Genomic DNA, 68,089 nt, shown 5'->3' with positions numbered 1-68,089 from the left:
AGTGGATGTGTATCTGTACTACGGTCATAGAGAACAGCCGTAACAACCGAGTTCTAAACTAATCTATATTTCTATAATTAACTTTTTTTTTCTCATTTTTTAGCCACTTTAACCCTTCCTCCGCCTTTCATATTGCTTATGTGCTTGTTATGCCAGTAGATTTGGTACAGTGGGCTAAAGAGGCCAGAAAAGCTACATCCTAACTTTGTGGAGAACTCTCTCTTAATAGTACTTTCTTAAATGAGACCATCCCACATACTTCAGAATTTAAAGTCTGTGTGTGTCAGATTCTGACACGTTGTTTAACAACCTGATTGGCTGCAGTCACAGGTTAGCTACATTGTGTAAGCAAGGGGAAAGGTCTTTCCTCCCCAAGCAACAACTGATGCTAAAAGTTAAATGCAGCTTATTAGCTTAGCAAAATATCAAAGATGTCTTTTCATCCTTTAAAAGGAGGTTTTAATCCTCATTACTTATCCTTAAGTGTAGCTATGCTGACTGCAGACATCATTGTCTTAATTATTCCTTAGTCATAAAATTAAATACTTATTGAATGTTAAATCACAATCAACATTACTCTTCTTTTTTTTTTTTTGTCTAATGGAGATTTATAAATATATCTTTCAGAATGAAAAGAAATAAAAAATAAGGTAACAAATCCCAGAAAATAAAATTGTTTTCAGCTGAGGAATACATTGTAGGATCCCTCTCCACAACTCAGAAAGAATAGCCAGAAAGGGATAGGGAAAATTGGGGGAATAACAAATATAGAATGGCTTCTCCAAAGAATTAGAACAGATCAGGACTTCCAGCTAAGGAAACTTGAGTGGTGACTTAAGAAAGTACTGATGCTCTAGGCTGGGTGCTCTGTGCCTCCCAAGGACTGCAATTTTTACATTAACAGCTAAAATACCTATTTCAGTTTCTGAGTTTGAGGAAGGCTGGATGGATAAAATGATACATTTGTGAGTGGTGCTTTTGGCCACGGATCAGTGTGATAACCAAGCACTGCCAAGCTAAGAGGCAGAAAATCCTCTATCCCTGTGAATTTCCTAAAGAAAACTACTTGCAACAATGTTTGTGCATTTACTGTAGCACAGCTTTTTGGTGCAGAAAGTGACACAGTCTTTGTCTGGGGACTCCTGCTGCGGTGATTTGGGTTTGGCATTTGCAGAACTGTATTTGTTTGTCAGAGGAGCAAAGATGCAGCAATGTGTCATTGGACTGTTTGATCACCGAGTCACTCAGCTCCAGATCCCTCCACAGATCTGTGCTGAGTAGATCACACTTCCCACTTCTCACCGTGTTGCAAGGGAATCTTAGATCTGATTGATTATTCCTGTGCTAATAAGGATGTCTTTCCCTTTGCTGTTACACCCCCTGGTGTAGTTTGGAGCAGTGACACACATTTCCTTTCTCCTCTCATGACAGACAAGAACATTGTCTGCCTAGCTGGGACCAATAAGCTCCAAGGTCTTTTCAGAGCAGTTTCACAGGTAAGGACAGCACAGCATTGCTTGTTTGTCTGCTTTCATAATTGTTCCTGAGTTTAATTTAAAACAAGACAATTCACCTCACTAGCTGTTATTTCCTGCTAACTACAGAGCCCTAAAGGAAAAAAAAAATATCTCAACTGTGTCCTATAAATAAATGAAAATGCTTTGAAACAAGACAAACTTTGGGTCTCACGTTTGTCTGAGGCAGGACAGAGCAAACCTCCAGAACATTTATTTATTTATTGTGCAAGTTCAAGATTTCACTACTCTCCCTGGGTAGAGCAATACATATCCAGGAGCCATCAGTTTATAAAGCAACAGTGAACTTGAAGCCTTAAGGAACGATAAAAGCCAAAGTTTCAAATGCATATTCCTTTCCAAGTTGGATCATCAAAACATGTTTGTTTTCCTATATAACTTTATGCTTCTGTCACTGTTAAACATCCAGCTACTCGAGGATTTTGCCTCACACTCCAAGCTCACTGTCTGTACCCAGAGGTCAGGAGTGAAGCACACCTTTGCTTTTTTTACCACGTCATTTTCATTCCAAGGAACCTCCACTGCACTGGTGATTGGGCTCACACAGAAACACACCCGGGCACACAGGAGAGGGAAGGGAAAGGGCTGTACCCCTAAGCTGAGGGAAGGGAGAGATGGATGGACACTTTCCCATTGTTCCTCTCAGTTTCAAGGAAAGACAACACACAAAGCTGGTAATTACAATAATTTTAGCATGGGCATAATAGAGAGATTCTGTCTCTCCCCTCTTTGCCCTTGTTCTCTCAGTTCCACAATCAGTGTGTGTTTGTGACTTATGGTTGATTAATTCCTGTTGTAAGAGCAAGCTGCTGTTGGTGCCATGGGAGGTTTCAGGCTGGCTTTCTCCCGTGCAGATTCCGCAGTGTCCAGTGCTCCGCGGATGTTGCTGCCTTTCCCTTAGCAAAGGCACTAGGTAGGACTCTGAGCTCTCTCCAGACATATAATTCTATAGTGATAACAGTCTTTTTGATGTTTCTGTCCAAAATCCATCGAGGTTTCTCTCCTAACCCGTTAACATTTCCCACCAGTTCCACAGTTCCCGGGCCTGGCTGGCAAACAGCAGATGGCGCGGTTGCCTCAGCCTGGGAACCTAAAACCCACCCCCAAAGGGGAAGTGAATTAACCTCTAAGTGAATTTATGGGCTATGATTTGCATGTGGTGTCATTTACAAAAGACACAAACTATGTGTAGGTAAACAGGCACTTTTATAAAAGGAGAAGAAAGTATGTACATCGTAGGGAACAAAAGCAGACTGTACTGGAATAGGTATCTATGTATGTATTTAATTTATAAATTAAAGTAGAAACCTCACTAAAACATTGACACAAAGGAGTAAAGCTTCAACACAAGGCACAAGGAATTCATCAGACTACTCTTGGAAAACGTTGGGATGACACTTTAACTAAAATGTCATGTTTACCATTACAACCATCTCCCCACCCAGAGATATTTTTCATAACCTCCTGCCTGTTTTTTTAGCCCACTTTTAGTTATCCAAAAACCCATTCCCCAAATAAACTTCCTCCTAAATTCTCACGTATTTGTTCTCCTAATGTAGATAATTAATGTCAAGACTTTACTAAGGTAAGGCATTTAAAATTATAATATACAGCTCTGCATAGCAGTTTTTATCACAATATAAACCAGCAGCTCTGATAATATCGGCACTGGCTTCTTTATCTGATAAATGGGTACTTGGTGATTAAACATAAAATTCCTGGTTTTACAAGACAGAAATGCTTTGAAGGTGCTGTATTTAAGCAACACTTCTACAAAACTCAGCTTTATTTACTACTGAGGAGTGGATTCAGGGGGTTCTTTAAGTGTATCTCTGGTTTCCAGGACAGTGATGGTTTCATTGAAGTCACTGGATTAATTAATAGACTCAGGAAATGTGTAACTTAAACTCAGCTTTTGTTCTGACATAAAAATTCCTAAGCTATTTTTCAGTCATACAGATGGAAATAATTTACCTGGATCCCTTTCCTTGTACATGTTGAGTATTTAGTCCTTTAGTGTCTTTTTAATCTTATATCACACCGAGAAAAGATTTGCTTAAAAACTTAATAGTGGAAAAAAATATTTATAAAGAAACACCAAATAATTACAATATTTTAGTTCTGTTACGATCAGCATCACTCCTTATGGCACAGCTGTCTCTGCTTTTGTAAAATAATGCTAGGAATGGTCAACATGGAATTCAGAATTCCCAGGATTAAAAACCAAACAAATCAGCACTATTGTATTATCAAGAAAAAAAGCAAAAAACAAAAGTCAAATGCTCATTTTGGCTGAAGAAGCTCCTACTGAGGTTGAAAAGCCTGTGGGAAAGAACAGCCCTTTGTTATCTTCATTCTAGCAATTATTTAGTGAGGAATTTTGTGAAAGTCCAAAAAATTCCAAGTAGCTAAACTATGTCCAAAGGAGTTGAAATAATGTCTTAGAAACAGCACAATGACAGTAAAAATTACTGGTAACACAAAAGTATACACAGCACATACATGAATCAATGCCAAATAACATTGGATATTCAATATACAGGCTGAAAAGCTCAATGTGAAGAGAAAAAAAATGTAAAAAATGTATTCAGATTTAAACATCTCAATCAATTGATCAGTGTCTATAAGAGAAACATAGAAACAATGCCCTGTCAAGGTCTACTCACAATTCATCACTTTACTACAGCTACAATAAATATTCTACATCCAATGCCATCAAAGGGGAAAAAAAACTTCTCTTGTAAAATACAAGGAAACCAGATATGTAAGGACACAGAGTTGCTTCAGAAATCATTCTCCTGCAGGTCATTAGTGTTTGCCTGGTGTTGGCTGATGAACAGATCTTGGACAGAAGGTGTCCCAGTACCAAAGAATTTGGTGTCCAAGTGACACAAAGACGAGACACTGGAGCAGTGCCAATGACAGGAGCATTCCAGGTGTGGGAAAGGCCATCCAAGGTGTTTCCTGTTGCTCTGAGGACTCTGATGGCCAAGAGGGGATCAATGTGACTTTTTGGAGGAGCTAAGCCAGCTGGATGAGGGACAGCCCACCCACCTCCAAGCCGGAGCATGGAGAGGAACCACAGCCACTCACTGCACCCACTGGGGATGGAAGTGTGCCCATTGCTGCCTGCTCAGCATCTGGATGGGGTTCATCCTGCATCCCTAAAGCCATGAGAATGGTGTGGGGCCAGGCTGTTCCTCCTGCATCAGGGGGATAATCTCAGCCCTTTTGGGGTGGGGGATGAACACAGCAACGAATGCTCTGCCTCAGTTTGCCCTTCTTTAAATGTAACGTGAGTGAGAACAAGGAATAACAGAGCAAAGGGAGTAGGAATGGGGCAGGTCATGAATGAATGCTGAGGGACCAGACTCAGAGAAGAGTCTGCTTATGGTGGCCTGCACAGTCCTGCTGCCTCCCTCTCCTTTTCACTGACATCACCCAGAAAAGGCTGTGGAATTTAAGGAGCTAACATTCTTCCTGTGGATGGCTCAAAAAAAGGGTGAAACTGCTCCGTCTGTGGCACTGCTGGTAGGGTGCAACATCAGGGTAAAAGCAAATCTTTGCAGGAGAGCAAAAGGAACGATTTACTGAAGCAACATTTTGAAACCTGACTGTGAAAAAAACAATGGAATTATCACAAAATGGAATTTCACACTCCCAGCAAACCCCCACCAAAGACAAGAGACTGACAAACAGCATACCATGGAAAGCAGTAGCGTAAGTTGCACTCCACAAGCTCCACATTCAGTCCTCTCGTACCTGCCATTAATATCTAACTTACTGAGCTTTGAAACAGCAGTTCAACAAACTCATGTTTTGCAGGAAAAAACAAAAGCTTAGCAGGATTTTCTTGAAAAAAAAAAATCTGCAATATTCTAACTCTGTTTAAAAAAAGAACAAGCAAAATCGTAAGAAAGCTACAAAACTACACTGCCCTTGCTGCCTTTTAAACAGTAAAAGCTTTACAGTCAACTCTAAAATAAATCACAAACATCTACAATCTTAATTCATGTTTTGTCACGATGTTGTCGTCAGACCAAAATGTTTACCAAAGCAGGCCTACAAGGAGGGAGGAAGGATGGAAGGAAGGGTAGATATTAACAGTGAGTGGAAAATGATCAAAAACTAACCAACAAAGATTTTCTGAAAATGCAGAAAAGAAAGCAATTGTTTTGTTTGGATCAAAGACATCTGGAGGAAATAGGGACAAAAAGAGGGGAAGGGAAGAAAAAAACCAAAGTGTAAAAGAAGGGGAGACCTTCATCCAGCAAAGCATTTGCACATAGGCTCAGGGTGAAGCACAGCCTAAAGCTAAGCTTGAACCCGAGTGTGCTGCTGGATCCAGAGCAGGGAAAACAATAGCAACAGACAGTAATACTTGAGCAGGTACCCTGCAAGAACTTGCCATCTTCAAATAAACGTCCTTCTAAATTAATTTTTCAGCTCTTTCTAGCCAAGCCTGTGATTTCAGGCTGTAGAACGCTGCTGAAGAGGACACAGCGACTCTTGCCAGACTTCACGGCTTTCAAACAGACCACCTGAGGTGGGAAGAGACCATTTCCAGTCGGCTGGTCCCTAACGTAGCCCTTTCGAACTTTGTAAATGTAAATGAAGATTTGTGGAGGGAGCGTTTTTGTCTGGGAGAGGTCACTGGCACCTGGTCCCTAGGTGTGGCCTTTGGGGATATGCTTATCCCCACTAAAAACAGGGTTGCCGACAGAAAGCACCTTTTCACTACTGAACTTGGGGAGAAAAAAACACAACAGGAATGTCCTTAGGACATTTTGGGTGAGGAACTTTCACACACTAATTCCAAAAGCCCATTAAAAATATACCTAAAAGAAAACACAACAGAATAGAGCAAACAAATTGCCCCCCAAAATCATTAACAAAAATTAAAAGTAACATTATCAAACTATATATATAATGGTTTTCATTAAAAAAAGAAAGAAAAATGCACACCTACCGCCTGCAGTTCTGGTCAGGTTCTCCCTCTGCCCACCCCAAAAAGTAAAAATTAAAAAAAAATACAAATAAATTAATCTTTCCACCTGGTTCCCAAGTGAAACAATTCCTCCCTCTGCTACTCTATTTCCTGAACACATCTGTTAGAAACCTTAAGAAAAAAATCTGCAGTTCTTCATAAGAATCCGAAAGTAGGACTTTTCCCCCAATCTTTGCAAACCTGGATTTATTTTAACAGTAGGCTTCCTGTGCATTGGAGAGAGGAGATGGGTGTCAGGTACGGGTGTCCTTATCAGAAGATCAGAATGATTCCACCTGTGCTGACAAAGAGTGTTTGAATCTGGGATTGCTCTGGGTTAATGGCATCCCTTTGAGCTTGAAATCAGCACTTTCTCCCCATTGTAACGCAAATTGCTTAGGGCTTGGATCTGCCTAATGATTGAGATAATATCATTCATTAGCTCTAATAGCAATGGCCCTGCCTCACCCAAGTGTTTCAATATGCAAATGGCATCATTTAGGCCAGCGGGAACCACTCCCTTAAAATTAAATATGTGGTTTACCACTTGGGAAAACGGAATACTCAGGGAAGTAGAAGTGTTTTGTCAGGTTCAAAAAATAGGTACTTATTTTAAGTTGGGTTGTTTTTTTTAAATAAATTGCAAGAGCTGGAAGACACTTGAGCTTCCATGTTAACCTTCAGCAGTGGGGGCTGAGTAAAGGATGCCAGGTTTGCATGGCAGCTGGCAGGAAGTATCCAGGATTGTATATTCTGCCCTTCAGGCAGGGAAACGTCCTCTGAAGCCCTCAGCACTTTGCCAAATCTTTATTTCCCTTTAGTGAACATATTAAAACATGTAACAGTGGAATTGAACCTTTGTGATCCTTCTTTTCTACCTGGATGTACATCTGTGGAGATGTACCCACAAAAGGATCTTAATGGGCCAGCAGAAACCATTTCTGGAGGGCTCCAGACAAAGTACATCCGGAGGGTGCAGTGGAGACCAAAGCACAAGGAAGCAAAGGAACTAGTCAGTGAAACCAGACTTTTTCCACACTCCACATTTTCCTCTTCTGACAACGTATTTCATGCCTTCAGAATCCAGTATGGTTTAAAAAAACCCAAACAAACCAATGTCATTTTCTTATAATTAAACGGCAGAAGAAAGTTTGTGATGAAAAGGTTCAAGATGGAATCATCAGTGATACAGGTGGAAGTTTGTCACCTGGTAACCAGAAATGGTAGCAAAAAGTGTTATCACATCCTCTCTGAGCAGCACCCTGAACTGAACACAGGGGTTTCTCTGCTCTTCTAAAGAGAATTGTTCAAGAAGGGTTTCTTTCTTGGATCAAAGGATCCCCTCCCAGAAATATTGTCTGTGTCTTGCACTCATTTATGTAGCTGCTGCTGGAAAATGAGCTTAATTCTTCATCTGAAGAGTCTGACCACAATAGTAGAATGAAATTAAAATGACCGAAGAAAAAGAATATAAATGGTGCCATTCTCAACCCCTGCCACTGGCCTCTGGGAGAAAACAGAAAGCAAAGCAGAAAGCGCTGGCACGCCGAGCTCCCGCAGCCCCAGCATCTGGGCACACATTCCTGGTGCACTGCTGAGGAACTCTTCCCAAGCTCCAGGGAGGGAACTTGCAAAACATCTCCAGCAAATCTTCAGGAAGGTCTTCCTTCTCCTTTCACTCTGCTGCCATTTCCCAAGCTTCTCCACCCTCAGACTCACTTTCTGGCTATCAGCCAAGGAGTTTGACCCTTGAAGTGGCAGACAAAAGGTTTCACATGAAAACAGACAGGCAGAACTGACAGGAATCCACAGCAACAGCAGCCTGGTTACAGGTTTTAGTAGGGATAGAACCTGAAACTAAATTGCCACACTCAGTGTGGTACAAATCCAGCTCCCTGCTTGGGTTTCTTCTGACATGCTTTAGGTTTGGGAAGAGCAGCAGCTCAGTGTGGTATCACTGATTTGAGCCCTCTTATCTATCCCCAGCAGCTGATGAGATTGTATCAGTATTGGGGCTGTAGAACAGCAATCCAAAATGGTTATCTGGTACTTCAATTCCAATCCCAGGCTATAATCTGCCACAGGGAACATTTGTCACCATTTTCCCAACCTTTAAATGAGTGGGTACCCTACACGTTTTCCCAGCAGCAGTTAAGTCTTTGCTGACCCAAGTCAGGTATTTTCAAGAGTTCTGGCAATTTCACTTCAAGGTCCCTTACACCTCAGGCAAGAGCTTTCTGACAAATACAGCAATCAGAAAACAGCCCAAGAAATAAAACAGGTACAGTATCACCTTGAGAGTCCTTAACCTTTCAGGAGCTGTGTCAGGATGAGGTAACAGAGATGCACTTGCTTTGCTCCTGGATCAGATAAAAACAACCAACAGCAATCCCATGCAGAGCAATCATAAAAACCAGCTACACAAAAACCATGCTACACAGACCAAAGGGAATGGTAAGCATTGGCAGGTTCTCCATGGGATCTCTGTGATTTTAAGGATTAAGAATAGCCAGGATTCTTAGAAGGGACTGAAGCATTCAGACATCCTACCTTGAAGCTGAATGCTTCAAGATCAGAGCAGAACATATTACTACAACCTTCCAAACCCAAAGCAGGAGTACACCTGGCTTTGGTAACTTAAAGTAACTGCTTTAACAGGTGTGCAATTGAAACACAATTGGAACATTAGCTGTTCCAATTAGCTCAGCTTCACAGCTGCAAAGCCTTTTAACAGGGAGCTGAGGCTTTTATTAACAACATCTATTAGTGAGAAAACCAGCGAGAATCCCTCAGTGCTCTGTGGTTCATTTTCTTTCTGTGCCGTTTCCGCTCCAGTACGCCGAGCATCTCATGAAAACATCACGGGTAAAAATGTTTCATCCCAAGGACAATGTTGGCATGAGAACAAATGGTTGTAAATATCATGAATTAGTTTAGGTTGAAAGAGTCACAAGGAGTTTCCTAACTGTGAGAGCACTGGAGTCGGAACAGCCTGCAGGGCAGGGAGGGAAAGGACACAGGACAGTGGAAACCTCACTGGTTTTAGATGAAATTCAATAAATTTCTGAAAGTGTGAGGTGACAGATGGATTGCAGCAGTCAGAGCCCGGGCTGGGTTCCTTGGGCAGTGCCCAGCAAGACTGTGTACGAGGGAACTACGTCCCTTCTCTGTCACTTTATGATGATGGTGCTAAGAAGCTGCATGGAATCATCTAGAAAAATAACCAATTAATAGTTTGTGAACAGATGAATAGTTGAGTACAGGGAGAATCACAGTGGTGACCCCTTCCACTGGCACAGCTGTAGCCAGGAGGAGCCAAATTCCTGTTGTGGCGGCAAAGAGCAGGACTTCAGTGGATCAATCTCACTAATAAATCAGCACTGCTGTTTCTCCTTTGGGACCATTAAATACTGGCAGCTTCCCCCTGAGGCTCCTGCTTTGCCCACTGCCTTTGCCCACTATGTGAAGGGCCAAGGCAAGTGGACATCTCTCAGAGAACAGATTTAGCCTTCCACTTTCCCCCTCATTTTCTAAGCAAAGCACGCTGTTATGTTCACTTTAGCCTGGTGGTGTTTTCCTCTCTGGGTAGTTTAGACTTGAGACATCAATAAAGGTAGGTCAGGAAGGATAATTAAGATGTGCATATGCAAATTATAATTATACACTCTGCAAATTCGCATGCCACCTTCGGTAAACATTTTTAAAAGCCACGTGGATTGATTTCACAAACACACATTTGTTAGGGTATCAAGGTATGCTGCGTTATGCTTAATTTTAAATAAGGCTTTAATTAAGCTGCTTGAAGGCCTGCAATTTAGAAAGGGATTAGAATTTCTTGCTAACCAGGGCTCGTTTTCATGAGGGTTATTCCAGTTCATGGGGGGATAATTATAGATTATGGTGTCCCTACATTCCCAGCGCACGGGGACTACTACGAGGTTTTTCAGCAACACTTTAATTCATCACAACAGAAGTGTTAATATTTCACTTTAATAAAAAATACATAATATTTTGAAATATTCTTGAATGATCCAGCTTGAAAAATGAAAATGACCTTTAAATCTATACAGGGCAGTTCCTTTGGGCACTTTTAATGCAATAATTTATTAAGCTCCTATATTCATCATGTGTGCACAAATACCATGTAAATATTACAGCTGTACTCCATGACAAAATAAGCATAATGCAGACATAGAATCATACAGAGAACTGACAAATGGGGAAAAAGGGAGATCTAGTATTTTCTGTACAAAAAAAATATGCCATTTTTGATAATTTGTAAAAATGTTTAACTTTTGGCATTTCAGAGAAGAACACCATATAAAAATAAATATTCTATGTACAGTAACACACACAGGTCAGTCCAGGGTTAGAATCATCACTGCAAAAGAAAACATAAACAAGTGTTAGTGACAGCCCACAGGGGCAAGGACCACACCATGAGGGGAAGGAAACTTAGGGAAGCTGGCTCTGGGCTCTCCAGGAGGAAAAGGATCTCAGCAGGGACCCTTTCTGCCTCTCCAGGTGGCAAAGCAAGGGTGGGGGATTCATCCCAGGCTGACTCTGCCTCCACCCTCCATCATCCTCCCACTGTGGCTTGAGCACTTGGGAGTGCCACAGTGGGCACTGAAGGTGGGCCAGACCCCGGGGAACCCAGGTGGAAATCTCATCTTTGTGCAAGGATTAGAGCACTTTGGGGCCAGGCAGCCCAAAGGCCACAGATACAGCTCTCTCCTTTGTAGCCCACAGAGCTGAACTGTGATATACAAATAAGGAGGAGTTTTGGTTGCCACTTTTCTGGGATACAGTCCTGGAAATCCCATCCATGCATCCACACCTCTTCTGCCCTTAGCCAGATTCATGGAAAAACATTAGCAGGAGCCATGGCACTGCCAACTCAGCACAGCAACATTTCCAAGATTACCTTATTCCAGCAGCCTTGAACTGGAAGGCCATCTTCCCCCTGTGGAAAAGATGGAAGAAACAGCAGTTTAGGACACAGAAAATAGCACAGAGATGGAGAAAGGAAGGCATGGGTTAACTGTTACTGCAACAAACAATTTGAACCAGGGCTGGAGGAATAGTCAGAGATATTCCTCACCCTTTGGATGACCCAGACTTCTGGCTGGCAGAACCAGTGCAGCCTGAAGCAGGGGCTGGGGTGAAGAGGGGAAATGCCTGCAGGCTGTGCAAGGGACTTATGTACCCGAGAACCACTCTCCCCTAAGAAAGGAGTCTATCCAGGCTTCCTTGAAGGAAGACAACAAGGAACCCAGGAGGTCCAACTCAGCCTGATAAACACTGCCAGGGGCTGGCAGTGGAAAGTGAGAGGTGGCTGCTGTGTGTCCTCAGGCCTGGCTCTGTAACATTGACCTTAAAAGCCAATCCCAGAGTCAGCACTAACCTCAGACCCTGAGGAGGGTCTGGAAAAAAATCTCCATTTCCTTCTGCCCTGCCTGTTAAAGGGTTTGCTTTGTCATGTGAGACACTGTCCAGTTATCTCTTCTTGCCTCTGGGGAAGATCCTCCTCCAGGGAAATTAGGAAGGCGAGCAGCTGGGCAGCCCCTCTGCTGGTTCAGGGTGTCTCAGCTGACTCCCTGAAAAGGGACTTTGGCTTCAATAACATCAGTGGGATTTGTGTGAAAAGCCCCTGGCGCTTCTGCAACCGTGATGTTTTGGGCTCCATGGCTGGGAAATGCTTTTGTAGATGACTGCCATTCATTTCAACCCTGTGCAGCCCTCTTTGATGGGCTAGATATGACACCAGTGCTAAGGTGCTCTGGAGCAGCAGACAAAAGTCAAGGTGTAAGGAAATACATCTCTGACACGAGAAGTCAAATTCTTGTGCCGTGTGCATGTGGCAGACTCATGGTCTATCACTGTTCCCCAGGAAACCCCAAAAAAATACAAGCAGAAAAGCAAATGCACAGTAATAGATCAAGAAATTAACTATTTACTGGAGATGCACTTCCAGGGGGCTGATGAACTGAACCTTGCCATGATGTTATAACAATATTGCTTTTCAAATGCATTTTTTGGACTTTGGTCTCCTCGTGCCCCTTCCCCCAACTAAGTGGAAATCCAGAATTGCAAGTTTTTTACTGGGTAAATTGTGGTTTTCCCATTGGTACACTGGTGGTGACAGGAATGACTGGTACAGTGCATGGCAGGAGGAGTTGGGAAGTTAGGTGTATGAAGGAATGGAAGGCCAGGGAGTGACAGCTTAGGGATCAAAGGAAGACCAGGGTCACAAGGAAGTGTTTGTTGCGGGCGAATGTGCCGAGAACGGAAACATGACATGCTTATTAGTACCAAGGATCTCCTTCCACATATCTCAGATGTGCAGAGAGTTAGTTCACAGCCTCCATAAGCTACACACGTGGATGTGTCAGCTGGATGCTAAGCTTTTAACCTAGTTGGATCAAAAAACATGCTTATTCACGTTCCCAAGCTAGCTTGCATGCCAGATCACCATGTATAAAAAATAACAGCATCCATATTTCATCAGATTTTCTGGCAAGTTTCCCTTCACAAAAATAGGTATGAAAAGAAGTGTGAGTTTGAATATGGCCATGTGGGGTGAATCCTCAGTGGGAGAAGTGACAAAATCAGAAAGGTCATCTGCCAGGACACTGGTGGAACCCTTGCACCTGTGAAATTAGATGCCTTCAGCCTGAAGTTATTCCATAGGAACCTGGCTTTGGTCATTGGGAGACAAAACACACAGCTCTGTGGTCTTCCTCCTTTGTGCACTGTTCTGGGCAGGTTTGGTTTCACCCGTGGGACTGGAAGAAGTTTCTACTACCCAGAAGTTACAGAGCAGCAAGTGAGACTTTACCAGTGGTCACTGCCCCAAAGAGGCAATGGCAGCACCCACAGGAGGGAACACTGGAAGGAAATTGATGTTAGCTCTTCACAAAGCTCAGATAACAAAGGCTTTAAATGGCATCGTCATGGTGGGGGTTTGGGGTTTATTTCCCCTCAAGAAACCAGGAAAACCTTTCAAACTAAATGTGGCTTTTTGCTTAGGGTTATTTTTCCCAGCTAGCTGAACAATATCTCATCCCTTGTAGATGGCATCAAACATTAAGTGAGCCTAAAGCTTGACAGGACCACCCTCAAGCAAACCTTGTCATGCCAAACAGGGCTGGAGGGGCAGGGCAGTACAAATTTCTTCGTATTACAGAGATGTTGAGACTGTCCCAGGGAGCAAAAACATCACCTGAGTTGCTACATCTTCAGAAAACTCAGAAAAAATGAATAAATTGGTGACCTTTATTGGGATAAATAGTTGGGGTTGAGTGTTTCTGAATACTTTTATTTTTTTATACTTTTATAAGTACTTTGATACTTTCTGAACTGTCCTGCAACAGTTGGGCTAGATTAGGCACTAATACAATAATCATTTTATCACTTGAATAAGATGGATATTGGGAAACAGGCAATACTAAATTCAAGTTTTTTGTATCCAAATTTGGATACAATTTGGACTTTTGGGGAGAGTCATAAATAGGAATTATCCAGCAGGGAGGTTAAGTATCCCCATTAATATGTTTCACATGGGTTTACTTATGGGATAACTACTATTTTCAGTCATCTTCATGTATGGGGTATATGGAACCATGTCAGGCTGTGCTCATCACACACAAGCATTAAAAATAGAGTTAATGAAGGACACAAGCACTGCAGCTCCTTGTGAGGAAGCCAAGCCAGCTCAGAGCTGGGTCTGCATACACTAATTTACTGGAAATTGTCAAAGTGAAGGCAAAGGAGGAAGTGAAGCCGTTGTAAATAAAACCACATTCCAACTATTTTTTCTCATGCCACAAAGTGTTGCTGACAGCAGCTGGGAATCAGAATGAAGGGAAGGGCCTGGTTCTGACAGCAGCAATGAGAGGAAGGGAGTGTGGAGACAGGTAAGGAAGGAACTGCCGGGTGTTTCTAGGGCATGGGATCAGAAATTGGGGGGGATCAGAAAATAGCACCAAGAGCCAAAAAGCAAACAAGCATGCAGGAAAGGGAAGGTACACCATACCAATGGGCATGGGGCATCCAGGCCGTCCAGCCCAGGTAGCCCCGGCTCACCCTTCTCGCCTTTAAAACCTCGGAGACCCTGTTTATGAAATCAACCACTATCGTTATTTCAGTCAGTGCCAGCCAGCTCCGTGTCCCAGGAGGAGAGGCCGAGAACCCGCTGGGACTGGCACAGGGCACTCAGCTGCACACCCAGCACAGACCCCTGTCTGCACAGTCAGCTGTGCCTGCATCAGCAGCAGTTTCCTGTCTGGTTTTCTGTCATCTACAAGTTCTCTGAGTTAAAGCTGAGAGGATGGGAATGGTGTTTCCTCCATTCCAAAATCATCTGTTCCTCAGATCCTCACTAAGAAACCCAGCAGCTGGATTTCTAAAAGCATGATCCCCATGAACTCTTGGGATTTTTGGCACTGCTAGCAGATTTTTGGCAGTGTTTGCTGCAGTGTATGAATTTAGGTAAGGATGTACACATATTCCCGTATTTATCCATTTGCCTAGACTTAGAGCCAATCTGTTGTGACAGAAACACATCCCATTTAGGATAACCGAGACTTGTTTTCCCTCTGGGTAGTGCAGCTCAAGTGCCCTGTGTGCTCTCAGGCCATCACATCAGCTGGCTGTTATTCCAAGGCAAGGAAACCAGCATTCCAGTTTTGCTGCCACGTAGATTTGATCCCATCGAGCATCTCCAGAGAAGAACCAGCAGCAAAGGAGACAGGGCTCTATCCGCAGTGGAGAAAGCCCTGTGCTCCCAGCACGTGGGACACCCCATGTACCCAAACCTTTGTGAGGTCTGGAAGAGGAAGGAACATAACCATGGTCACTCAGAGATCAGTTGGTCCCAGGCTGTGGTGGGAACCCAGCTGGGCCTTACCCGAATGTTGCACTTTTGCAAGACCATTATTTATGTTATGATTTCCTTCTGTCTTCCCCATCAACACATCTTAAAACAATACATTTGATGAAACAGGACATACCAACGGACAGGGTGCATCTAATCCAGGTGCTCCTTGGTCTCCCTTATCCCCTTTAGACCCTCTAGAGCCTTTCTTGCCCCTCTCCCCCTGTAAATAATAGTTTAGTCCAAGAAAAAAAGAATACACAAAAGCTTTAGGATCATCCATTTCAAACAAATGTCAGCAATAGTTTAAAAAAGGATAAACATTTAGGAAACATTTTAAAATAAATCTCCCTCTGAGATGTTAAGTGAAGACCAATGTATGGAGCTGCTGAGCTGTAACTGAGCTGCATGAATGCCATGGCTGCAGCCCCACACTGGCAGACTGAGGGCTCAGCATCAGAGGGCTCAGCACACACTTCTCAGGGCTCCCCAGACATCAGAGAGGGGCACCCTGGAGAACTGGCTGACCCCAGACACACAGGATGGGAAACCACCCCTCTGGCCAGCAGTGTGCCACCTTAGCTCAACCTCCAGCTGGCTGGGAAGGTCCCTCGGCCACTGGAGCTCTGGGATAGCACTGGGATGCTTTTCTTACCCCTCTGAATTCCCATTCTTAAAGAATGTCTCATTTAGGGAGCTGTCAGCCAGGGAATCAAGGAAGTACTCAGCTCTGAGTCTGCACATTCTGGCTGTCCTTTGGGATGCTCTGAGTAGTGCTCTCCCAAAAAACCTGTTAGACCAGGGAGCAGACCTAGGCAGCACAGCCACAGGGTCCCTGAGCCTTAACTGGCAGCACAAGGCAGGGCATAGCGTGGTATTTGCCAGTTATATCCATACCAAATCCTTCTGGATAACAGGAAATTGTCAAAGCTGCTGAGCATGAAACAGGGGGAAGGGGCTGCTGCACAGGGAACTGAACTTGGGGGTCCTTGTGGGGAGTGTTAAAGGAATTAAGGGATAAAAACAGACAGCACAGGCTGCTGCTGCTTCTTTTTTAAAAACAAGTGTTAAACCCAAAGCTGGCAAGAGAAATGGATGGGAGAGGAGAGGCAATGAGAAGTCACCCAGAACCAAGCACCAGAATGGAGAGGATAATCCAGGAGAAATGCAGCATGGGTTGCTCTGGAGGAAGGAACCAGGAAGAAAGGTGGAAGAGGAGGAAGGGATAAAGGGGACAAAGGTGGACCTGTAGGAGCAAGGAAGATGCACAAACACACAAAAACCCCCCCACCTCCCACCAGGCATTAAAATAACAGCAGGACAAGTTCAGGGTTCACACTTTTTCAGCTGGATTACACAAAATGCTGTCTGTTATTAGTGCCACAACCCAGGCACAGCTATGCTGATCTCCTGCTCCAAGCAGAGAGCAGCAGGAGCATTTCTGGGATTTAAAAAGCAGAGAGGAAAAGAGAGGATTTTGGTAAACTGGGATTTCGATGTAAAGAGTAAGGGGAAATCCCCATACAAAGGCTCAGTGGCAAAAGGGGTATTTTCTAGGGTCCCCTAAGATAGTGCACTTGCCCATTTACACTCTTGAAGTTCCTCACACTTTTCCATTGCAAACCATGGGCTGCAGTGAGGATGCTTCAAGGGGCCAGCAAAACTCCCCACTGGTGCTTTCCAGCTCATCCTCTACAAGGAGCTGCAATTTCTCCAAGTTTTCACTTGCTTTTATGCCAGAGCTCCAAGAAATCCCATCTAATGAAAGTGCCCTCTTTTAACTAAAGGACTCAGTTCAAAAACCAACTGAAAAAGTCTAGGAATTAAAAATGACATTTTTTTTAGAAGCCACACAAGCAAAACAAAAGTGAAGAGAAGGTTAAGAAGCAAAGCCAGAAATGCAATGATTAAAAAAGGGGAGAACTTTGGTGCTTCCATGAAACTTGAACCTTTCTCCCCTAGTTTAAGATGCCAGTTGGCTAGTGCTGTCCGAAACTGCCTTTTCTTGTGCAGAGTAAGGTCAGAAGTCAATTGCAGATAGAGGACAGAGAACACTCACTATACATCAAAAGCAAATCCATATAGTGAAATCATCACACGGGAACATGCTCTATAAAAAATTACACCTCCAGATAAATTTAGGTGATGCCAGAGTCTTATGAATAAAAGGTGTACCCTTGTACTATATTGAAGTGCTTGACATTTATACAATTGTAATATTACTAACTCAAATCCAAAAGTAATTTATATTTCTAATATATAATAATTTCTATTTCTAAATATAACTTATATCCAACCATAGCTCCTAAATGTTTTTGTCAAAAAGATTCAGATTCAAAGCATTAACAGGCAACAAAACCTGATGAAAAAGAAGGAGCTTCTCCACATGCACTTTTTAGTAAGGTTTATCTTTCAGTAACACAGGTGGTACAATGGGAAAGCTGCCATTCCTGCTCCTGGGTTTGACCCAGCTCTTCACCATCACATCCATTCAGGACAATGCCTAAAGGAGACTTCAGGCCTGATTCTTCAAGACAGGTGAATTTAATTTATCTTTTTGAAACTTCCATCTTTCAAATTCTCTGCGGGATTGTTTGCTAGAAGACAACCTTCTTTTTCATGCTTCAGGGACAATTTAGAAGTACTGAAATAAGATTTGCTGGCTGCACCTCAGCTAATTCTGCCAGGAATCCCTACACACATCAGTAACTACAGAAGCAGCATTTCCTAAAGCACACCACATTGCCCTAACTCATGTCCTGTGCTTCAGTTAGAACAGAGGTGTGAAAACATTAGAAAATCCCTCCTACAGCCTTCAGAGAGATGTAGCACAATGTTCCAGGTGATGGAACGAGCTACAGGTATCACCTCCTAAAACACAGGGGTGTACAGTTACATGGATGAAGGCTTGGCACACAAACACATGCTGGCTGCTCCAGGTGCACAGGAGTTAACTGGGCTGCTAGCAGTTAAACACAAGGAGTTTGCCTGGTAACTTACCCGGACTCCCTTCTCACCAGGTAGACCTTGTAAACCCTGAAATGCATCAACACAGAAAGAAACGTTTGAAAACAAGCAGATTTCACCATAGTCCCACCAAAGTGAGGAATGTATGCTCAGGATTCTGGCTTTTTTCCCCCCATTTGTACCAGTGGCTATGTCAAAATTAAAACTTTGCCAGCAGGCAACCTCCTCTTCACCTCCATCAGACCATCCAGGTGGTAACACCACTACTACCTACCCTACTCTTCAGATAAGAAACAAAATTAATTTTGACAATGCAACAAACTTCCTTTTTCGTGTTAAACAACAAGGCCGCCTCATGACTGCATTAGACCACAGCACCAACACTGGGCCTATTTTGCAAAAAGCAATCCCAGACAGGAATTAACCTCACTGAAGGCAGTTTTTGTCCCTGCAATGACAAGACAGGGCTCTCAGGCAGGCAGGAGGCAGACACCCAGGAAAGGGTAAAGGAACGTGCTCAAAAGTAGCATTTTGAACTAAGAGTCCCACACAGCTTCTTTAGGTAGTTCAAGGACCAAGGTGAATTAACAGTTTCCTTTCAGCCTCCTCCACATCACTCTGAGTCAGCTCTAGAGCTACTCAGCTTTTTGTGTCACTCCCATAGTGAACAAAATCTTGTAACTTGAGTTATGCCTAACCCAGCTGTGACTGCGAACCCTGCATTACAGCAGCATCTTCAGCTGTCAACCCCAACAAGGAAACAGGCTCTGGAGATAAATCCCTAGGATTCCCATACTTACAGGAAGCCCTGCTGGCCCCATTGGTCCTGCAACTCCAGGATCTCCTTTACTGCCCTGAAATGGATATAAAAGAATAGAAACTGTTCACATTCCTATTCAGTACAAATAGGCAGCAGAGCACCAGAGAAGAAAAAGCAAAGCACGCATTTCAAAGCACCTGAAAAACCCCAAGGATGAGATACTCAAGCACCAAAGAGGCCCAGCTGAGGGTCTTGTATACACAAGGAGAGGGCAATTCCTGCTCTGGAAAAGCCTAGAGCTCCTCTATCCCTCAGAGCTGTTAAATCTTCAGTGAAGTTACAGAGCATCCATCAGTTCTGAAGCAAACTCACCCTTTCTCCTTTTGGTCCTGCTGGTCCCGAAACCCCAACTGGTCCTGGAATACCCTGCAGTTGTAGGAAGGAAAACACATCAGGACACTTTTATTCCAGGGCTTCCTTAAAGCCAGGAGACACTGCTGCTCCCTTAGGAAAAGCACAGCTTGGGAGCACAGGCTGGTGGTGGAAGGCACTTAGCACCACTACAGCTTTCAGTGCTGGTGGAGATGGATTGGAAGTAGTTGGTAAGGCTATTTGAAGAACATGGAAACTGCTGTGTTAGATCACACCAGCACCACTGTACAGAGCCTCATTTTTAATCCTGAAGCTCTCTCTTGACAATTACTAACAATACTGACAATTATTTCAGCAGGCATTTCTACCAGCTCCACAAGCAGGAATTCCTTCTTGCTGGTTTATACCACACAAGGCTGAAAGCTGTAGCAGAATAAAGGCCATTTACACACATGATAAGCAGTTCACTTTTCTTTTTCCTTATGTCCTTATCTCCTTTACCCCCTCTCGGAGTCGGCGTAGCGGAGCGAGATGCGAAGCGCTGGGTCAGTGTTTCATGCAAGCTGACAGACCCCAAGCTGCAGTGCTGAATGCAGGTGTGTGCAGGCACAGATGTGAGCTGGGAGGGGTATCCTCCAGTCCCTCTGCTCCCTCTTTGCCATTCCTGTCACTCCACCAGGCTTCCCAGACAGGAAAACCCAGTGTTTTTCCTAACCCTTTGACACAGAGGGTGTCACCCTCTCCCACCAGCACACCAAACTTCCTTGCTGGTGCTCCTGAGACTCGCTTGGCCTCTGGGAAATTCATCAAAGTGATCTTTAATGCTGGCAGTGTGGTGGCTCAGTAATAGTCCCTCTGGCTAAGAACAGGATTCCAGCACCTCCAGCTCAGACTCTGTACCACACAGGTATGGGTCTACAATTCCCTCATGGAGCCTTGGTAAAGGGGTACTTTTGAGACATTACCTGACTCCCAGGAAAAACCAAGGAGCAAAATGGGAAGTCTTTCTAAATGCCTTAAAGCAAAAAGGTCTTGCACTTTTTAATGTCAGTCTGCAATCCTTAGTCACTAAAGTAACCCCTCTGATGAGAGCAGGATGGCTCATGTGGGTCAGGGGAGCTTTTCAGAGAAGTCAAGATCTGCAGAATACAGGTGGAGAAGTAGCTCATGCAGCACACAACTTTTCAGCATGGTGAAGGAAGAGGGAAAGTCAGGCTCTCCTTAGATTCATGCAATTGTGGAAATCTTAATTGCCTGCACTTATCCATCATTTAGTGTTATGGAATATATTGAAATCACCCCTTCACAGCTATAAAATTGTATCTACAGCTTCCCCCAAACAAGTGACTGTATAAGCTGCCACTCAGATTCTCTTCAGAAGTCAGAGCAGCTGAAATTATTCCCAGCTACACTGAGGAGGAAAAATTGCTTTTTGTTTTTAAATAGCCAAATGGATTGTACATGGGTGATCTGTGATTTCCCATGAGGGATTAAAAATATTTGGCTGTTATTTAACAGCTGTTATCCAAGAATAGCAGAGTGGTTTGCAGAACCAGGTTGGCATTACTTAGAATCATAGAATGGTTTGGGGTCAGCAGGGCCCTTAAAGATCATCTCATTCCAACCCCCCCCCCCCCATGAACAGGGACACCTTCCACTATCCCAGGCTGCTCCAAGCTTTGTCCAACCTGGCCTTGGACACTTCCAGGGGAGGGGCAGCCACAGCTTCTCTGGGCAACCTGTGCCAATGCCTCGCAGTAAAGAACTTCTTCCTAATATCCAATGTAAACCTACTCAATCTTTCATTTTGAAGCCATTCCCCTTTGCCCTGAGACTACAATTGCTGATGATGACTCCCTCTCTCCCATCTCAGGTTGCAGACCCCTCAGGAGAAAGAGGACAGGAGAGCAGAGCATCACAGAACCATGCAGAGGTTTCATTCCTCTTGTTACTGAGACAGAGTGGAGCAAGGAGGCTGTGATCCCAGGATCCAGATTTGTAGCATCAAAGAAGACAAGTGTGTGACATCACTCCTCATTTTAAGTTTAACCCCCCTCCCAAGCCTGCTTTGGTAAAAATAAGATTATTCCTGGTGTAAACAAGACTCGGGTGGAAGACACAAAATGAATCACGATACTGGGGAGGACAAACGTGGGGTAACAGAAATGGAACTCACCGGTGGTCCAGGCCTGCCGTCTAAACCTGAAGCACCCTGGACAGGCGGGAAGGGTTCACAAAAACCAGGCAGAGGAGAGGGGAGGGGAGAGGTGAGTAAAGCAGTGACTCGAGACAAACATATGCTTGCAATTAACAAAAATTAAGACCTCAAGGACAGGTGATGGCACTTACAAGCGAACCAACAAAAACACAGAAACACTGAATACATATAATGTAGACCTGCAACTTTCACATCCTCTTTAGAGTGCAAATTTCCCTCTCTCAGTGCCACCAGGAAAACTCCTGGGGAAGCAGCTGTTGTGTGACAGGTGGTGAAAAGGACAACGTGACAGTGGAGCTGGAATCTGCACTGCCTTTGTGGCAGGCTGGGCAACACAGGTGAGACACAAGGCTCAGAGGCTGCTGCTCACCAAGGCATTTACAGGCAGTGCAGGGCCATCAGCTGTTCAAGCTGCTACCAAGAGACCCAGGGCTGGTGGTGCCCACTAGGTCAGCTGCAGGCTTGCTCCACTCCACATGCAGTTGTTCAGGGGCTTACAAAACAGGTGGCTCATCTCCCTGTGTCACCAGTGCAGATTTACACCAGACTCAGATCGAGTGGCACTTTGCTGTCTGCTCAGCTCTTGTCCTGAATTTCCTCATCCATAACACCTAAAAGTGGCTCTGCCCAAGGTCCATCGAGCCCACTGGCTTGTCTCAGACAGTGGTTGGGAGGGAAAGCTGTGGTAGAATATAAGTACCAATTATTTTGAATTTTCCTCCATTTCCTCACCCTGTCAGCCATGGATAAGCCCAAGGCTACTGCAGACCATCAGAACTGGAATTCCAGTGTGATGTCAAGCCCTGAGTCAGAGAAAAAGGCAGCAGATCCAGCTTCAGGATTTTACAGCCTGAAATATTTCAGAACCTGCTTGGCACAGCATTGAGTTTGACAGGCTGAAGATACACTTGATCAGGCATGGAAAAGCTTATGAAGAGAATTCAGTGGCTCTGAAGAAGGATACAAGTTCCACAGTATCTGATCTTACAAGCTGATGCTTCCTGGTTGCCCAGACAATATTGCTGATCCAAACAAAACATTTCTAAGAGGACCCTTCTGAGCTGGTCTTCCCATCTCCACAGCTCAGGAAGAGTGATGGGAAAAGCCAAGGGACCTTTGGACCCTCCATGGGGCTTACTGCTGTGGGAGAAGCAGCTAGCACATTTCCTGCCACAAAGATGAGTTGTTGGGATAACTGCTGGGGCATCTGCTCACATTGTCACAAGGACCTCCATCCCCTGTGCAGAGACCCCACAGGCTTGAGGGAATAACCATTTACACAGAAAACTTCCATTTGCATTTCTCAGGGCACTGGGTTCTGACTTCTCACTGCTCCACTGAGGTACAATCCCGTGCCTTTGAGCCTTCCAAAAGCAACCCTTTCTCCCACCGGCTCTGCCTGGAGCCCCAGGGAATGTGATGTACTCATTCTGGACTCATTTGAGCACCTGGAGTTAGAGGGGATTCATTCAAGCTCTAGGAGGGAACTACTGTTCAGCACAACTAAAGGAATAAAACATTTTACGAACAAAGACACGCACATTTCAGCCAAAGTCAGGGACAAGGGATCTGGGTGGTCAAACACAGGACAACAAAGCCACGCAGTACAAGAGATACACTCTGCAGTGTTTGTTCCAGGAAGAACATTTGGGGAAGGGTTACTGTGCCACCAGTGCTTTTTATGATGAGAGAACTCAGGAGCTGGTGGAACAACTGAGTGGGACTAAGTTACCACCAACACATCACCAGGTTTGTATCTAAAGCTCCTGCAACTTCTGTACAATCCACTGTGCCCCAATTCCTCTGGCTAAGGCAAGCACTGCTCTAACACCAGGCCAATGGGGCCAAGTTCACCCACAGCAGGGACACGCTGGGTCAGGGGGAGCACTGACTCCATGGCAGAAGGGACAGCCATGGTTCAGCTATCAGAGGAGCTGATTGCATTAAGAACCACCATGCTTTGTACAAAGCTGAGCCCAGGAGACAAACAGCTGGGGAACAGCTTTCCACATCTCTGACTTCTGTTTCTGGTCTTGCCCTGAAGTGCAGAAAACCCCCAGGAAAGCTGCTGCTTGTTTTTCCCAGTCCTGCCAGAAGCAGGAGGAAATAAAGTGATCCCTGATCTATTCAACAGATCTACAAGTCGAAGGCTCAGTACAGAAATTGAGGCTTTGGGTTTAAAAGCAAAGGCACAGTTATTTATAGACCATCTCTTTCTCTGACTTTACATACCAAATCCCCACGTGCGTCTCCTATTGAGGGATCTTTTTACAGCTGATATTAAGTTTGGCTCACAAAGTGCTGCTTGCTTCCTGGATACTTACGGGTAATCCCAGTGGCCCTCTGTCTCCTTTTTCACCCTGGGCACCCTTCTCTCCTTTCACTCCATCAATCCCTGCTTCCCCCTAAAGGAAGGATGGAGCAGAAAATAAACCCACCATAACAGCACTTATATAACAAACATTCCTCCCTTCAGAGAGCACCGGATAGCAGAGGGAATACAGGAGGCAGCAGAGTAACGCTTTAGCCCAATTTTCAACCTAATTTAAAGAAAATCACTGTCATTCAAATTACCCCTGTGTGAGCACCTGTTTTAACTCAGTGGCAATAAGAGGAGACTCAGGTCCTGTGGGTAAAGACATTGAGAGGAGAACTGAGCTCGCTCTGGTGCTGCTCTCCCTGTTGTTGTTGCTGTATACATATTTATATATAAATATAAATAACCAGAAGTTATCTGATACAGTGGGTTTGCATTTTAAGATGTGGATCCACTGGAAGTGAATGACAGGTGTCTTCAAGCCTTGAAGAAAAATCATACAGAAGTAATGTTTGGAAAGACTTTTGTAAATGCTAAGGCATCAGTTTCAACATTTCAGGGAAAAAAAAAAAATTCAGCATTTTTTTCCCAGACATACTTTTAAAATTCTGTATGATAAACTACAATGCAATATTAAACAAAATGGTTTTAATTAAATTCAAAATGTAACCCAGAACTTTTTTCCTCCTCATTTCCATTAATAAGGCTTTTTAGAACATATCCATCCCTTCTAGCACCCAAACAATGCTGGTGGCCAAACACTAAGGATAATCAAAAGAATTAAGACACTTTGCACCTTTTCCAATCTTTGCCCAAAACATCACCAGAAAGCTGCAGCTCTCCTTGAACATTTCCATTCCACTATTTTTTGTGCAGGAGCAGGTAAGACAATGGTGCAGGCTGGGCATTTGGATGGAGATTAGAAAGATTCTCACCACCAAGGATGGTGAAGTTCTTGAGTGCTCTACAGCAGAATGTACAGGGTAATTTAAAGACTAATTTTTAGCTAGAGCTCAGTTCCTTAGGACTGTGTGACAGACTGTTCATCCCACAGACCTCCACCCTCCAGACAAAGATTTCAACTCTGTCCTCATGGGCAGAATTCCACAGACCAGTGAATTCTGGGTGAAAACTGGAGGGAATGACCATTTTTTAGGGTCCTAAAATGAGAGCTGCTAATCCATTTCCTTCAAGAAAATATCCAGAAGGATTTATCCTCTTATCAAGATGGAAGAAAAGTATCACCTGAACACTAGGAGGTTGTTACTACAGGGAATTCTATCACCTGGGACAATTTCAGTAGGTAACATTCTGTACCCTTACCTTGGGTCCGGGAATTCCCTGAAGACCCTGTGTTTGGGACAAGAGACAAGATGTAAGAAATGTTTCAGGAGGGGCTTTAATTTAAGCTCCAGGTATCCCAGTTAGGTGTGCAGGGCAAAGGTGTCGCTTTCTGGAGCACGAACCCTCAGCCCAAAGGCCTCTTTATTTGTGTAATGGGCACTTGATGTACTGTTCTCATCTCTACTGAGGAGCCTCTTGCCAAGCACACCCTGGCAGGGGGCCAGGTGAGCTATTAAGACAATTTCTGCAGCTGATCCCTTTAATCCCATCCATCCCATCTCACTACTGTCTTCCCTTTCATCTCAGACTAACATAACCTTCTTTCTTTGCCCTCCCAGCCCACTGCAGCTCTGACCTACCCTGGGGGTGGGTTTGGAAGTGATACTAAGCATGTTCCCATTTCAACACCGCCGTGGTTTTGGCTGTCTTCTCCACACAGAATCCTCCCCAGCCACTGCCTGCTCTAACCCCATTCCCAGTGCCTTGCTCCTCAGGTGAGTCACTCAAACTTACCGGAGGTCCTGGAGGGCCTTGGGGTCCAGGGGGTCCAGATATCTGGAAATGCAAGAGAGGTCACCGTCAATGAGCTGCCCTCAGGGGCAAAGTGAGGCTGCTCAGAGGGGAGACAGGACACAGGGTGCAGCAGAGCTCCTCTGCCAGGCTGGCAAACCTGGACTCCCCCCCAAGGACTGCATTAGGAAGCAGCAGCAATCCAGGACTGAGCAGCTGGGAAGCAGCAGCAGGACTCAGGGGAGGGTTATGCAAAATTTGCCAATTTTAAGAGGAGAGAAAGCAGTGAGGCTTTTTCCAAAGAAAGGTCCACTCCCAGTACTCTACCAATATTCCTACAAGGAGGTATAAGGTCAAAGAGTAAAAGACAGGAAAGAAGGTGCCTGGCTCCACACGTGTCAATAACCTGTAGGACTCCTTGCTGCAGGGCACTCCAAAGCTAGGGGTGAGCTTTGAGGGGAGAACAGGCAAGTTCAAGAACACCAAAATCTTCGGGGAAAAATAAAGAAATTACATGTGTATATATACACATGAAAATACTTGCCAGGAAATCCATTTCCTGCAAATGCTGAGGAAAGCATTTGCTATGCTTTCCATGATCTGTTCTTCCCTAGGCATTCCTTGTAGATGTGAGATTGTTCTTGTGTCAGGGAAAGGAGGGCATCAGGAGCCAGAGGTGGCTGCTGACACAGCCCCACAGCTGTCAAACCCCAAGGTTTGCTGTCCTCAGTGAAGGGGTGCCACCAGAGAGGGGGTGTGCCACTTTCCAGCAGCACTGCTGCCAAATCATCCCTCCCCTACTGCCGAGATGATGGAGGAACACAGGAACAGTAACCTACCGATTCTCCTGGATTTCCTTTGTCTCCACGCTCCCCAGGCTCACCCTTCTCTCCCTGCACACAACAGCAGAGCCCGTCACCACCGGCTGCGCTCCGGAGTGCCCCTCCATTGAAGCTGCCTGGGAACCACCCACATGCTGGCAAGCAGCAGCTCCCCCAGGAGAAGTGGGAACAGAGCATGTGTTTCACATTCCCAGTCTGCTGCTGGAGGCCTGACAGACACTCTGTGACACCTAACAAAGGGGCAGGGCTCTGAGGCTCCCAGGACACACAGCACTTTGGGAAATGAGCCCTCGTGTGCTGCTCTGTGCTATTTTCTCTTTACCAAGCAGGAAAGAGCAGCCTTCTTCTTTTCCATTCTTACTGTCAATCCTGGAAGTCCAATGGGCCCTGGCAATCCTGATGGTCCTGGTATCCCTTGGTCACCTCGTTCGCCTTTCTCTCCAGTGGGGCCATCTAGACCCTACAGATCAAGAAAGATTTGTGGAGTTTTGCATGACTAAGTCAGGCAGACATGTAAGATATCAGTGCAAGAGCCAAGACTGGCTCTGGTCATCCCAAGAGTACTCTGAAAACCTTGGAAATCCACCAGTTATCCAGGGAAATGCAGGGCTTCACTAGCATTGAAAGTGGAGGGCAAATGGGTGAACATCCTCCTGTCACTGTGGATGGACCAGTCCCCAGAGTGGGGACAGGGTACTGCTTTCCTGCCTCCAAGTCCTGCTCAGGATTATGCAGTTTGCTGGAGTCCACACTAGGAATCATGCCCCACAGCCAGCTGTTGAGACAGCAGGAATTTCATCCTGGTAATCCCGTAGAGAGGCAGGAAGTCGCTGCATAAACCCCCCTGTGCAGTGCTGGGGGCACAGAAGCTGTGACAGACTGAAGCTGGGAGGCTGGGCACTCTGCCCCAGTTAGTGGCTGGCTTGTGAGGGGTTACCCATGTTATCCCAGGAGGGGTTGTGCTGCAGCCTCAGCCTCCTGGCTCACAGTCAGATCTGCTCGCTTCCAGCAGCGTTTCAGTGCCAGCAAGACACCAGGCAGCAAGCTGAGGAAGGGACACGGTGCCCAGGGAACAGGGCAGGCACCTGGGGACAGCCACTCCAGCAAGGGGACAACACACGTGCCAGGAAGCCAGGATCTCCCGTATTGTGACACTTCACACAGCAGCACCCACCTTGCAGGGGCTCTGAGACATCCAAGGAGTGCTGGGGCCTCGCCCCAGAGCTCAGAGAGGCTTTGATTTACTCACCGGTGAGCCTGCTTGTCCTGGCTCTCCCTTATCGCCCTTTTCTCCTCTGACCCCGACGTGGCCTGGCTCTCCCTTTATTCCAGGAGGTCCATCCTTTCCTGGCAGCCCATGAGGGCCAGGGGGGCCCATTTCTCCAGGCTTGCCACGTGGTCCCTAAATGAAAATCACACGATATGAAGAGAAACATTCACAGAGAGAGTAAGGCTATTCCTGCCTGGCCCAGATCCTCTTGTCCTGCTCATCCCTTCCCTCACAGCCATCCCCTTTGGAGACAGGACAAAGTAGCCATGACAAATGTTAGGACATTGACAAATCATTAATGCTCCTTTTTGTGAAGCAAAATGCTTTTTTCCCTCGTGGGAAAAGCAACTGTGTGATGTCAGTGACACGGAGATGACTCCAGGTAAGACCTCTGAAGGGAAGAGCATCGTGCCTCACCTTTTCTCCATCATGGCCTGGAGGACCTGGCAAGCCAATTTCACCCTGAAACACAGAATTGTTACTTTGGCAGTTTGAGAGCAGCTATTTTGACTCCTTCTTTGGGGCACTGTGATGAAGAAGGGCAGGCAGTGCAGAAATAGCCTGCACACACTACTCACAAGGAAAGAAAAAAAAAAAGCATGAAAAATACAGGATTTTTCCTGTAATCACTAAAAATAAAGCATGGAAACCCCTGGGTTTTTCTGCAGTCATAAAATTAAAAACAACAAAAAAAACCCAACCAACCAAACAAACAAACAAAAAACCCACAAAGAAAACCCCAGGAAAACCCCTGTTGAAACATTACATTATGTGACTGCCTGAGAATTTTCCCAGTCTTGCTGATCCTGATTGCCACCTCACAGCCCCAGTGCAGTCATGCAGTCCCCAACCAACACAGTCCCACAGTTTGGTTCCCACAAGCCACTTCCTGAAGGGAAGGACGAGTAGAAAAGATCCTTCATCTTTCAGATTAGGCATTATCATTGTGGGAAAAGAGATTTTCCAGGATATTGTGTGTGAGGAGGAGTTGCAGAGGACAGCAGGAGAGTCTGATAGGGCTGGACAGGAAATATAGGAGCACTGGGAAGAGTCATGGGTGGGAATTCTGCCTGGGCCAGTCCTGTGTTTCCCCGAGGTCTGTGAGTGCTGAATGGAGACAATACCTTCTGTCCTGGTGGCCCTGGAGGTCCAGCCACACCTGGACGTCCTGGGGGTCCCTAAATAAAGAAAAAAATATTTTCATTGTCTACAGGGTTTGTATTTTTGTGTTTTGAAACCAAATACCTCTCCTATGTTTAAGGGGAAATCATACAGGACTATTCCAAGGGATCCCCAAAATCATATTTTATTGGGAAGATGAGCAGTGGAGAGCCCTGAGAGCTGCTCTTCCCTGCTCCTTCTGAGCACTCCCTGTTCTGAGCAGCATGCATGACCTCTTAAAGCAGAGGGATGAAAGTCCTGATTAGAATTCAGGTGCCAAGATCAGAAGGCAAGATGAGCTTTTCTTTCAGCTGTCAGCTGCCCCCGCTTTAGCTCCCAATGGCAAAGGCCAAGTGTTTTAGCTGCACCTAAATTGTCAGCCCATCTGCTTAGGATGGACATACAGCTACTTGTGGAAAACCCCTCAGCATAGACAGGAACTCACCATCAAGGCCAAAGTTCGTATTTCCTAGGGAAAAAAAAGTGAAAAAAATAAAATTAGAAAAGTAAACAGACATTGGAAAACTAAGCTTTTTCCTGGAGCTGGCTTGTTCTCCACTAATGTAACACTGACCCAAATGAGTAAGGAGCTTACAAAAACACAGCATGCAGTGATGTGTGGGATGAAGGGGACTATGGCACAACCAAGAGCTTCCTTTTGCTGCTACTGCCAAGGGAGCAGATCTACATTGTTCCCTGTCTGTGGGAAATAGTAAAGCATCCAGCAGTCACCTCACAGGACAGGAGGGCAGCTGCTCACCTGGAGAGCTTCACTGATGTTCCCATCATAGTCCATCATTTCATCCTTCCCAGGCTCTCCTTTGGGGCCCTGCAAAATACCAGGTCTTCAGCCAGGGGCTGGGACTGCCCTTCCCTCGGGGTGCTCAGAGCTGTGGTTCACTCTGGAAAAGGGGGCTCAGAGGGGCCCAATTCATGAGTGTCCAGTTTTTCATTTAATAAAGAAAGCCTCTGAAGTGCAGGAGATTCTACAGCACTGCAGCCAGCCCAACTCAGATCACCATGTCATGACCATCAAAGCTGGCTGTCTGGGAAGAGATGAAGCTGAGGCCAGAATCCAGGAGCTGGATTGTTTGACCAGTTGTTGGATGTGGGCATGCACCCACCCTCTTGTCACCTTTTTCTGGTAGCTCAAGGGCCCGAGTCCAGACTGGCATGTCCAAACCCACCTCATCCTACGAATGAGCCACCCTGAGATGGCCTGGGAGAATTTTTTCCTCTAATGTAGGGGTGAGGGTAAGGAGTGGAGAAACAGCCCATCCCAAACTTAGCCACTGGCCATCTATGAGTACTTTTAGTGACAGCAAGACCCAGTCTGGACTGTCAGTGTGGTCCCACTATCCCTGTGAAGGGCCAAAACTCTTGGTTAGTGAAGGAACACCTACCCTGGGGCCCATGGGTCCCTGGTCTCCCGGTGAACCACGTTCCCCCTGAAACAAGAGGATCACAGTTTTAGCAAAGCCTGTCCCTTCACTTTCTTGGAACTTCAGGAATCATGCTCTGCTGGTGCTCTGAAACAGTCTGGGCTAGACAGCTTGATTTAAAATTCTCCTTTTCAGCTAAGTTTTGTACACACAGGAACCAATCTGCAGCTCCTGAACCTCGGAACCCAGAGCTCAGAACTCCGAGCCCTCCGTACCTTTTCTCCCTGTGATCCTGCAGCACCAGGCTGACCAACATCACCAGCTTCTCCCTGACAGGAAGAGAAAGGGAAGGGGATGGGTTTGTATTGTGTTGAGAGGGTGCAACTTCCCTGCTGGCTTCGCATTTCCAGGAGGAAGAACTGCAGAACTGCACCAGCCAAGCACCCCTCCTGTGCCCCTTCTCCTCAGGTAGCCCAAATCTCCTGCCACAACTGTCCACCAGGCTCCCTTCTGTTCCACCCAGTGCAGAGGGAGTGTTAAGACTGGTTTCTCACAGAGTTATTCTCACAGGGCAGTTATTTGAGCACAAGAAGGGTATTTTCCTTCAAAAAACAGTTCACAAACTCTCTCACCTGCAGCATATAGAACAACAGTACTAAAACACTCTGTAGAACCTGATAGCCCTCCAGCAGGTAATCAGAGGTGGGCACAGATGAATACAACCTTTGCTCTTTCCTACACACCTTGTGCTGGGTGCAGTCCCTCACAACACACAATCCCATGAAGGAAAAACCACTCACCTTTGGTCCAGGGGGTCCAGGCAGACCTGGAGGGCCAGGTTCTCCTTTAGCTCCCACCAAAGCATTCTCAGCAATTCCCTTCTCTCCCTGTTGGCAAAGAACAAGCCACATGTCTCAGTTCAGACTCTGCCCCTCTGTAATTTCACTTGCCAAAATACTGGCTTAGAGAGACACAGCCAAGACAAGGTCCATCAGCAGGACTCTTGATAGCCCAGAGAGACACCAGGAACTAGGACAGCATGGGCCTGCCTGAGGATCCTTGTGGGACCCTGCCAGCAGTCACAGCTCATCCCTTCAGCTGCACAGGGCAACACAACACGGACAGCCCTCATCCCCATCCTCCCTTGGAACACTGTGCTCTTCTGCTGTTGAAACTGAGCTGATTAAACCAGCTGATGATGGCTTCTTTTGGAATGCCTCCCTCTGGAGCTGTAGCCACCAGCCACTCAGCCCTGCACACCATGTCCTTTGCACAGGGCAGGCAGGAGGCAGTAACAGGAAAGCTTTGCCATTACACCCTCATCCCTTCCTGAAACAGCCACTGGCATTCACTGCACTGTCCCCTTTCCCAAAGAAAAAACATCCTGTGAAAGTCTGGATTGAAAGGTGTGATTTCTATCTGAAAATCTCAGAGCACAGGGGAAAAGCCAATTTCAGGGCTTAGCTTTATCTGACCTGCTCTGGTTGTCTCTGAGCACTCCTCCAACCCAGAGCACAGCAGTGCAGCTCCCCAAAAGCCCATCTCCCATGGATCTTGGAGCAGGAGGGAGGCTGAAATGCCGTGTTACATCTGAGGTCATGCTTTTAAAGAGGAACTACTGGAACATGATTCCATGGTCCTGGTCCCAGGACCACAACCTCCCCCTCAATGCATGAGGACATGCAAGCCCTGCAAAAAGGCATCTCCTGTGTGCCTCCCTCACATCCCTGTCTGAACATGACATTCAGCAGAACATGCTGCCACAGTCAGCTAACAATGTGTGAGCTGTGCACAGGAGGGAGGGAGGAAAAGGGGTGACAGCAGCCCCCCCCCCAAAAAAAGTCAAAATCAGGAAAGAGACAAACCTTTGGGCCAGGGAGTCCAGGAAGCCCAGGGTCACCAGCTCGTCCCTTCTCACCCTGTTGGCAAAACAGACATGGTCAAAACTGACTCTGCAGGCTCTCCATCCTGGAGGAGCAGCAAAAGCTGCTCCTGGTTTCACACCCCCTTTCCCACCCCTAGGGATTTTATTCTGGGCACAGACAAGGCATCCTCCTTGAGCAGTACCAGCTCAAGACATTACATTACATGTTTTTCCCACCCTTTTGACTCTCTCTGCTCATCATTGCTATTTCTCTCCAAAGCAAGGTGAGTGGGAAGAGGATCCAGGGTCCCCCCTTGCACCTTCCTTGTATCTCTGGTCTGCTAAACACTTTTCCCTGTCACTTCTTCTGCACAGGCTTTCCCTGATCCACATGCCCAAAGAAGCTGTCGCCCAGGGTGAATTTTAGTTGGAGTGCAGGACTTTCTCCATGCCCTGCTCCTCTTCCCTAGTTCCAAATCCCAGACTCATCATGCTCTCAAAAAATAACCCAAGCAGTGCAGCGCCTCAGCTGGCAGCCAAGCTCTGGGACACGCACTGGCCATGTGAGTAGTGAAGGCAGGAGTGGCAAAAGTGGCAAAGACAGCAGCTGATGGTGTAAGATGATGCCTGAAGAGCTGCAGGCTGAGCTGTGTGAGGCACCATGGAGCATGGAGGATGCCATAGGCAGTGAGCAATGGAGAGCATCCAGCATTCCCTTGGTGAAGTGGCTTTGCTCAGTTCACCATGACACCTGGGCCGTATTTTAAATATTGGAGTTCAATTACTGGTCTTTATGTTGAAGTTAAGTTGTCTTCAGACCATTCCATCCAGCTGCTAAACCCATGGTTGCCAGGTACAGTGTCCTGTTTGGGAGTCTGTATTTTGCCAGGACACAGAGAGATATTGGAAGTGTCACCCTGAAGAGATGTTTCAGATGCATCACCAGAGAAAGGTGTGTTTTTAGCTGCCATCCCCACAGCTCCAAGACTCAGCAACTTGTACAGATTATACAGAACAACTCAAACCCTCTTTCCCCCCACAGGTGCTCAGCTCTCTCCCGGAGCCACGCTGCTGGCCTGCAGAGGCTGCTGCTGCTCATCAGAGCTCAAGGGCACACATCTGACATGCAGGGGGCTTGCATCAATGCTCCAGGGACAGACATGCACTGGTGGCTTCCTGGAAAATAATCTACCAGCAGCAATCTTTTTGTCAGGCAATTCTAGAGTGCAGTGACCCCTTCCTGCAAGGTAATTTGGCTTCCAGCCACCTGTAACCCTCCCCCAGCTTTCTTTCCCCCTCAGAGTATGCACATTGCTAAATTAACACTTCTCTCCTTGGAAAGAGGGAAAACATTTTCAGGACCTCATACCCAAGGAAGAGGTTTGGCATTGGAGGTTTTTGTAAATACATGATTCCCAATCCTGTCCCAGGCTTCTGTGAATCCCCAATTCCACCTTGGTATCCCACTTTTCATTCAGTTTTGAATACACTTGTCCATAAGAGCTACTGAAAACATCTCGTGCTGCCAGAACTAGGGTGCAAAGCAGTGGATTTCTTGAGGAAGGAGGTCAGATTACTGAATCCCTGTTTAGGGTGTTATTTCTGGAGTCAAGAGATGCGGCACTGTCCTTAATCGTTCCCGGGACAAGACTACATCCCAGGCATCTCATGCTGCCCTGCCTGCCAGCAGCCCCCACCTCCTGCAAGCGGGAACACGCAAACACACTTCACCAAGGGGGCAAGAGCCAGCAAAGGACACATAATCCCCCGCAAGCAGCACACGGCAGGCCCCCGGCAGCTCCCGCTCGCAGGAACACAGCGCTGCCAGGACACCCAGCCCAAACACGCAATGTCCTACCCGCTGCCCCCTCTTCCCTGGCAAACCTGGGGGGCCCATCCTCCCTGGGACTCCAGAATCTCCCTTGGTGGGGAAGAAAAGAGACAGAGAACGTGTCTGTTATACGGCTGTCACATGCTGTAACATAACCCAGCGAGCCTCAAACAAGAGGAGGCAGCTGCTCCCAAAGCAAACCGGCTGCTCCGGGATGGAGAGGGATGGGGCAGCAGCACACCGTGCCTGCCCTGGGAACTCACACTCAGATGGGAATGCTCCTCTGCAGGGACTCTTCTGGGGCACAGAAATACTGGGAGGCAGAAGGGAAGGGGCAGAGGGGACCTGCTTCCTAAGCCAAGTGTGCTCTGTGTCTCTTGGGGAGTAGGGAGGGAAGGAGGAAGGCAGCTGGAAGGTATTCCCAGTGACACCAGCATGAGCAGGAGGATGGAAATACTTGCAGTATGGTCCCTCTCTCACTTGGAAATCACTGTATCCTACTGCCATTTGGCTTAGAGTGGCCATCAGGGCCTGGATTTGGGCACTGGGAAGTACACAGACATCCCTCAGCTGCTCAGGGAGGGGAAGAATACACAAACCAACCAGAAGTGCACGCTCAGAGCAAAACCTTCTGAGAATACCTTTTCTCCTGGAGTCCCAGGCTCGCCCTGGTGAGAAAGAGATGGGAAAATTGTGAGTGACAAACCAGGAGAAGAGTACAAATCCTCCTAGACCTATCAGAGTGGGGAAAAGAATATTCATCTATGGGGGCCTTGAGCTGCTGATTAAAGCCACAAGAGTGCTTCTGTTGCGTATTTTTGTGCCTGGAACTTCTTTTATCTTCACTAGCCAGCTCCCAGGCTGCTGTAAGAAACCACCAAACCTCAGGTTCACTCACGGCTTCCACAGAACAGAGTAACCACCTTGAAGTACTTGCAGATGTACAAAAGAACAGAGCAAGACAAGATTCATGTGCTGGCACAAAGGAATTTGCCGCTCCCTGCTCTGTTTTTACAGGAGGGGAGCAAGGCTGCGGGTGCAGCTGGGGGAAGCTGTGCTGATAGGAGTTCACCAGACTCGCTGCCGGGGAGCAGCAGGGGTGAGGCTGGAGACAGGTCTGGTACCTCTGCCAAAGGCACGGCAGTTCTGATATTCCCCATCAGTGGGAGCTGTCCGACCATTTTCTAGCACCTTGAGCTCTCCCAGCTCCAGCCCGTGCCCAACTCGAGGCACTGCAGTGCAAAACTCACCTTCATCCCTGCGGCGGCCATCCCAGGAGCACCCTGGAAGAGAGAGGAAAGACAGCAACACCTCGTTTGAAATTAATCCAACACACATTTGTTTTAAAACGAAACAGCATCACTCAGGTGAAACTTAAAATGCAAAAAATCCACATCTTTTCCTTTCCACAACTCAGAAGTAATGCTGTAACAGCACACATCCTCATTCTCTGAGCAGCCATTCACCTGTGGCAGTGGCTCTGGGTTCCAGAAAGCTCTTCCAAAGGCAGGCACCGTGAGCACAACCCAGTCAAGACAAACAGATTTCCACCCCCACCCACCCCGGTTTTAGTCCTGCAAGTGAAGCAAAGGCCAACAAGCAGAACAGTGTCAAATAACTGAGGAATGCAAAGACAGACCAAGGACCAAACCCCCACTCCAAGGCTTGAGCCCAGACACCTCAGCAGGAGCATCCTGAGAAAGGCCAGCTCATACCCCAGAGCCCTGGCCTTGCTATTCCCTCTCAGTCTGTTTTTATCACAGAAGACAAACCCTGCAGTAAAATGTCTCCAGGAGAGCTCTGAAGCCACCTTAGGGGAAAAACCAGACTTCCAAGCACCACAATTCAGGTGTCACTCTGCAGTACAGGGCAAGCCACAGCCACGGGACCATGGAGTGCTGCCCTGCCATCCGAGGCAGCTGCTCCCACAGGGACTGCCACATTTCCCTCGACAGTGCTGATGAAAACAGCAGGTTGTCCCTGTCAAACATCTGCTCTGAAATCTCTGTATCCCCTGTGTTAGCAATAGTTAGGCCCTGGTTACATAAGGTCCAGTTAAAAAAGCAAATGAGGGATAACTAAGGAGAGGGGAGGGAGTGAAGTGGTGTTAAAAGTTGGGAAATGTGAGGGGCTGGGATGTAGCACGTGAGGCAGTGAGGAGGACTGGGAACCAAGTTCAAAGTGAAAAAAGCTTGGAAAAGTTCAAACAAGGAGGAGTGGGGAGCCAGAGAGCAGCAGGATCATACCTCTCAGCTTTCTGAAACAGAAATCGGGGACAAAAGCTAAAAAACACAAGGACAGAAGATGGAGATCAGGGATTCTATGCAATAAATGGGGGGAAAAAGCATTCCAGACTGTCTTGGGGTCAGTAGAATTTAGAGAATACGAGCTAGAGTCATGAAAGGGATAACATGCAGTAAGTGGCTTTGGTTAGGCCTTCACAGAGCCCTGGGATGCCTGTTCCTCATTTTTCAGCCTTCCAACAGCAGCATACACAGATCATGTTATTTTCTGGTATTTACCCTTGAACTGCAATCCACAGACATGCAGGGCTGCTCACACACTGACCCTGATTCAACACTGCATTAGTCCAGGTTCCCACTTGGGCAGCCCTGCTTATCCCAGCTGGGCTAACACACATCTGCAGTGGTCACCTGGGAACCCAATTTACCAAACCCCAATTCCCTGCAAACATCAGCAACTGGCTGCTCTCACTGGCATAAAGCATTAAGATCCTGATGTTGCAAGCCAGCACCAGACCAGGCATGCCATTTGCTCTGTAAAACACTTCTTCCCCCACCACTGCCTTCGAAAATGAGGCCCTGTATTTTGCAATTGAGAAGCATAAATAATTCAGCTGAGGACAGTCACTGGCTCACAGACACACACACAAATGCCTGTGCATCAGGGGCAGCCGAGCGCTACGGGTGGGATGGGGCAGACAAGCGTCACTCCTCTGGTTCCAAGGTACCTTAGAGCCATGTCTTCCTGGCAGCCCTGGCATGCCTCTCTCCCCCTGGAAGCAGAGCAAGACACACAGAGAAAGACAGCAAGAGACAGGAGATGAGTCCTCCCAGGGCTCCATGAGGAGAACCCAGGGCACAGGTGATGAAGAAGCCTCCTGAGTGAGGTGAGGCACTGTTTCCCCACCCAGTGATCATCAAACTGATTGCCCTCTCTGGGCCATTTCCCATCAGTGGGGCCTCTCAAGCCTCACAGCAGCACTGACCCCACTGGAGTGCCACATGCCATGTCACAGCATGCTGTAGGGCACAGGGAGGCACTCAGCCTGCAGCAGCTCTGGGATGAACAAACCTATTTGGAGAGACAGAGAATCCAAGGATTGCCTTGTGCTGCTAGCCTGAATTTTGTCTGCTGATAACTGGAAAATAAAACATCTTCAGGCAATCTGTATACTGATGCTGTCATTTTGTTGTGGGTGTTTAATCCTCGCTTGGAAGGGCTATTTAGCAGGGATATACATCTATGCTTTTTTTAAAAAAGAACTTTTTGTAATTACAGCACCCTGTGAACTGTATTTTGTAAAATACCTTCTAATATCATAACACACATAACCTAGTGCAGGCACCTCCTGCCCTACACAGCCTACTTAACTACCCTATTTTCAGCAGTAAGAAAAGTAAAGCAATAATTAGGAATACTTTGTACTGGAGAGCGTGGATCTGTCTCTCTCTCTCCTTCCCTGTCTTTTTTAAGTGAGACCCAGCAGGGAAGACCGCTGCTTTCTGCTGGGAGACACCCACCCTGCTCGCAGAGACCATCCCCATAGGGCAGCCCAGCCTGGGACAGTAATTCCCCTTCCAAGAGACTTTCCTGGAAAAACTACTCGCCTGCAGAGCTGCCTAATTATTTCACCCTGCAAAAGCAAAGCCCCCTCGGTGAGAGGGAGCACGGTGACCCCCGCAGGGACAGCTCCGAGCCACCTCCCTCCGCTGCGCTCCCGGTGACCCCGGCACAGCCCCCGGCACCGGCGGGATCACACTCGGGCTCATCGCAGAGGGCAGCACCAAACGTGACACTGCGCCACTGAAGAAGAGAAAGAAACGCAGAAAAACAACTCTCCAGAACATCTTTAAACCCTTAAGTGCTTGAAAGGCATTGTGGCACAGCGAGGTCCCGCTGGGCCGCTCCCTTTGTGATCCCTCGGTGCCCTCGGAGCTGCACGGTGCCGTAGCCAAGGCACCAAAAGCGGCACTAAAACGCCGCAGCCAAGGCAGGAGCTGGGTACAAAAGGCAAAACATCCAGCAAAACATCCCAGGGGGCTTCAGGAAGGCAGCCAGGAGCATCTCCCAGCTCTCCTGAGCTTCACGTTGATTTAGGAAGCCTCTCCCGCATGCCTCTGGAAGAGTTAGGCTACACCTCTCCTCTACCTGGTGTGAGCAGCTTCATCCCCGCTGGGTGCCAATGATGCCTCACGCTGATCAGCTCATCAGCTGCCAATTAAAGCAGGCACCCTTCCTTTCTGCTGTTTGCTGTGAGAGGCAAATTATCAGGGGGTTATTGAGAAAGGCTGTGGGCACTTTATGGCTCCTTCCTCAGAGCATGAGAAAAAGCCTTATCCTATGAATCTTTGAGGGAAAAAACAAAACCAGTGGAGCTGAATGTGACAGGCTAGGGGCACTGAGTCAAACGCTCTTTAAAGTGGCCCAGTGACCACAGTCACTGCTTAATGACCTTCAAGAGACACAGATTTAGGTCCTTACATGATCAAAGTACAAATGGTTGCCACAGAAAATGAAAAAAAAAACAAACAGCTGAGAGACCATTTAGGTTGCGCTGCACCTGCCACTGGGTGGGGAGAGATGATTAAATGAGCAAGGGGTTTGTGTGATACTAGGAAACCTCTTTGGGACAGGGATGCTCTTCACTGCCAGCCAAAACAGTGATATTCCACGCAAAATTGGTCACTGCAGCTAACCTATGAATTATAGTGTTTGTCCAGGGCTCCCCAACGCAAAGAGAAGGTACAATCTAGTCCAGGCAATTGGATTCAAAGTTGGAAGATTCAAAGTCTTCCAGAATCCCAATCAATCCTCCTAGGTGGGAGGACAACAGAAAAACCAATTTCCAAAGACAACAAATGCACATGCTGTTGGATGCTCAGGAGCTGCTACTGGGTGAGGTCTGGCTGCTGATTTAAGAACGTGCCTGCACTTCCCTTTCAACTCCTCTGAGCAAAAAGAAAGGAAGTCAAGAAAAAAGTGACCTTGACAGTAACAAACTATAGCCTGTATGTGAAAGAAGCTGCTGCTTTGGGGCTGGGGATTTTTGCCCCTTTGGAGCTGCCATTTAGTATCACAATAAGTGTGGTGGGTTTCATCTCCGCTCTTCCTGAAGTAGGGTGAACAAGGGATAAATAAAGGGCCAAGTAGCAAGACCTTGTCTCCAGGGTGACCCCAAGTCAGGGGAGGTTCTCAGCCTCTGGATGACCCTGAGACATGCCTGCAATACCTGAAGACTTCCCCTTTGCCAGAACCCATGTGAAGAGCTGGCTAGTCCTTGTACACGGGCATGAGCAAAGTAGGTGAAACGTGGGACTTTAAACAAGGACAAAACACAGCTTCTCCTTTCAGCCTTTTCTCCCTCCCAGACCACACTCTGACTTCAGTCTTCCAGTTCAGCTTAATGGGAGCAGACCTGCTGTGGAGAGAGCAGCAAACTCCAAGCCCTCAAAACCTATCAGTTCTGGGTGCAATTCCACCTTCGTTCACACCACAGCAAACAGGAGCAATACCTTTGTGCTTGATAGAATTACACTGATGTGGAGAGGGACACAGGGAACCCCTGGGCTCTACCTGCACTCTTGTATTTCTGAGGTGTTGCTTTCTTGTAGGAAGACAATCACTGCTGCTCTGTCCAGCTATGAACCCAGAGCCTGCATTCCCAAAGAACATTTCTTTAAACTCCAAGTAACACATCCTTGGTGAGCTCCGAAGGGGCCTTTTCTCTTTTCAAACAGTTTCAAACCCAGATGGAAAAGATATAGAAAGTGTATGTACTGCAAGATAAATGAGCTGCATGCCACACACTAAATACTTGAGATGTACGTGTCACTGTTAATGCCTTTCCAAATATTACAGGACCAGTCTTTCCTCACGGTGTCTAAGATGTATGGCATGACACAGTCAGTGCTCTGACTGCCATGAACACTTGCCAATGTTGTAATGTTTTAAGCACAGTCTGCATTGAGTAATATACTTTAAATATATGGGTCCAGTAAATTTCAGTCAAATAGATAACATCTGGGCAGAGACCATATGAGCCTGTAAAAAGTGTCCAGAAACAGACAGAAAAGCTGGTGCCAAACCTCAGCCTGAATCGCGGAGTTTGAGTGGATTTGATGCGTCAGCTAACCAGATTTTATGAGGAAACCCCAACCTAGCCCATCAAATAGGGAGATGTAACAAATCACCAGAAAGTCTCATAGTCAGAGAAATGCCTTTGGTAAGAATCGAATTCCACGGAACGGATAAAGGCTGCGTTTATTGCCCGAGCTCAGAGTGCCTGTCTGTGGTTAATCAGAGCACAGATGTGTACTCCATCAAATACCCCACAGAGCTGCCTTGGACCCAACTTCCCCTTACAATCCATCAGCCCAAGGAGCAGCATCTCCCAGGTGATCTACTGTGCATTAGAAAAACGTATTTGTCAAGCCTACCTTTATGCCAGCATCCCCTTTTTCACCCTGCCCAGCAAAGGAGAGAGAAAGGGGGGAAACAGAGAGGGACAGTGAACATAAGGGGAAACCAAGCAAGCAGTTCAATTTTAACAAGAGACAAAGAGAAAGCAGCAAAAAGAGGGGTGTGACAAAAGCAACCCCAGCACTCGGGTTCTCCTCATGTGGTACCAGTCAAGCACTGGCTGCAGCCCTCCCCTCGTAGGGAGTGCAAAGGCAGTTTAGTCCTCAGAGTGGATGCTGGACGTTGCCCGTACTAACACTTTTCTACATGATAAGGGTATAGAAACCAATAAAACATTTCATGGTCCAGAGTACCCTCATTTTCACAGCTCTGGTCCAAAAGCCTCTACAGGCTGGGTTGGTTTCATTCCTTAATGGGGAACTGTGTTCAGGACAGCACGGGATCACCTTGGCTAACAATTGCCCAGATCCTTCACACAGGAGCCAGTGTTCCTGTCTACATGGTGCATTCCAGGCTCTAGAGAACTGTCTGCAACCCCTGGCCTTTGACATCCCTTTAGGACAGGCTTGTGCCACATATCTGCCCCTGAGAGGTGCCCCCACTGACTCGAGTTTCAGGGTTACCTTGGGGCCTGAGGCTCCAGGGAGGCCGCGGGCACCGGGCAGGCCTGACTCGCCCACCTCACCCTGAGGAAGAGAAGAAAGAGAGCAGCGGAAGAAGCAAACGCAGCAGCAAGAAAGGAGCTGTGGGTTGCCAGAAAGGTTGGCAGAGGTGTGAAAGGGATGTCCCACACACACCACCCTACCCCTGGGTGTGTGGGAGAGGAGCACCACTCTGCATCAAGAGAGATATTCAGTGTATGAAACGTGTGAAGGGAGCGGTCCCGTATCCTACATCATATCTGAGTTAACAGCTTTCCCCAACATTTAGCCTTCCCTTCCCTTTAGGATTTGGTCCCCTACATTCATCCATTCCTTCTGGCTTTCCCAGAGAAAGGTCACAGCCTTGGGCTCATCCTTCCAAGACCAGTGTGGGCTTTTTGCTGGGAAGTGAATTAACCAGACAAGTTGTTTCATGTAAGAGGAGCTGGTAGGAGAGGCCCTCGCTGTGAGGTCGCTGCGAGAGCCGCCCGCCCTGCGCACACAGAACAGGATGGGCTCCTAATGGAAAATCCGACGGCTCACCGGGAGAAGGGGCAATAAATTGTGTCTGTCTGCAAGAGTGGGCTGTGGTCTGCAGGGGCTATAATTTCCACTTCCTGACATAACAAAAACTTCTCAGTTTATACAGAGCTAATTAAAAAGCTCTCAGGTCTTGCCATTTTGCTTGCAGAGCACCCATAAAGCAACCTGGAGATAACAGGGGACACAGGATTCCTTCCTTCTGGGAACATTCACCTTCCCCTTCTCCAGCTGACATCTCTTTAGCAGTATCTCTTCATTCTCTCTCTCCTGTTTGATCTTCCTCTGTGTCTTTCCCCTGTCTCTCTTTCTGTCTCTTCATTACGCCCTCAGGGCTTGACAACCCTGCTGTTAATCAGCTGCTGCTGAAGGCATTCGGGCACTGCCGGTTTCTGCCTTTTAACCCAGAGCAGGATTGACTCTTTCTTGTATCCCAGAGAGCAGCAGCCAGGGATTTGGCCCTTTCAAGCCTCCCATATGGGTCTGGGTGCACAAGAAATGCATTTCAGCCTGGAAGTGGGTGTGGAGAGGCACACACATGCAGGGAGACATTTGTTCCGTAGCTGCTGCAGAGTTAAAGATAACTCTGGGCCCAGGATCTCTTTACACAGGTGACAGCAGGGAATTTGTGGGCCTGTTGCAGACCCAGCAGGAGCAGAGCTCCACAGGAGGCTCCAGCACAGTCCACAGATTTTCAGCCATGATTCCACAAAGCATCAGTGCACTGAATTCATTTAACAACACCGGAGCTTCCCTCCCTTACCTTTCTGCCAGGGTATCCCTGAATCCCAGCGTCTCCCTGCAAAAGGCAAAAAGACAAAGTGAGGCTTGGCCTGAGAGGAACAAAGCTCTGCCCTTTTCCCTGAGGATGCTGAGAACATTCCATGGGGAAAGTTTGCCTTTTGCTCAGAGTGATTCCACTGAGCTCCTGCCCCTTCAGACCCACAGGTCAGCATTACCCACACTGGGCTGAGCCCTGGCAGGAAAGCCCTGGCAGACAGGTAAGACGTGTCAGCTCTGTGCCCCAGCTCCATGGTTCCTATCTCCTCACCCTGGCTACATATATCTCAGATAAAAACAAATTAGGTTGGGTGGCTGCAGCTGAAAAACAACAACAACCACCCCCTCCCTCGCACTTTGGCAAGTGAATAAATGGGAAACCGTGGCAGAGTTAACAATAGCATTGCAAAATCCATTCCTGAAGCGCTGGGAAATGCTTTGAGAATGGCAGGAGCCAATAAAGCTGTGTGTGGCAAACAATTTTGCAAGATGGGCTGATGAGGCGTGCCTGGCTCAGTGGAGATGCAGCTCAGACGTGTGGCCTGGACAAAACCCATGAGTCAGCACAGGGGCTGGGCCCCAGAGGCAATGCTGAGCTGGGTCAGGAATCTTTCTCAGCTATTTGATGTAACCTCTTTTACCCCTCCTCCATCCATCAAAATGTACACATCTGTCCTCCTCAAGAGAGTCCATCTCTGTTCATCATCTTTCTACACCTCTAAAGTGAGGTGAGAGGTCTCACCTTTGGTCCAGGAGGCCCAGGTAAGCCCTGTGGATAAAATCAAAACAGACACTGGGGTTGGAAAGAGTAGACATTAAATGGACAGCAGGGTGATGGGGGGGGGATTCTGGCTGGCTTGATTTGAAACACCCCTTCGAGATTCACACTGGTGAGCTCAAACATCCCCAATCTATTCTTCATGTAGATACCTTAGTCCATAGTCCATACAGCCAAATGAATTAATGCCCATAGTGCTCCATCCCCCCAGGTTTGTCCTTGCTGAATCTGAAGACTAAAAACCTGCTTTGCCTTATGCATTATGCTCCAGAATCTTTTATGTTTCTCTGGCTTGCTTGGGGAACTTGTCCCCAGCCCACTGCAGCTCTGCAGTAAATCAGGCATTTGCAGCTTCCTCTGGCAAGCTAAACAGAGAGAATATATTAACAAACAAACCACTTGTGTCTTTAAATGAGAAATAACCAAACAATTTACCTGATATGAACCATGAAGCATACCAGACATATGTGTGTGTGTAAATATAAATAAACAAAATATCTATGCAGGAGCTGCCTGTGAGCAGGCAGGAAAGGAAAGCTACTCTAAATATGCTCTGATGCCTATACCACCCTTGATGTTGCCTGCTTTGTCAATTCAGGTGTTTAGCCATCCTGTCCTTGGCTCCTCAGAGAGATATGAAGATCTCTCACAGAGAAATGAGGATGCTTGTAGGATCCCTGACCCCTGGATCATGTGTGGATTTGCCTCCAGGAACAAGACTTGCTTGTCCTGCTAGCAGGCCTTGAAAACCCTTTGAGATGGAAGCTCCCTTCATTCCCCAGCCAGCATGCCATGTTTGCCCCTGCAGCTCCCAGGAACGGAGCTGGTTTCTGGTGCCCACCTTTCCATCTCTGCCAGGTTTTCCAGGTTCTCCCGCTCTGCCCTGTTGCAAGAGAGAGGCACATTAGCAGCATTTTCTGTCCTCTGCCCTGCCATTCAGCAATGGTAGTATTTTATAAATGCTGCTTCTGTTCCCACCCTCCTCGGCTGCTTGCTAGGACAGGGATAGGACTTCAAAGCGGTGGCAGGGAGCACCACAATTACACCTCATGTGTTACTTCCTCCCCAGGGCCATCTGCAGGGGCTGAGGAGGAGGAAATGAGCCTGGTGTCACACACTGTGAGTCCAGATAGCAGCAGTGCCCAGTTCACATCTCTGCCTCCCCTCCCACTGCCCTCCTTCCCCAGAACTTCTTCCTCTCCACACATGCACATTCTCTGCAAGCCTCCTTTCCGTGGCTACCTCAGCTTCCCTAGAAGCAGCAGAAGCCAGAGGAAACAGTCTGTGCCCTAGGGCACGAGGAAACAGAAGGATTTGGGGTTTGGTAAGGACTTACAGGGGGTCCAATTGGCCCAGGACGTCCTGGGATTCCTTCGGGTCCGGCTGGTCCAGCAGGCCCTGGCGGACCAGGGGGCCCTGGGGGACCTTGGATCCCCGCTTGTCCTTGTTCACCCTGCAGTTTGGAAAAGAAGAGTTACCAGCAGGCAGAGAAAACCCCTACCACCACCACCACCCTAAGGGCCAGAGGCAGGCCAGCCTGACTGAAACAGAGGAGATAGAAGCAAGTCCCGGGTTACTGCCAGGAGAAGTTTCCAAGAGTGATGGAGAGCCCTGCCGAGGACAGCTGGGCTGCCTGGGAAGCAGGAGCCAGCACCCAGTGGTTGGCAAAGACATCTGAGGTCACCTGGTCAGAGCTCCCTTCTAAAGGGCTCTAGTGATGACAGAGCAATCCAAAGAGATCTTTTTCTTCATTGAGCCAGTCAAGTAAAATTTATGTGTCAAAGACCAACATCTCTCAAATCTCTGAGGAGGCTTTCCAAAGCACTTGACAGTCACATGTGAAGCAAAGCCTCCCATGACAACACTGGCACTTCCAGGCAGAGCCACAGTGTCTTACCTCAGCCTGTTTTTCCCCCATACTATATTTGTTGGACAACAACAAATCCCTCTGTTTTGCCAAGGACCAAAAGTAGAAATGCCACAAACCCAAAAGAAAATAACAAGATCATCATGGCATTCCTGGAGCCCACCCAAGGCAGGCCCACGTACACCAGGCAGAGCCTGTTTTTCTGAGATTTAACAAGGCAGTGCATGCTGAGCCACCTGCCATTCTCAGCTCTTGGAAATGGAGCTGTTTGAGCCAGCTCCTCCCCAGGCCCCTCAGTAGCCATTTGGTGGCTGTGGCTCATGCCTCAGCAATGTCATCTGGCCCAAGGGACCTGGACGTGGCACCGAGCGGCACTGAGGAGACAGTGGGTTGGAAGCACCACATTTGAATAGCAGACTGATTATCTATAATTGATGAATCCAGCGAGCTCCTAGGGCACTGTGGCACCCCATGCTAAGCTATTTGCTTATTAGGCTCACCTCCCTAGATAAAATACCATGACTGCCTACTGCTAGTGATCCAATTTAAATCTGAAAATCTTTCCTTGGTGGATCCACAGGAAGCTAGAAACCAAACATGGCTGTTTCTCAATTAATAGTCAGTGGCTGTGCAATTTGGTCTCCATTGCATTTATCCTCTCTACAACCTCATACACTGGAGGAAAACGCATGAAATCTGTCTCCTGTGTTCCTACCAAGCACACTGTTTATCCTGGCTGCCTTTAGTAAAACATACAGGGATGTTTGCTTTATTTAGAATGATAAATGAAAGTAGTAAGCTGCAAATTTCATCCTTTCTGCCACGAGCTCTATTTAAAAGAAAATTTCCAACACATGGGCCAGGCTCATGAGAAGCTCGGTCATATGTGGAGCAACAGCCCTTTTCCTGTGCCTCACCGCCCAACCCGCAGCCCACGCTGGGAAGCCTGCTGGGCCAGGCAGGAGGGGTGCCCTTGCTTATCCCCATTTTTAAAGTGCATCTTCATTCATCCTTTGGCCCTTGCAAGGGAATGCAGGTTCTTTCCTAAGCTTCCTTTTCCTCCATACTCAGTGCTATTCAACTGTCCTGTGAATGGTCTTTTAAATATGCTTTTAAATATGGAAGGTAATTTGGATCTAATGAAGATGTTGGGAGGACACTGGAATACATTTCTCTATTTCCTCTTGCCTTGACATCTCATTCCAGCTTCAAAGACTTTCCTCCCACTACATCTTACATCACCCCCAACATGGGTGCACCATGGGAAGGCAAAGGGGGCTTTGCCCATCTCACTTCAGCTCTCCTCCTCTAGCCACACTTCAGCTGCTCTCTGCCAGCCCAGTCCGTGCTCCAAATTTAGGGCACTGAAGTGCAGCACGGTGCTGGAATGGGGTGCTGGAATGGGGTGCTGGTAGGGGACAGGGAGCTGGGCAGAGCAGGAGCCCTGCCCCAGCACAGGGAGTGGCTGGAAGGAGCTCACCCAAAGTCCTGTTTGCTGTCACTTTGCTGTCTTGGGCACAGCAGACTTTGTCTAGGCAAGTGCCCATCCTTGCAGATCCCTAAACACACCAAGTGCTAGTGCCACATCATTATATTCTCATTAAAGTGTTCAGCACAAAAGGACCCCCACAGAGCTAAATGGACAGTAAGTTGATACAGTAAGTGGACACAGTAAGTGGGAGATCAGGTGTCATTTTCCTCAGTTGTCATTCTATATTTTTAGCTGTCGACTGGAACTATTTTTCAGTTCTTTTAAGCACCAGCCAGCCACCCTGACTGCACCCCAGCAATGCAATGCTTGCTCAGCCTCCTCAGGGAGGACCCCTCAGCCCATGCCTCAGCTAAGCCCCAGCCCTTGGGCAAAGCACTCCTGCTGATGTGCTCAGAGCTAGCAGCAGGGTTTTCCTCTCTTGCAGGAGCTGGTGCTAACACCCATTTTGCAGCCTCACTTTTTTTTCTTAGTATTCATAAGCTGGGCTCCTGGAATTGCCTGGTGCTGGCAGATCTGGAGGAGCAGACCACGCCCCGTTGCATTTAGAGAATGAATGCGGCAAAGGCAAAACAGATCATGGCAAAACTCTCCGGTGAAGTTTTCCTCTGCGGACAGAGGGAATTTGCAGCCCTGGCTGACGACAGGATGTAGGGCAGCTATTCAAGTTTCCCACTTCATCCTGGAGAGGAACTTCAGCTTTCAAAGCCTTCCCAAGAGGTCAGTCCTTGGCCTGGCTCTCCAGACTGTCACTTTGAAGGGCAAACAGCGCAATCCATGGGGCTCTGTGTGGTGCAAATGCTGAATCGATAGAAACTGAGCTGAAACCACGGGCTCAAGTGGTAAGGTCAGGGTTTGTCCAGCGCTGGGCAAGGACCAGGCACCTCTCCTGCATCCTGAAGTTCCCTGCACCATCCAACTGTCTAGACAGGCAGGAGGGTGACAAAACCCAGCCATTTAATAGAGAGTGCCCAGCACACTTGAGCAGGGTAATTGCAGCAGTTTGTCCACACAGGAAAGCTAATCCCGACTGATGGAATGAGGGAGCGTAAAGTGGGCTCATTAAAAGCCACATGAACTCTGACTATGAACTATGGACACTCTTATTCACTATTCATAATTCACTTTATTAATTCATTCCCAAAATAAACTAAACATGAATTATGGCCCTGGAAACCAAAATAAATGTGTTTATACAAAGATTTAATGCAATTTAATGAAACCATTCTAAGAGCTTATTTAAACACATTTCCCCAAGTGCCTCAGACTAGACTAGCCCTTAGAAGAAGCGTTTGCCTATTCATTCATCTCAGTTAAATTTCACAGACATTTGATGTATTTCAGCAAGAGGCTTCCAACCTCTTCTGGAGATTGAATATGCAGGAACTGACTCCTTAAGGGAGGAGGCTGCTTGTCGACAGCCCCAAGAACAGCTTCATGGCCCATTTCTATTAGTTCAAAAAACTGGCTTCACTGCATTTCTTTTTAGCAACATTATCACATCAAAGATCTCCTCCGATTTAAAGAAAGTCTCTCAGCTCTGCCTGAAACTCTTGGAAAGCCCTCTGTAGGGGAAGAAAGACAGGTAGCAAGCTGATTAATGGCAAGCATTGGGATAAGCTCAGAAACAGGCAACAAGGAGGAGAAGTCTACCTGGAAAGTGCGTCTCTTTATGACCGGAGGTGGAGCCAGGCGCACTGAATTGAGGAGAGGCAACAGCTGAAGAAGATCAAACCAGAAGGTCACAGGGCAAAGGAGGCCATTAGGGCACCGAGAGTCAGAGAGAAGCCAGGGGAGAGAACAGAGAAGAGGGGAACAGAGAGATTGCCATGAGAATAGAGCCCGGCGTGAGAGCGGCGCGGGGCGGGTACCTGCTGGCAGACCTCTGAGCTCCTCCGTGCTGCTCACAGGCACCAGGTGCCAGCCTGGCAGCGTGGGGTGCCCACTCACCACCCCAATGCTCCCACCTCACAGAGCTCTCACAGCTTCCTCTGCTCGGAAATACAACTTGCCCAGGCGATTTTTGACCCAGCTCTGCTGATCTCCTGAGGAAGTGCTCACTGCAAGAACATCCCCTCACTGGCTCTGCTAGGGTGCCAGTGATGGGACTCCTTTTCTCTTAAGTTTCTCTTAACTTCTCATCATCATATTTCAGGCAACTATCAGAATCGCCGTTTCCTCAAAGTTTTGCAAGTGCAGTTTTCTATTTCTCTTACTAGAAATGCAGCGTATCTCCATGTGTCACCCTTCTTCCAGGTGTGGAGGGGAGTGGAGAAAGGCTAGCTGGGGTCAGCACAGAGGTCCTGGCCAGGTTCACTGCACTTGGCAGACACAACCACCATGGACAAGGGAGAAAACCAAGCCTTGGAGCTGGACACCTAAGCAGGGCATTGCCTTGGCAGCCTGTGCTTTGTTTTTCCTTGCTCAACAGTATCATCACCTTCTGACTGCTTATAGCCAGGAATGCTGCCTCAGGGCACAAAGCTGACCCGGACACACAGAAATCAAATGCACTAAAGCTCAGGAGCATTTGTTCATCCTTTTGCTGTATCCAGTTTCCACTTGCATGCATGCTGCTGTCACCCTGGCACCCACCATGCCGGCTCCAGGCCCAGGAATGCTGCTCTGGCCTGATCTACTTTCCTGTTCCTATCAGTTTTCCATTGAAGCTGCTCTTGATTTACACAGGGAGAAGTGAGAGAGCCTTTCTGTGCTTGGGCACAAAAACATGCTCACGTGTGACATTTCCCCACGTGAGCTGTGCTCTCAGATCTCAGAGGTGTGCCCACAGGTGTCCCACCACAGAAAACATACACTTCCAAGCAGCACATTTTATTCCCTTTAAACACTGTTCTTCATGTGTGCAGTGAAAGCAAGGATCCAGTCCTGTTGCAAAGAGCAGTGGTAACCCAATTTTGCAGCATCATGATCAGGTGGTTGTGTTCAAATGCACTGATGCAGACAGCCACAAGCTATCACTCCAAAAGCAGCGCTGCTGGAAATTCAGCTGGGCTGATTTTATCCCCAGGCAAACCTCCCCTTTCTAAAAGACAGTGCAGGAGGCCCCTTAGCTCAGGAGAGCCAGCTAAGCTGGCTTTGCCTGGCTACTCAAGGGTATCTTAAATATTATACAGCTTACAGGGAAGCTGAGGGAGGATGCTGGAAAGGATGACAATGGAGAGAACCAGTCCTGAAAACAGGCAAGACAAGACCCTACAATGGATTCAGGTGCAAGTGGGAAATTTAGAGAAGAAATCTGAAGGCACTTCCACCCAGCTCCTGCCCTGCCCCCTCTGTGTTCTAGAGGGAAGTTTTTTTCAGAAGGCAGTGTGCAATACTGGATCTGCACCCTTGAGCCTTTGCATCAGAACTGGGTCCCTTCAGACCGCTCCCCACAAACCTTCAGCGTAAGGATCTGGTTAGAGCGCAGGGCTGCAAGTGTGGTACTTAGGTATTCCTGGGGAACAGTGAACACACATCAGACAAACGGGGTCAGTGACACAGACAGCATTTCTGAGAGCAAAAACAGCATGGTTGGTCCCCCCCAAATCCCTGAGTGGCACTTTGAAGCAGCTTGAGTGGCCCTCTCACCCTGAATGGGCAGCCCCAAGGTGTGGGCTCATCCCTCACAGCAGCACAGGCCACACAGACTCACACAGACAAAAAAATAGGAAACTACAACAAGAGCCAAGGCTCATATCCTAACCTTGTATTTCCTTCCTAAGAAAACAAATATGAAACAAAACTGAAACAACATCCCCGGGTTGTCAGGATGCTGGTTTTCATTTCCTCACCCAGAACATCTGATAAAGAACCTTGTCAAACAGAAAAGCAAGAATAAATTGCAATTCGGTCAGCAGTGTCTCCTTTCTGCAACAAGGCCCATCCTAATTTTCATTCAGGGAGAAAGAAAGAGAACTGCACCTCTGCTGGCTGGTCTGTGCCTCTGGCTCCCTGAACTTGCAGCTCAGGACAGCCTGTCCTTGAGTTGATCTGAGGACAGTCACCCTTCCCGTGAGCATGTCTCAGCCTTGAACAACTCATGGGCTTTTTATAATGCTGAGCTTGGTGCCTCGTGAGACCAAAAGTATCTCCATGAGAGGCAAGGAAACACTGCCAGGATGTGAGGCTTCGTTCCCACCCCTTTCCCGCTGTCACAGCCCTGCAGCTCATCACTCACCCTACAACCCTGGCCCACCAAACCAGTGCACCTCTGCCCCCAGGCCTGAGCCAGGCTATTTCCAGGGATGCACCAGCTCCCTTTCCAGTGGAGTTGCTTTAGGTCCTGCCACTGCTTTTCACCTTGAGCGCTGAGGACAGTCAGAGCCAAGGGCTGTAACAGGAACTCAGGACACTGCTTGGGTGACCAGTGTTGTTGGCTTCTTTTTAACATAACAATCTAGTGATCCGGCTCACTAAATAAACACAGCTGAGCGGCTGTTACTGCACGGGGGACTGGCACTTACCCACGGCCCCCTTCTCCCCTTGCTGCCAGCCCAGCTCTCTCCCCAGGCTCCAACCCTGCTCCCTCCGGGCCCGGGACCAGAGCCCAGCTGATTATCCAGAGACCCATCAAAAATAAACAGAAAGCTCTTAAGCTTGTCTCCCTGTACACCCAGATTACAAATTCCAGCCACTTCATATGATGTCGTTCCAATGCATTTCCAGTGGATTTTCAGCACTCTGGTTGTTTTTAGAACTGGTTAAATCCCTTCAAATACCATGATGTTCTCTCTCCACTCTTGGCTGCAGCACATGCTGGCCAGGCCAAGACGAAGGGGCAGGTGGGGCAACATCCTGGCTTTCATTAAACATTTGCTGGCATCGACCCTCCCGCTCAGCCTCTTCCTTGCAGGCAGAAAGTCCTGGGGACCAGCATGGGGACCAGCAGGCTGGGGACCTGACAGAGCACCATGGCCAGGGGGTGCAGGGTTACCCTCAGGCAGGGAGCAATAACTCTTGCCCTTGTCTCTGTGCAGGGATGACACCAGGATGAGGGAGAAGGAAAAGGGAGGAATGTTGATGGAGTTTACCCCGGCTCTTCAAACCCCACGCTGCTCCCGGCCACACAACCCGAGCAGAGGCTGTGGAAGCAGCACAGAGCCAAGGCAGCAGCTCAAGGCATGGTGGGTGGGTGACCTCTAATCCTTCAGAACCCTCAGGTCTCACTGGGTTTTGGGGCGAGGACCTGGACCTTCCCCTCTCCAGCACAAAGCACAGGGGGGTCTCCAGGAAGCAGAACTGACAGCAGCTATCTAGGGGTCAGCTCCGGTGGGCAGGAACAGACGGGAGAACCAACATCCCTCCTGGAAAACCTTATCTGCTGCTTTTCTGTGAAACACATCAATCAGCCCAGCACTGCCCTGGGGGCCCAGATGACGCATCTCCTTAATGAAACGATCTCTACTTCCAACAAAAAGCCATTCAAACGCAGGAGGATTAACATGCAGGAAGGCACGGGACAGAGGATAATAACGCTAATGACTTACCCTGTGCGGGTACTCTGCACACTGACCCTGTGAAAGAAGGGGATTAAAAAGGAAAGAGTTTAAACCACAAACAGAGGCGGCCAAAATAGGCACACAGGGTCAGATCCAGAAGGTGTAAATCATTTTGACTGTATCAAACTCAGTGCAGTTATGCCAGTCTGCACTCTGCCTCCTGGCCCTGACCCCCTAAGCCCTCTGCTCTTCACACCCACAGTCAGATCAAGCAGCACCAAGTCCCTTCCTCTCTTTCAATTTTTAACAAGGCCCCCACTGAAATTACCTTCTCTCCTTTTTGTCCTGGGGGTCCCTATAAAAGAAAAGTGATCAAAAAAGGCCTCAGTAAATGAAGGAGTTCAGTGAATGCAAGGGGAAAGGGATTAGGGGAGAGATAGGATAGGGATGAGATACTTACAGGTTGTCCCCTGGGACCTGCAGCACCCTTTAAAGAAACACAGAATTTAATGGGATGGTTTTCCATTTACAGTGACAAAAAGACAGAGTATGGAGCAGGCGAAAAACTGAGCTTTTAAATACAGCTGTGAAGAAAATTCCCAAGAGAGATCTGGGTTCCCTTTGTTACTCTGGAGGAGTGAAAATGCACACATGCTCTGGCTGTACCACGGGGGAGAAATATTAAAAGGAGAGGGGGAAAAATCATCAGGAAAACACACCCTTATTGTTCCCAGGACCTCAGCTGACAGCGCTGGGATGGAACCAGAAGCATCCAGGACTGAAGCCTGAGCTAGGATTGAGCAACAGGGGAGTGGGGATGGGGATCTTCAACATGTGCTTGCCAGAGGGCTACACTGACACTCAGGCCCAAAAAACAGAATTACAGAATTAGCAGAAGAAAACATTCAACACTTTAGTGAACGAAGGTGCCTACAGAGCCTCTCTCTTGACATACTCATACTTGGGATTTCATCATCAGAGATGTCAAGAGGAACAAGACAGCATTGGGCTTCCATAAAGTGCAGTCTAAGTTTATAATTTTCAACCCAAAGCGTTTTTGTATGATGCACATATGAAACAGAGCTTCAAGGGGGTGGGGGGGAACCACATTTAATCCAAAAAATATGCTTTTTGTGGTTGTTGTTAGATAAGTTGAAAGCTGCCAGATGGGTTTTCAGAAATCTTTCCATCAACTTTTACTTGTCCTATGAGGCCAACCACGAAAAATGTCAGCTCCCAGAATATATTTAAAGAACATAATTGCTAACTGCAAGGAAAACACATCCCATGCCTAACTAGAGAGTTGCTGCTGTGACATGATGAATGTGATAGCCATAATGCAAAAATTACAGGCATGCATCCCGGCACTGCTATTATGCAGTTACAGAATTAGGGATGCAGCTAGTGCATCAGCTGAGCTAAGATTGCTACCCTGCCCATGAGCTTGTTTCCAGCTGAGGCACAGCATCATTGCAAACCAACCCATCGCCCACAGACAAATATATGTATTTTTACCATCTCTCCCTTCTGTCCAGGATGGCCCTGAAAAAGAAAGGAAACACACATCAGCTTTGGCCACTGCAGACTCTCACTAATCTTGATCTAACAGCTTCTGCTGAGTGAAGTGTGTGTGCCCAGAGCAGAACAAGAAAGCTGCATCCTTCTTGGGGGTGAAGTTCATGGCAAAAACAGGGTCCTGCTGCAGGAAATGAGAAGCCAGAGGTGTGTTCCAGCACTGGAGGAGTGTGGTGGGGAACCTGGCCACATGGCTGCTGCATGGAGCTAGAGGTTTCATGTCCATGGGGTTCACAGAGAAGTAGCTCGTTTGCTCCCAGCTCTCTGAAGGATGGGAAGAACTTGAGCTTCTACTGCAAATCTCTAAGGACAGCATGGAGGCCTCACAGAGGTCTTTAGGATCCTTCCCTCCTGTACTGCAGCTCTTCTCAACACAGCAGCAAGGCAGAGGGCTGATACCTCAGGGATCTGCTCTGCCTGTCTGATTCTGGGTGGGAGTGCCTGCTAAGGCTTTCCCTGCAGCAGCCAGGCTGCTGCACTTGTGAACTGCTATTTTACAGATTTACCTAGAAAGGAATAGGCCATGCTGTGCCTTCCTTAATCTCCTGACTCCTGCATCTCTCCCAAGGCATCTGTGGCATCCTCCTGCCTGCCAACCTCCTAATTTTCTTTTAATCCATGCATGTGCATGGCATTGCAAAATAATCCCCCTAAAAGATGGGGTGTAAGACACGGGCTGGCAGCACAGTGGGACCTAGCAGGAGGCAGGGCAGGAAGCCTGCAGAAAAGTTCTTTGCTTACCGGTTTGCCATCCAAGCCAATAGGGCCCTGAAATAAAAGAAGAAAAATGAGGAAAAATGATGAGAAATGCTTGCCCCAGGGTGTCTGTCCATCTGCCCCAGGACATGAGACTGTGTGGGCTGGGGTGACACGAGGTGACTCCCTGCCCTCCCTGTCCTGACAGATCCCTGGCTCACAGAGTACCAGCCCAGATTTCAAACTGCTTCAGCAGGGACCTGCTCGCTGTCAGCACATTTCAGCAGCAATGCTAGACACAGGAATAGAAGCAAGGAGGGATTCACAGGCAATTTACAAAAAAATAAAATCTCAGAATTTTAAATTTTACAGTGTTCGGTAAACTAGTTGAACATCAGCAATTTTCTCAAGACTTTGATTTAAAAGGGCACCCAGCTTTGGGGGAAGAGGAATTTTTGCAAATGATAGAATAATAAAAGTGTCCCAGGGAAGAGGTGACATACAGCTCAGCACATGCTGAAGGTACTGTTTGATGAGAAACAGGCCCCGCAGAGCTGTCCCACCCAGCACTTTCTCATGTGGGCCAATTTGTTTTCTGCTCCTCCAAAAGCCAGAGACCACAAGGGCCTGGAGAGATCTGCTTCTCCTCAGCCCAGGGGCAGCTCACAGCCCCCTTTTCACAACGGGCAGAGCTGTGGAGCCCGCTCAGACAGCTCAGAGCTGCCAATTCCTCCCATTTTCCAGGCGTGAGAGTCTCCCCCGCAGACCTGCTCTGGCACATCCAGCATCCCAGAGCAGCAGCTGAGCTGCCTGGCGGGAGCAGGGATGTGGGGGGTGTTTGTGTTTGCCTCAGGCTTCCTAGTTGTCTAGGGTAAATGCATATGAATAAATAGCAACTGTTTGAGTTCTTCAGCAGCCTCAGTGCTTCAGAGAGTGCTGCCAGCAACTGTAGGATTGAAATGAAATTTGCTTTGTCCTCTCCTGGGTATAAACTCTGTTCCCTTGCAACTGTGCTGGAGAAGAATTCCTCCTTGTGTCTTATGTCCTTTACCTTTGGCATGACCAGGGTGTGCAGCCAAGCACAGTCCCCAGCTGACCCTCAACAGGCAGGGTCCTTTTTGGATCCCATGCACTTGTTCTATCAGAATATCACCTAAAAGCTCCATTAAAATTGGAATTTCCCCTACCTAGGGGTTGTTTTCTTTGTTTGAGGTAGGGGTATTTCTTAGGATGGTTGTATTTCACTGGACAGATCTGGCTTTAACTATGTTATTTTAACACTTGGGGCTTTTTTTAAAAATTAATTTCCTTTCAGAGTTGTGTGGTTTGGTTTGGTTTTTATTTTCTCCCTAAATATCATTTAAAAGAAAAGAAAAAAAAAAGCAGAAAAACAAATGAAGAAAAAATTGCTTTTTCCAGTGATATCAGATCAGGCCATTGGTTTCAGGAAGAAATGATGAGATACAGCAAGCACTTATGAGGCTTCCTAGTAATATCACACATCCGTACCTCATAAATTAAGAGTTACACTTACCGGGAATCCAGGAAAACCTCTTGTTCCAGGCTGTCCCTGGGAAGGATGAAACAGAGACAGCAGTTTAGAGGAACTGAAATGAATTTTGATGGATCCTAAGTTCTCTCTACAGAGCCCTTCCTCCAGCCTCTGACCAATTATCCTACAACTCTCTGAAGAGATACCCAATTCCCCTCCAAGGGGAAAGTGTCTTGGGAGGGAGGGGAAATCTCTCATCCCCACTCCAATTTGTACAGGGCCAAGAAAATGCTGGAGCAGCTCCAGTTTGGATTGCAGACAGTTTCCTTGAAGTTTCTACATTAATTAAATGGGTCTCCCTAGCCCATATGTTAGGCTTTTGGAGTATATTCCAGAGGCTGAGCTCATTTTATGGCAATTCTTGCTGCCATAAACCTGAGATGTTTAATACAGGGTGCTGTTCTGTGCAAGACAAGTCTTGCAGGTCACTGCTGTCTAAATACAACCATCCCTCTCCTCCTCCTCCCCTCACCTTGTGTCCTAGGTCCTTTATTTTCCTCACAAATAATTCTGGAGATGATTTTTTTTTCTCTCTCTCTCTCTTCTGTTTTGTTTGGGTTTTTTTATCCTCTGAGAGCTAAGACAGAGAGTTAGGCTGTGTGATGAGAGGAACATGAGCACCAAGACTTTTCCCCCCACCCCCTCCTGACTAGCTAGCTATGGCTACCAGTTTGGGATCAGGTACAGCAAACACCGGCTTGGGATGTGTTTGGAAGCTTCTTCATCCCCTACTTAAGAGCACCAAAAACAGAGAAAATGTCCTGGCTGTTAATTTTTGTAGTTCTTCAATTTTTGTGACATCCTAGGTCACAGTTACCGTAGCTTTGTTGGTATCCAAGAAAGATACCACTTCACTTAAGGATTTTGCAGTCTGTTTCCCAAAAAAAGCATGAGCCAGGTCTGGAAGCATATGGTCCATTTGGCCCAGACTTCAGCAGATTTTGAAGCACACTCATGGAGATAGAAACACCCAGATAAATCCTGTGCCATTCTCATCAGGTGACCACCGTGGCATCTTGTCTACCCTGAAAGCAGTGCTGTGACACAAAAGTGCCCAGCTTCCTTCTGTGTTCTCTGATTTTGGGGAATCAAATGCTTTCTTCAGCCATTTGAACTACCATGACTGTTGGAGTTCCACAGGAGTTTCCTAGGAAAGAGCTGGGCACAAACAGGGTGCATCTCTGCCTTAACTACAGTGATCCCATGTGGCACTGAGGGAAGGGAAGGGGAAGGAGGGGATGGGCCTCCTGAGCTGGGAGGTTGAGGTTTGCCACAGTGAAGCAATGACAATCCTTTGGGAGACCTCAGAGCTACACTGATAGGGAAAACCTTCAGCTTCAGCTGACATCTCCAACCACCCTCTGTCTGCAGAGAGACTCAGTTGAAGGTTTAGCCCTGCAGAGGACGGGCCCAAATAGCCTCTTTGCAGGGTTTGAGGGATGCCCCCAACACAAAATCCCTCACATCACTGAAGAACACTCAAGAGTTCTGGTTTTGTACACAATGCTAGCAGGACCTAATCACATTTGCACTGTTTCTTTAGCTCTGCAAAGTTGAACTTGGTCAGCTTTGCTTCACAAGATACACACAAAACCACCTGGCCCTGTTGGCCAGTGACCAGAAGAGAAGATAGGCTATAAATTAAAGGATCTGTCCACCGCTGGCTTCTGAAAAGGCAAGAAGCAAGAAGAGCCTAGCCAGAATTCATTAATTTTGGTTCCCTGTTGGACACCTCCCTGACAAAAAGTGCTAAAAAAAGAATTAGGGGGAAAACCTGGAAATGGTGCAATTTGGCTTCCTCTGTAGACTACAGACTGTTGCCTCTTTCTCCTTGGAGGACAGCAGGATGATTTGCACGGTATCACGCCAAGACAACAGTTCAGCAGCGAGCGATTCCAAGAGACTGTTTTTGTTGGGTGGCTGGTTTTCCTTGTCTCCTTTTTAAAATGTTGATTGTATGAAGTATGTAATCCTGGGAGCTGCCAAATCATGGAGACCGTCTGTTTCTGCCACTATCGGCGCACTGTCCCTCTCTGGCCGGGAGTTAAGCAGCTCCGAGCTCAAGCAAAAACTTTAACCTCCCAACAAAAATCTGGAAACTATTTGTCATCCCACATCTTTCCGAGTGGCCCCTTGGCCAGGGTTTCCGTGTTTGTCTTCAGTGCTCAGCCATCCTTTTGACCTATCACCAGCTCCCCAGGAAACTGGATCATCTTCACAGTAGGCTTTGCAGGGGGAAAGTGTGGAGTTGGGCCAGTCCTGGCAGCTCAGGGCTTTGACTGGTGTAGGCAAAACCCCACTTTAGATACCATTTGCCATCTAATTTTACTGCTGCTTTAAAGATGCAAAAAGTGTTTTGCACTTTTCCAAACAGCAGCAAACACAACAGCACCAAAGCAGACAAAATTGTCCTGCAGCCCAGGCATGTATCTTTCAAGAAAACTGTCCCCTTTGCAAGACCTACTCGCACAGGAGCTGACGGCTTTTCTCTCTGATTACTGTAATTATACTGTTCACAAGGCTGAGAGCAAGAGCTTGTGAGAAATAGCAACAGGGCACTTACTCTCCAAAATCTGCTGTTTGTGGAGCAGGGTGGTCTTGCTCAGACCTTGCTCACAGACTTGCCAGCCCTTCTTCCTTGCCTGGACACGTGGTCAGGGACCATCTGCTAGGCATAAAACATTTGGGGAGACCCATTTGGGTCCTGTGCTTTGGTTCTGTCGCTTCTCAAACTCCAGCATCCCCGGCAGGTGGGTCTGGGGACCAGCAAAGCTGTTTTTTATTAGAAACACTTGTCATGGGGCTTTTGGGAAGTTAATTGGAAAGCCAGATGTAGCCAAGTGTTCACAGGGCCTAGGTCTCTCTCACTTGACCTCTGTGGTGAAACAAAGGTTGCCAGCAGCCCATCCTCTCTGCAGGTCAAGGACGGTGCTCTTCACAGGTTAATCAAAATCGGAAGTGCCCGCTGGGAGGGAGAGAATTGAATCTCCAGGTCTTTTTTCATGGAAATCTCCAGTGGAGGCTGTGCAGGGATGGAGTGGAGAGGTCTGGCTGCACCCACACAAAAGCAGAGGCTTGATGGCTGCACCGCAGTGCAAGAAGCATCCAGCATTTGGGGCACATCCAGCATTTAGGGCACGTGAACATTCCAATCCTTCATCTTGGTCTTTTTTTTTATGACCCTGTCCTTGCAAAAAGTTTTGTCTGGCTGACTCGTTGCACCTTGCAGAGAAACTTTTACTGGAAGAGGGTGAAAAATCCTGCCTTTTCTCAGCCAGATAAGTGGTAACCACGCTGACAAGGAGCTTCCAAGATTTTGGGCACATGACAAAAGACCTCTGAGCTACTCTTTGTCTTTGTGAGCTCCCCAGTCACTGGCTTTGCTCTGATCCTGCTCTTCAGTAAAATCAGGGGGCTTGTTCCCTGCTGATTAAACCAAAGGCTGAAATCAGCCAGGCAAAGGACAAATTTTCTCCAAAAGTGATAGCAGCCCTGTTGCAAAAAGGAAATATGCTTCTTCCTTTTAAATGGAGTAATTTGGTTTCCTTGCCAAGGGAAGGCTTCCTCATTTGTTCTGAAATATGAGCTATAATTTCAGTATATATAGTATATAATAGCAGTATAAAACCGAGGCTGGCTCAGCACAGGAACCACATTATACAGGGTTTTTGCTCTTTCCAGCTGATGCTGAGTCTTAATGCCCCTCCTAAGTCTTTCCCAGTAACTTGCCCACATCCTGCATCAGACAAAAATAGAGAGAAAAGCCACTTACGGGTGGACCACGGGGCCCGATGATAGACATGCCAGCTTCTCCTGGAGCACCCTGCAGAGAGACAAGGCAGAGGAAAAGGGGTGAGGACAGGAGAGCAAAACACAAAGACAACTTTATTCCTGTCAACACTGGGGTTAAATGATGGTGCCTTAGGTGTGAGATCTTCAGGGCTGTTCTGGCCTCCCCCAGCTCCTGCCTGAGAATTTGGGAGAAAAGATGTCCCTGAGAGCTGCTCAGATGTGCCAGAAAATGGAAGCTGCGCAGCAAGGAGAAGTATAAACACATAAAACACTTTCTGGCAAAACAGAAGTTCTGCCTCATTGCAAGTGTGAAAGATGACCTGAAACCCTTTCTGTTTCCTTCCTGCAAGTTCCAGGGGGATTATGTCCTGCAGAAGAAAGAAAAAGAGGGATGTGCTGGGCTCCAGGGAAATGGGAGCTATGGGCAGCTGATTTGGTTGCCTCCAGAAATGCCTCACTTGTATACTTCTCAAAAGCAGTTGAGATGTGGATGAAAACAAAGCAAAGTGCTTGCTGGAAAAGGAAACAGCTGCCTCTCCAACTCCAAGCCACCCACAGCGTGTGATGGGCAGGACATGTCACTCTCTCTGGAAACACAGTGTATTCCTGAGAGGCAGCTCCAGAAGTGCCCAGGGCTGAGGAGCTCTGGGACAGAGCATCCTGTCCAAGCAGCCTGCAAGAAAGCAAAGCACTCCACAGAACAAATCTGTGGACTGCCAAAGATTTAAGGCTCTCATGGAGGGCTTTGGGGAAGCAGGGGCAATTAGGAGTGATTTTTTTCCACTGATTGTTTGTATCTATCTGCTGTCCCCTCATGAACGCTCTGGCCAGAAACAAATGCAAGGATATGCAGAGAAAAAAGCAGAATGGCTCAGGTGGGAAATTCTGGTCTCTTAGATAAACTTGTTTGGCTCCAATGAGCAAACAGTGAAGGCAAGGATGAAGAATCTCTATCCTACTTTACCCTTCCTTCTCGTGGTTTTCTCTCTATTTGTTATGAAGAGGACCAAATGGGTCTGGCATGGTACTGCACAGATGACCCTCCTTGTCAGGTAAATATCCATACCTTTTTTAATTTCTACACATTGTTATTCAGTTATTCACAAATCCCAAACACCTCCATTTCCCTGCTTTCACAGGTGGGAAGTACTCACAGCTCTGGGGAAAACATACTAACATTGAAATGCCAAACAATTCAAAACGGGGGCCAGCAGTAGGATTGCTTTGCCAACCAGCACTTCTTGTGGGTACAAATTGCAACTCACTGCATGGCAGTCAGTGAGATGGTGTCCCACAGACTTCAACTACACCCATCAGCTTTCCTCAGGAGGAAGAAGTCCCACTGTGTCAGAAATAGGAGTGTCCCACGCCACTTTTATTCCCTGCTCCCACCTGCACCAGGGATCAGGCGAACCTGGGAGGTAGAGGGGAGCTGCAGGTCAGCTGGGGCAAGCAGAGCTGCCCAAGGGGGAGAAAGTCAATGGTTAAAATTCAGGAAGGCTTGAGGGAAGCCCTGCATGTGCCCACTGGCTCTTATGCTGTTAGTAAATTGTCATAAACAAGAAACACAGCATCTTTGGAGGCTGACTGGCCTGGAAGGAATTTGGGAAATATACTTGCACTGACACGGAAGATGGGGCAGCCCAGGGGGTGTGGAAGCCCAAAGCTGGCTGCAGTGGCCGTGACTGTGACGGGGGAGCTTGGGCTGGCCCCAGAAGAGGACGGTTTGGGGGTGCTACAGGCTACAAGGGGCTGACTCACCTTCTCTCCGGATTGCCCTTTTAGTCCCTGGGTCAGTGGCAGCCGTCACAGCCACATGCAAGAGGGTGCAGGGAAGAGAGAGAGAAAGGGAGAGAGAGACAAACACAGGCATCAGCGGCAAAGGCACAGCCTCCCACCCCACAACCCTGGCTATGGGGCTGGGGTGAACAGGGTGGCCTCAGCTCCTGCCCCAGTCCTCTTCCCCATCCTCGCCATGGGATGCCCGAGCAAGGAGGAGCTCCAAAATACAGCACTCAGCCAGGCAGGGGATGGCCCCCTTTGCTCAGGGCAGAGTTATTTGGAAGGGGCAGCTGCCAGTGGCAAGCAGGGGTGCGTGTTAGGAAACCCAGGGTTAGCAAGCCCAGCTGGCGCACGGGGTGGCAGCGGGAGACGCCCAAACAGGCGGATGCTGAACCAGAGGAGGGCCTGGATAGTACAGCAGGTGAAATGGAAACACCTCCCCAGGATGTATGTGGCTCTGAAACTGAACCCCTCAGGTGTGGGGCTCAGGGAGAGTAGTTTTGCCCGAACTGACAAGGATTATCCTGAAAGCCACCCTCCCCCACCCACAAATCCTGGGGGTTGGAAGAGGATGGGAAAGATAAGACACACAAAAAAGAGGGTTTGACTTACCGGCCGCCCAGGGATTCCCATCGCACCTTTGTCCCCCTGGCAATTAAGGCAAAATTAAGGGAATTGGTAACTGGCCAAAAGCAAGGTTATAAAACAGCACAACTGAACTAAGCCATAGCAGCAGCTTCACACTGTGGCCCAAGTGTCCAGGGATTTTGAGAGGGAGAAAAAGTTGAAGAGTAAAGTGTGTTTGTGTGTGCCTGAACCTGTCCTCAGAATGCGTGAGCCACAAGTTCATTTCCACATATGACAAACCCACGCATCTCACAACAGAAATTACATGCAGCAATTTAAGCAGCAAAAGGAGGACAGGAGTCTCCAGTCAAACAAAGTACAATCCCTATTTCCAACACTTCATAAAATCCAGGTCCTGGGAACTGGCTTCCTGCAGCGGCCAACTGTCACGTTTTTCTCTTTCTTGACCAAAGTCATCTGGGTGTTAGCTATTTATTTATAGAGTTATCACTTTAAAACACAACTCTCTTAGACTTGAAAATACTGTCCTGTCCAGAAGTAAGAGAAAACTGTGAGAACACAAGCTGACACAGGAAAAAGCATGTCTGGAAGAAGACATACGAGCAGCTGTTTTCAGCATCCTCTACCCCTTTGAGATACTTCCCAGTGCATTGTCAGCATGTGAGTGATCCTAACAGTGGTTTTGGGAATGACTTTGGGTCAGGTGACACTGGACAGAGCCTCGTAAACACACGAACACAGGGCCACTGACAATTTTCTTCACCCACTTACCTACAAGGCAGTTGGCTGCCTCTTACAGTTAAATTGTACTATGCAATTTAAAAAAAAAAAATTACCCCCTCTGCATTCTTGGTCTCCAAAACTGAAGGCTGTGCAGATCTGGAAGACAGCAGCTCATTGCTAAAGGATCTTGATGATTATGGCTTCAGCAGTCATGTAGCTTTTGCTCTATATTTTGCAGAAATGACGTGATAATAATCCCTCAGTTGTCTTTCCAGCGATGTTTGGGGTTTCCTTATGTAAAACAGAATGTTCCTGCCCCTGGCTGACTGTGTCTGTAGACATAAACCTGGTTTTCTGGTTTCTGCAGCTGAAGACATCAGCCCCATTGGTGCCACCTCTCCGTGCCTCCCCAGGCGTTCAGTCCCAGCGCGTGTGAGCATAATCTGAAATCTCTGGAAGGGGAAGGCACTTAGCTCTGTTTGTTCTTCTGGGTGTACACAAAAGCTGCGTATCCCAAACTCAAACATTATTGCTTGGGATCAAACCATAGCCTGGTGGAAGTTTAGCCACTTCCTTCTGCAGAGCTGGAGAGGCTGTTCAGTATGGGGGGCATTCCTTTCCACACAGCACATGTCACGATAAATTGAAGAGCCATATACACTTTGCAAAAGCACCCTTTTCAGATGGATGAAACCCTGAACAGATGCTTGATTTTAAGTTTTGTTGAGGCTATATTATGGGAAACTGCTTTCTCACTCCTGCTAATATTTGCCTATCTCTGTGTGCCAGCAGTGAGTGGAGTTCTCAGGGCATCTGGCCCTGGGATTACTTTGTGGCTGCTGGAAGACATAATGCTGAGCTTTCCTCTGCTTTTAGTCCCTTAAATGCTGCTTTCCTCCAGAGCTGAGCCCAGGCTGTTTTCCCTCATGGTTTTTGAGGTACAACCTGAATTTGCTTCTTCTGTCTCTGCTGTGGCTGGTGCCTGAGCAGGAAGAGCCCAAGGTCAGGGCTGAGCTGTGTCGGGTCTCCCGTGAGTACCTGGAGTGGTAAATGACGGCCCCGTGTCTGGTATGTGACTGTGCAGAGTTACAGCCCTCCAAGCAATAACAGCAAGAGGGAGCTCCCAGTAGGGCGGCCAATAAATGCCAGATGTTTATAAGGAAAGGTTGTCTGTGACAGGGAGCCAGGAAAGAGCTCTCGTGGGTGGATGATACCGTGTAGGTTGGTTACAAAGCCATGAAAAGCTGCCTGCAGCTCCCACATCAGAGTTAAAAGAGCGTGAAAGGCAACCAGCAGCCTCTGTCCTGAGTCAGGGGAGAGCCAGCAGCACAGTTTACATTTCCTTCACTGGGAAACTGCCTGTTATGGCTCGTGCAGTCTCCAGGTGAGCCTGGGGAACAGGGAACCATCACCAGGAAATCATGCTGCTGGAATTCCAAAACCCACGCTCCTTCCTCAGTCATGACTAACTCAGATGCAGATACTGTTATTATGGATTTTTGCATTTGTCCCAGGGTGACTCAGGCCTTCTAAATCCTGCTGCAACTAGCAAATCCCATCAGTGAGAACACGGAACACTTTGCCTCTTCAACCAGACTCTGAAAGACATCTTCAAAAGTCGCATTTTCCACACACAGCCGGTTCCACAAGGATTATGCTACCCTTTGAGTTTGGACCTCCAAAGCTCCTGTGGTCCCTACTCTGTATGGGCCGTGTCCCGTTTGGAATACTCTATTCCATGTCATGTTTTTTATGCAAGTCTACCTTCTACCACCTTATGAATGCTGGGGACCTCCTGATCAAAGTACTGCCAGACAGAAAGAATGGGGGGATGAAACAGAAATAATGAAATGTTTACCAGGAGCTGTGGCCTTTCTGTGAGGCCCTGGAAGAAAATACACCTAAACAGCAAAAGCTAGCCTTGAACTCTGAAGGGAGGGCTTAATAAAGACATGGAATCACATGGAAGGGTTTAGGAAACAGAATGGTTAAAAAAACTCTCCACGACTCCTTGACCATCAGTTCTGATTGCTTTGGTTTCCTAATCTCCTGCTTGTGAAGTTTTCTATCCTTTTGGCACGACTTTATCCACAGCTCTCCACACGAGCTCTGAAGGTATCTGCAAGTCCACGGAGAACAAGCTAATTACAGGGCTTTGACTTTCTTCCTTAGTTTCCATCTGCTAAATATTATTTTTTCATGTATGGAATTGCTGCAGTTGCCACAGAAATGTTGCATGATCAGAAATGGGAGAGAAAATGTCCGTGAGAGGATCATTTGCTTCGGATGTGGTCCAGACAGCAAAAGGACTATTGCACGATTTCATCACTTCCTTCCTTCCTTCACCCCTTTTAGTCCCAATCTCATCAAATATCTTACATGACTGCGGGTTGCCCTTGCCTTCACCAAAGCCTTGACTGACTTCAGGAGTAAGGCTGGAAGTGTTGGTTGGGCAAGAGAAGAACATGAAGTTCCCTTTTGCTGCTGTGGCGTTGCTCATCCATTTCCCTGGATTTTGTCCGTGTTGTCCTAGACTGCAAGCAGGGCTTAGTGCATTTCTAATGAGTATTTCTGCCCATCTCTACACTCAAGCCAACGCCAGCACTGGGAGCTAAGCCCTGTCACAGAGTGTGTTGGCTCTTTTGCAAGCTGGGAAACAAAAAGGGGAGGAAGATGTGGGGTGGTCATTGCTTTGGGGTCACTATCCAGAACAATGTGTATGACAATCAGCCAGGCAGGAGCCCGGGCTGCTGCCCATAAAACCATTTCCATTTCAATCATGAGAAATACAGAGGGGTGGGGGAATACTTCCTATGGTGATATGTAGGACTCAGCTCTTCAGAGGTGAACTTTTGCTCACAGTGACTGAGCTGATCTCACTCGCCAGCTGATCAGAAACCCAAGAGGTCCTGAATGAGATGAGGGTCCTACTAGTCCAAGACAAATTCCACTTTGGCTAAGGACACTCAGTCTGCCCAACTTCCTCTTGTTATTTCCATTGGCTGTAGCATTCCTCACATCCTGTCCTAGAAGTCTGCTTGCAGAGACAGGTTCAGGGGTCGCAACAAGCCAGGATACGGTAGCATATAATGTCAGCACTTCTCTGGTGGTCCCATGTGCTTCTGCCAGGCTTCAATCTCCCATTACAATATTAGGTTTCTAACCCTTATTGCTGCAGAGGAAGCCTGGAGCGTGCGTCTTCCTCATCCCACAAAAGCACTGACTGCTCCCTAGAAGACAACTGTGTCTATCAAAAGTGATTCCTCTCTAATTTCTCACAGCAATAATAGGAATGCCAGCACCACTACAAATTTTGTGCCCACCTCACCCCTTTATGCCATCCTACAGGCTGCCCAGTGAAGTGACAGCCATGGAGGGACTCCAGTTGCAGCTGGCTGCGGAGTCATGCTCTCCTCCCAAAAAGTCACAGCTAATGCCGAAATACATCCACTTCAGTGGCCAGTCCTGAAAGCCCCTGGGATAAGCTATCACCGAAGTTTTGTGTGGATCAAGGTTTCCAGCTGTGAAACGCTTTCAGACCTTTTGGCCTAGAAGGTGCAACTTTCTGGAAGATTGCTGTCATTAAATAGGTCTGTGCTCGTATATCTGTGGGAGTTCAGTCTATAGCATTTCAGCCTGATGAAAGGGGAAAGAAAATAGATTGTGCAGCAACTACTACTCAGAACGTCATCTGCAAACTGTTTAAGGCATTTTTGCGTGAACAGACAAAAGATGACTACCGTATGTTTAACTTCTCATGTTCCTTCACAGAAACCCTGAATAGTCCCTCTATTGTACACAAATATAAACCATTTCCTCTGGAAGGACCCTGCTAGAGACAATGCAGCGTTTCTTCATAATCCTGAGAGCTATCGATACATGCCTTCAGTCCTTGCACGGCTGCTTCTGGTTCACTGTGGGTCTCGTAATAGCTGCAAGAAAATTTCTGCAATAACCTAGCTATTTTCCTGAAGCCTAAATTGTCTGCACTGAGGTTTTACATTAGCTAACATTTGAAAAGGAAGCTGTCAACACAATTTTTCCTCTGAAATTGATAGCTGCGCAGCTATACTTGAAGGCCTGGCAGTTCAGCCAGCCCGGGTGAGTAGCAGGGAGCAAGTCCCTCCAGCTCAGCTCCTCATGTGTTTGTGATCTGTCTTTCCCTTTTCTGCAAACACATCTCATTCAGCACGTGGCATCCCATGCATGTGAAGGGAATACAGCCGGCTCCCCCAGAGGCTGTGGAGCCAACTGGTAACACACGGATGTCTGCAGCACCACGTCAATCTGCCATGTCCCCATCCCTGCGCTCCCTCCAGCTCACCCTCAGAGGCTGAGCTGCAGCCCAAGAGCAATCCCACCCCAATCCAGCCCTGAGCTCCCACAGTACTTGCTGTTTGGGATAGCCCAGGCTGCCAGGACTGTAAAAGTGGCTACCACACCAGACACCACAGACAGGAGGCTGCGAGTTCATGCCCCACAGACTCTGCATCAGCAGCTTCTAAAACCGTAGAGGTTTGGTACTTACAGGCGGACCTGAAAGAGAGAAGAAAAATAAATAAAAATTAATTTTTAAATGCAATAAATCCCAACAAGAAGAGCTAGAAAAAAAAACATTGCACCCTCTTTTGGGCTTAATCCTCAGGCTGCTCCCATTCGCTGATGCACTTTCACCAGCTCCCTGCTTGTTCATTAAGGTATCCCCACAATTAGCAGCTGCTAATAACCACCTGCAGTGAGTGCAGGGCAGCCTCTGACAGCCCTGCCCAAGCCCTGTGTTGGGAAGACCATGCAAGGCAAGCTCTTGACACTGTCAAACTCAGTTTTGGTCCTCAGGCACACATGAGAGTGGGGAACTTGTTATTTGTATGACTCCACATCCTGCCCACTCCTGGGGGCTGAGAAAGTTGAATTTGAGGAGGCAAAAGCCCCTTTGCTGCTAAAATT

General features: G+C 47.4%; 1 protein-coding gene across 6 annotated transcripts; it reads right to left on the bottom strand.

The window, feature by feature from the left end:
* Positions 1–8,999: 8,999 nt before the first annotated feature.
* Positions 9,000–67,675, bottom strand: COL13A1 (collagen type XIII alpha 1 chain). 6 transcript variants are annotated; one of them, XM_058840957.1, is made up of 39 exons: positions 67,671–67,675; positions 62,444–62,479; positions 61,811–61,837; positions 60,030–60,080; positions 56,240–56,275; positions 54,751–54,777; positions 53,950–53,976; positions 52,895–52,921; positions 52,763–52,789; positions 52,483–52,509; positions 50,394–50,450; positions 44,974–45,090; positions 44,479–44,520; positions 43,602–43,628; positions 42,843–42,878; positions 35,486–35,518; positions 34,877–34,903; positions 34,263–34,325; positions 32,406–32,459; positions 31,341–31,427; positions 30,816–30,869; positions 30,562–30,606; positions 29,919–29,987; positions 29,604–29,627; positions 29,122–29,175; positions 28,415–28,459; positions 27,977–28,129; positions 27,089–27,187; positions 26,725–26,778; positions 25,889–25,930; positions 25,355–25,381; positions 24,039–24,119; positions 21,673–21,708; positions 19,497–19,550; positions 19,165–19,218; positions 18,398–18,433; positions 15,534–15,620; positions 11,447–11,485; positions 9,001–10,903 (listed from the first exon to the last, which is right to left on the bottom strand). In XM_058840957.1, the coding sequence occupies exons 2-39, from the start codon at positions 62,462–62,464 to the stop codon at positions 10,901–10,903; spliced, it is 1,869 nt and encodes a 622-aa protein (XP_058696940.1). In that variant the 5' UTR covers positions 62,465–62,479; positions 67,671–67,675; the 3' UTR covers positions 9,001–10,900. The 6 variants fall into 6 exon arrangements, with proteins under 6 accessions (XP_058696943.1, XP_058696944.1, XP_058696942.1 ...); XM_058840960.1 differs by lacking the exon at positions 26,725–26,778 and having other exon boundaries at positions 9,000–10,903; XM_058840961.1 differs by lacking the exon at positions 34,263–34,325 and having other exon boundaries at positions 9,000–10,903.
* Positions 67,676–68,089: the final 414 nt, after the last annotated feature.

The sequence above is a fragment of the Poecile atricapillus genome, chromosome 6, assembly GCF_030490865.1.
Source record: "Poecile atricapillus isolate bPoeAtr1 chromosome 6, bPoeAtr1.hap1, whole genome shotgun sequence".
NCBI classification, from domain to species: Eukaryota; Metazoa; Chordata; class Aves; order Passeriformes; family Paridae; genus Poecile; species Poecile atricapillus.
The sequence above is the reverse complement of the archived record's forward strand: the minus strand, read 5'-3'. Positions and strand labels throughout refer to the sequence as shown.

Excerpts from the sequence above, each read along its gene's own strand:
- COL13A1 (XM_058840957.1), bottom strand. The coding sequence starts at position 62,464 with ATGGGAATCCCTGGGCGGCCG. Across the intron at positions 34,326-34,876 it reads CTGGGACTCCAGGAGAAAAG|GGAGATTCTGGAGTCCCAGG; the intron begins GTATTCTCAGAA and ends TTCCCCACCAAG. Across the intron at positions 27,188-27,976 it reads CAGGACAAGCAGGCTCACCG|GGTCTAGATGGCCCCACTGG; the intron begins GTGAGTAAATCA and ends CTTGATCTGTAG.